Source organism: Rosa rugosa, chromosome 6, assembly GCF_958449725.1.
Source record: "Rosa rugosa chromosome 6, drRosRugo1.1, whole genome shotgun sequence".
In the NCBI taxonomy this organism is placed as follows: Eukaryota; Viridiplantae; Streptophyta; class Magnoliopsida; order Rosales; family Rosaceae; genus Rosa; species Rosa rugosa.
In genome coordinates, this window is record NC_084825.1 from 15,089,387 (window position 1) to 15,161,475 (window position 72,089).

Consider the following 72,089-nt stretch of genomic DNA (forward strand, 5'->3'; position numbering starts at 1 on the left):
GTCATTTATTTTACTGGTAAATCTTTGTCAGTTGTGTTCAGACCTAGTGATCCATATGTAAACTGAAGAGTGAGTTCATTTAGTGTCGTTACTTGTTTAATTAGTTGCTGTTCAAGTTTTGCAACTGCATGGTTATATGTTTTCTTATTATTTACATGTTGAAACTAACTAATATGTATAAGTGGGACTTGACTTTTGCATCAATATGTTCTGTATATTTCTACAAGTGATGTTTCAAAGCATTATGATCTTACTGCTTCTGTATTGCATGCTTATTAATTACTTTGTTTTTATCATTTCAATTGGTCATAAGAAGCAAAAGAACTGTCCTCTTTCATTTTGTATGTCTGATCGATATCACTTACAAGGAGAAGTTAAATAGAAGCAAAAGTTATTGGGCACAAGATGCTTGAAATTGAGTAAATCTAACATACTTTGCATGAATTTTATGTAGTGTGATTGCAGATCACTAATACCTTTGTAGAGAAATTGTGCAGAAGTTTCAGATGCGCAGGGAGTTAAACTAGCTCCAAACTTGGTTTTGAAGACTTTACATATCTTTCTTTTCTTCATTTGTAATTATTAGTACAAGTGCATGTATATTATTCTTTTCATTGTGCATTAATTTGGTTACGTAATTATGTATATATATTCCGCCAACGAGGCCAGGGAAGGATCCATCAGTCTCTGCTGCAAGTATCTATCAGGTAAACTACTTATACTTAGTCAGTTTACTTTTACCAAGCATTTTGATAATATGTCTTCAGATTATTATTGCTGGATTTACTTGCATAGTTACTTTATTGGGATTGGATTAATTTATGCATATACGACTTCGGCATTAATCCAAACAGTTGGCATGTTTCCAAATCCAATATTGAGATTGAAAATTTCAGGTTATGATTTTATTTCAAAAGAGGACAGAATGTGACATGAATGAAAAGTGACAAGTTAACTGTATAATGATTTGAATCCGGTTAGGCCCGGGATATAATTAAGGAGGGATCGAGTTCCCTTGGGTGAAAGACCCTAAACATGATTGGGGCTCGTGGATTCGAGCGGATAATTAAGTAGGGATTGTGCCTCCCTAGGGTGAAAGACCCCAAACCCAATCGGGGATCCGCTTAGTACGGGGTGTGCTCGGTGGCCTTAATACGAGCAATGGGCCTAACCGGGGAAAAGAGGAAAAGAAAGAACATAATGCACTTTCTGGTTGAGAAACACATATGATCGGTTCGGTTTTGAGAATTATACGTGATCAGGTCGATTTCTGGACTATTGACGGTTTGTTTTAAATGTATCTAATGCTTGATGCAAGTGTGATTGCTATGAGCTTATGATGAACATTGTTATCTGGCAGTGTTCTCACTTATATTTCGATTGTTTTAAAAACCTGACAAGTTTATTACCAAAGTCCAGGAAAAAGTTGGTATACCTTGCTAATTTAAATGCACTGGAATCTGTTTTTAAGTTGTGAAATTGAGAGGAAGTAAAAGGTAACTAAATTTGATTGGAGCAGAACGATGGGGACAATCATTTCGTCCAAGTATGTTATATGTTTGATAATTCGAGTTTACGCTGCTATAGCACATCAAATGGTCTAACTACACATTATACAATCATGCTCGAACACATTCCATTTGGTCTCTTCCTTTAGCATCCATCCATCGGAAAAGTAATGTTTGTATATGAAACACAAGGATGGTCTTGATATAAAGTTGGTCTGCCTTAAAAGTGGGTTTGAAGGTAGAAACCTCCTCGAAAAATTGGAAGGCGTATTGGTTCCGGGGAATCCATAAATGGATTTAATCGCGTGCATCTAAATAGATTTTAACAAAAGCATATAAATGAGTTTTATTCGAATGTATAACCATTTGATAAGCTTGTCAAACAAATGCAAGCATATTACTCGTTAATACTTGGTTAATATAAGAATAACACAAGTTACTGCCCATATATTATGCACATGTTTTTCTTCTAAGTGTCATTAACACTACTTTAAATTTCAAGGACGAAATTTTAAAACGGGGGGAGTTTGTAATACCCGGCATTGAGAAGTTAATAAAAGAATCTGTGAGCCCGGATATCGAGCTTAAGTGACATAGTCCGATAATTTACTTATCGATCTCGATAAACGTTAAAGCACTCGAGAATATTTTCAAAACTTTTCACAAAGTGAAATCTTTAGTAAGAGTTGGATAATAAAGTACACGACACGACGAATTCGTGGAAATTTTCGGGGAATTTTCCGAGTACCCGACCTATTTACGGCGATTTTACGTTGTGGGATTTAAGAAATTAAATCAAGAAATGGAAATTTGGTGGAGCGACGTGAGCCATTGATCCACTCACCGCTTGATCAGGACCGTCCATTGTTAAATGGACCAATCTACTTATATGTGTTGATCTAATCAAGGAGGGGGAGAGGAAGCGAGAAACTTCTCGCAGCACCGCCTCATCTCTCTCTTGAGCTCTATCTGGAAGTCTCTGGAGGAAAAAAGAAAGAAACGGAGGGGAGAAGGTTAGTCAAAAAAGAGAGGAAGAAAACCCATCCATGGGGTTCCTGATCGCTCCCAACTCCGTACCAGCTCTCCTTAGAGGATAGATGGAAAGAGAGAGAGAGAGAAGGTTTTGGGTATTAAATAAAAAAGGGTCAGGATGTTACAGATGCACTTGAGTTTGTTGAGTGTTGGCCGACCAATGATGGCGTTATATGAGCTGAAACAATCAACAATTATGAACTCCGTATGTATCTCCACCATACATGGACTAGTACCGATAACTAGCCGCATATAGTCAGAACCCAGCGGTTGCGTGACGTCACCGGAGAAGCTGAGCAGTGGTTCATGATCTTGGAGTAGTTTTCTGTTCCGCTTAAGGTCGTTGTAACAACCACTGAATATGACGTTGACAGCAGATCCGCTATCAACCAGGATTCTTCCTACTGACATTTTACCGAGAATGGCATCAATCAAGAATGGGTCGTCATGGGGCAGATGTACGTCGTGCTCCTCCTCCTCTGAGAAGGTAATGGGCTCCCAACCAGACTTTGGGAGTTTGGCGGATCTTTCGTAGCGGATGTTGCAGACTTCCTTTGGGTGATTAGCCCGTGCATAACGCTTTCTTGCTCTGTGAGACATGTTGGTGATTGGAGCACCTCCGTCGATGGTGTTGATGCGGCCCAAGGGCTCAATGTCGGCGATCACAGGTGGCGGTTGGCGCACCTTGAATTGCTCCAGCTTGCCATCACGGTACAAGGTCTCAATGGCCGTTTTGAGAGTATTGCAGCTGTTGGTATTGTGACCGCTGTCCTCGTGGTATTTGCACCACCTGCCAGTGTTTCTTGGCTTTCCTGTTTTTGGGTATCTTCCCGGGGGCGGCGGTGGGATCTGATCTTTGCACTGATTGTATAGTTCTTCATACGAGGCCGTGAGGACTGTAAATACTGCATACCGCTGAGAGGATTCCGTTTGTTTGTGGCGGTTGTCGCCATGGGATGGGCGGTTTCCCTTGTAATGTTGGTCCTTCTGCCGCTTGTTATGGTACTGGCCCTGTTGCCACACTCTTTTCTTGTCAGTTGGCGGTGTGCTGGGAGTTTTGCTAGCGGTCCCCTGCGGACTGGAGGAGGGATGTGTTGATTTTTCTAGTGTTGCTGGTGGCGGTGGGGTTTCTCCATATGTGATGAATTCTGCTTGGGCATGAATGACCGCTTCACTCATGAGGTAGTCGTACACCGCACCTGGATGATTGTAGTTGAGGTGGTAGAGGAATGGCCCCTTGAGTAGTCCCTGCTTAAAAGCCGCCGAAGCCATTGTTTTATCAAGATCGCGGCATTGAAATGCTGCCGCCCGCCACCTTGTGACGAATGCCTTTAGTGTTTCTTCTGTACCCTGCTTGACGTTGAACAGTTGACTTGTATTGTGGTGTCCGGCGGACAGTAGGATGAACCGAGAAAGGAAAGCGTGTGACAATGCCTGGAATGAGTCAATGGAACCCGGCGGGCATTCGAAGAACCAATTCATTGCCTCATTGTCCAGCATTTCGCTGAACAAGTGGCATAGGGTGGCGTCATCGAATCCCTTGTTGTTGGTGACCTTCTTGAAGGTGTCCATATGGACGAAGGGGTCAGTCTTACCGCTGTAATGTGACAATTTTGGAGTCTTTGCATACGCCGGTCTGACAGCCAGCAAAATTGCAGCAGTAAATGGTCCTGGCCTGGATGCGAAAAGTGGATTTGAAATTGGCGCTGGGGTGCCTGATTCCGCCTGGATTAACCTTTGTTCCAACTGCTGCATCCTTTCCAGTATTTGAGCGGTTGCATCGCCGGCGGGCCCTGGCCGGGTATTCCGCTGAACTGATCCTCGCCTGGGAGCGGGTGGGTTTCCCTCGGTTCTTGCCCTAGGTCTCGAGCGGTGGGTGTGTAGTGATGACTCTGCCTCCTGTTCCAACATTAGCTGGGGCACGGGGGGCGGCCCCATTCCTGCTAGCTCTGGTGGGCGCAGCGGGACCTGCATATGCACGACTGGTGCTGGTACCAATGCGCCGGTACTAGGTCGGCTGTGCCTGGTGCTCCGCGACATCCCGCTCCGTGCCGGGTTGGCGGTTGCCTCCAGCATTCTCTTTAGCTCGTCGAAGCGTGACACAAGCGTGGCTACTTGCTTTTGGGCTTCGGCCTTCTCTTTGCGTTCCTGTTCACGCTCTCTATTTGCTTCGTGAAGATCCGCCAACTCCAGCTCATATAGAGAGGCGAGGTCTTGGCTTGGTGGGCGACTGCTACTGGGGTTTGTCTCACCGCCGGGGTTTACCGGGGTGGTGAATAGCGCGCGGTTGATGCCTACCGCTGGGTTGGTGGGTTGGGGTATGGCGGACTGATCTGCCTGCTCGTCAGCGTCTTCCCCGCTACCGTTAGTCGTGGTGGTTGTGGTGGGATGACCTTTTGTTCAAGATTTCTCACAGACGGCACCAATGTTAATGCTAAAAGTTCGGCGGTAGCCGATCTCTTGATTAACGCAGATCCGATGGGCGGACCGTTACTCTGAAGGTTGATGTATAGCTTCCGCTAGCTGTTACACGAGAAATAGGGTGTCAGAGGGAGACCGCGTTGGGCGGTCTTCACTTCTCCGATGCCTAAGTTAGTCAATGTATACGGGCGGCACAACAATAGGTGAGTAGTAAATGCGTAATTAATGAGGAGAGAGGAGAGAACATTTTATAGGTGAGGAGAGGGTTGATCTTCTTCTTATTTTCGATGTGGGACTGATGTGCTTCAATTCCCAGCGTCTAGAGCTTCTGATGCTATCTTGGCGCGGCGCGTCAACGGTGATCTGGGGGCGATCCGGGGCTCAGGCGGTAGCCCACCTGGCTGTGCCTTCGTAGGTCACTCCTTTGGTGAGAGTTGGTACCTCTGGCGGTACAATAAGCGTGGCTTATTATAGCTAATTATGCTTGGCACATGTAGGTACATTATTCACATCAATTTTAGCTTCATGAGTATTAGAAAGACATGATATGTTCCTTTAGGCTTACCATAGAAACTGTTCCTTTTACCAATTCAGTTTCTCAACTGTCAGCTCTATAACTGTTGTCTGATTTTGTCAATCAACAAACTTGCATTTGTTTCTTCTAGAGTTCCCTCTTTTACAGGAATTTGATGTTCACCACTTTGTACTAAAATGTGTCTACTTTGGTTTCTGTATCTTGCAGCTCCCTGCTATAATTTCTCTAGGCTTAACTTGAGTAATCCCTCCCCTTGTCTCTTACTCAAGATCAAATAATGCATTTGTTTCAGGTAATGTTTCTTTCCAGACTTATTTTCAATTTTTCATTTACCTTGTCTTCTATTTAACAATAAACAATTATGTTCCTTCCTACTTTGCCTTCTCATATCTGCCAGGCAAACATTCCTGCTGCTTACCTAAATGCCAATATGGAGTAGAGTGAACAACAGGAGAAAACTCTGAATATGTCACCCCTGAAAAAGTTGCCAATTGAGTACGCTGTGGGTTGAACTTGTATAGTTAGATTATTGTTAGTAGTTATTTATTGAATCGTTAGTTTTTGCTTAATAACTTTGTGCTCATTGTATTGTATTTTAATTATAATAGATGCATTGGTCACTAGTCTTGTACTAAATTATGTATATTTTAATTTTTTTTTTTGTGTCATGTAAAAGATACAAGGACGTCTTTTCTACGTCCTAATAGACATTAGATGACGTTTTTATGAGATACGAGGACGTTTTTCTTGTGTCCTTTTAGATATTAAATGACGTTTTTTTGAGTTATAATGACGTTTTTTTAGTGTCATTGTAGACATTAGAAGACGTTTGTAAATAGAAACAAGGACACTTTTTCAACGTCCTTGTAGACATTTAAGGACGTTTTTTGAACGTCCTAAAAGATGACTTACTATGACTCCTTGATAGATGACGTTTTTTTCGAGCGTCCTTAAAAGTTTTTAAGGACGTTTTTTGAATGTCCTTAAATCCATTTTTTTTAGTAGTGTTAGTTAAAATGCTTAAGAGCATCATGTGTGTGTTTGGCCTTACATGCACACCACCTGTTTGATGAAAGTTCCAGTTAGAGTTGTACTGTAGTTGTAGTGTATACCACTGGCTCCCAGATCATATATTTATTGATTTTGTATATTGCTCCCTTTTCAGTCATAGCACTTCAAGACCTATACAAACTCTCAACGAACCGCCACAGCTGACTGGTTGGGGATTGGATGGGGACCCTTGCAGTATCTTTGAGGCTTGGGACGGTGTGCTATGCGTTGGGGCTAATGTCCATTGGCTGTAATGACTTATTGATAATCAATAGTTATCTACCATACTTGGTTTGTTTTAGAGTTATATTATGAATAACTCACTTGCCCTTTAATCTTATGCAGGTTACTTGATGATTGTAATTTGACCGGCTACATCAGCCCAGAGATCAGGCACCTCTATAGGTTGCAGAAACTGTAAGTGGTTCCACATTTTTTTTTCCCGCTTACTACCAACGTTTTAAAACGCTGAAGGCTTACCCGAGGCGTTTTCGGGAGAGCCTTGCAGCCTTAAGGCATAAGGCGCATAAGGCGTAAGCCTTGCGACATAAATTTTTGTCGTCACATTAAGAGCAACCACTAGTAGTAGTACTAGAACTCATTGTTGCTGCACTAAACAATTAAATATAACATCTTATCAATTACATATAAAATAACACTCTGGGCAGGGAATTTGAACAATACCAGCCAACATATACAAAGCAATGATACAGAGCAACATATTCAGTCAATGATACAGAGCAACAATTAATCTTGAAATCTTGTACCTTCAAATCTTGTCTGCAAGTCAATGATACAGAGCAACATATTCAGTCAATGATACAGAGCAATGATATTCAGTGATTTCAGTCAATGATACAGACCAACATATTCAGTCAATATGATATAGAGCAACATATTCAGTCAAGATTTGCACCTTCAAATCTTGTCTGCAAGTCGAACTCCAAATCTGCAAGCACCTCTCAAGTCTGCCAATCGAACTCCAAGTCTCGAAATCCAAGTCAAACTCCAAATCTGCAAGCACCTCTTCAAGTCTGCCAATCGAACTCCAAGTCTCGAAATCCAAGTCGAACTCCAAATGTGCAAGCACCTCTTCAAGTCTACAAATCGAACTCCAAAATCCAAATCTGCAAGCACCTCTTCAAGTCTGCAAATCGAACTCCAAATTGAACTCCAAGTCTCCAAATCGAACTCCAAAATCCAAATCCAAATCCAAATCGAACTCGAACTCGAAGGCTGCAAATCAAACTCCAAGTTCGAAAATAATGGGTTCTAAGAGATTTGCTTCCTAAACCCGAAAGCTGAAAAGGGGAGGCGAGGTTGGTACTCTGCTGAGCTGCTGAGTCTGCTGTGCATCGCGACCTAGGTCTTTAAACCTCAAAACCAAAACGACATCGTCTCGGAAATCAAACCTGCGCGTACGCCTACGACGCCTCAGGCGTCGTTTTTTACGCCTTGGACACCACCTCAGAAGCCTCGTCGCCTTATCATCGAAACTCACTCAATTTAGGTGCTGATTTTCACTTTTTAGGCCTTAGGCACGCCTCAAGGCGCGTTTTTTAATTCATTACTTACTACATTTGTGTAACTATACATGTTCCTAACATCTTTTCATCTTTCTTCTTGCAGGGATATTAGTTCCAATACCATTGCTGGTGAAATTCCAAATGTCTTACCCCCCAATGTGACTCAATAGTAAGTAATAAGCCTCATTCACGCAACTTGGTAATTTATGAATTTACAAGTTTCCAAAATATTCCCCCCATCCTTACCTGGCATGAAAAGTCTCCGACATTTGTGAGTTGCTTATTCCCTCACCGCTAACTTTTCTGGTTTTCATTAATGTGTTTTCAGTCATAATCTCATTGTACTCAATACCATTATATTATTTTTAATGCAGGAATCTAAGCCACAATTTGTTATCTGGACCCATTGGCAATGTTTTTCCAGGCCTACAGAATTTAAGAGAAATGTAAGCTTTAATTTACATTGTATTTTAATGTCAGCGGCTGGGGAATGAATTTGTCATTACTCATTATACAAAAGATGCATAGTTTTTAAAATGTTGCTATATTTGCCAGAGAAAAGAATGATATGTTTCCTTCCAACAATTCACATTACCGTCGTGGTATCTGTCAAGTACTGTCTTGCTAAGCCTCTCTGTTTTAATCTTCAGCTTGTAGGCAGGCTTTCACAGGAGGAACTAATGGCTCAATTACCATCTTTTCTGCCTGCATTGAAGTGTCTGGAAACCAGAGTGCTGATGGTCGCAAGGTAAGGGCTATAATTTATCTTATCCCTTAATCCCTGTAGTGCATTAGCAATGACCATTCAAATGAAAACTGTCACAAATGATCTAGACCTTAAGTTGCTTGGTATGAGTTCTCCAGATTTTTATTTTTCTCTCTTTTCCCCTTTAATTTCCCTTTTTTTTTTTTTCAATTCTTTTTTCATACCTTTTCCTTCTGTGAAAGTGTTTCTGAGATTAAATTAAGATTAGATCACGTGTTTGTATTCTCATTATTTTTCAAATTCTCGTGTGTCTGGTTTGGAGGTAGAGAGCATTTTGTGGGAAACATTTAGTGTTACAGCGCACATAGGCCGGATTTGGTACACATGACAAGATTGGATTTGTTAACTTGTCTGAATAGGATTGGATTCCAACAGGTTAAGATAGCTAATCCTAGTCTTATCCAATGTTCTAAAAGATGTTAGGCGCTAGGCAGGCGGTAATTTGATCCTAGCACTTAAGAGGCCCACAGGGAAGCCTAGGCGGGGACTAGGTGTTTTTTTATTATTTCTTTATTTGGCATACGACGAAAATACGAGAATTTCGATCGAGTTGTAGATATGATCTCGTTTTGGTACAATCGCTTACATGATTTTAAAATTACTAAGAAAATGATATGGCATGATCGAAACATAAAAAAGAGAGAGCGATGCATCACATATGGAGCCATGCTACGAATCAAAACCGGTTAAGGAATATCAAATAAGTTTTAGTGAGATTATATACCTTCAATACAAGTTTGTGCAAAAAAGGAGATGCCGTCATTAAAGAAACCAATTGAAGTAGACAGCAACCGTCTTTCAATCCTAGTTCCAAATGCTTGAGATTTACAAATGTAGGACACTCATGTTTCCCATCGTAGATCTGAAAACCAAACGGGGGACGAGGCACTAACATTGTGCAACAGAAGGAAATCAAAACGTTATACATTATTAACTGTTATACACACACACACACCCCAAATTTGTTCAGTCAGAGAGCCTCTAGCTGAGATTTGACAACCTCTCGCTGAGAATGACAGTCTAACTGAAAATCAGCGGGAAGAAATGGACAGCTCAGCAAGCTGTGGTACATTCTTAAGCAGCAAGTTTATAAGTGTTGGGTCATTTCCACAAGTGCTTTAAAGCAGACCCTATTTAAAAGTTTGGAAATTATTCTATGCACCAACGGTGCAAATGACCCAACACTTATAACATGATCTCAACTCTTGATATTTATAATTAATATTTTTATTAATAACCTAAGAGTATATTTAATATAATCTAACCATCCATTTATGTCGATGCACTAAATCCTCCCCATTAAAAGTTGGCCCGAATGTGGAAAAAGTACTAAAGACCGCCTTAATCTCATTTCCCCCTTTGGGAAAAACTCAGTTTTTCAAGATGAGCAAATTGAAGTTTTAGACTCTCTTTCCCAAGGCGAATTGGACCCACGTGTAAATGGAACTCGCACCCTTGGATCATTTATATCGTATGCAGTTGAATAGTTGTGCCTCTTATGTTGTTTCACTGCACTGTTCACCCAATTCAAGTCCCTATCGATCTCCGACTCTATTCTTACTCAAGTCCCTATCGATCTCCGACTCTATTCTTACTCATGTGTATGAACATTGGACGCAGTTGAGAAAAATATCATGGCGAAAATCGAGTGTGGTAATGAAGGTCCAGAAATGGCGCCATCGAGGAGATAGGGTGCTAGTAGCTGCTACTTGAACCTGCTTCCTTTAGGGGCAACAGAGATACTATACAAACTATAAGCTCATCTGCACTGATTCTGTCCACCACCACCTAGTTTTGCACATCCTTGAATAAACCATAAAAGAATCAAAATGAACAATCAGTGAACCAACCAGACTGAAACGCACTCTGGGTTAAGTTGTTCATTACTAAGACCATTATATTTCCAGAATTTTCACGGTGATAATTGTGGTATGTTTCTAGGTTACATTGGCACAGATGGAACACCAGCTACCTCGACTAACAAAAATGTAGACTTATCTTGAGCGTCAACAAGGAGGTCAAGTGAAAGGTATGGGTGAGAAACAAATTTTGCATTAATTGTTCAAAGTTGGCAACATGTAACGTTCTAAATATTTTACCATGGATTCAATTCATTCTGAACTATTCAAAATTTATTCTATTAAATGAAAAAGTTCCTTTATGTTTTATTTTGGATCTAAATTTGCATTTTGCCTTGTATTCTACAGTTGATTTCTTTAGAAGCCATTGAAGATGTTACCCAATTGCACTTATTTGAAAAATAATTTTCAATCCCAAATGTTCATTGATGAGATTCATACTGTTGTAGGAGTAGGTGTGTGTGCTTCTTCTGGCAAAGCTAGCTAGTTATTTTCTAGTTAATCTGTGAGATTGTCTTTTTATATTCTTGTAACGTGATTGTTTTTGTTAGGGGCTACAGATGGATTCTGGGAACTTGTTGAAACCAATGCTTGGGTGGGGTGAACTACGATGTATAGGAACAACCACGTTGAATGAGTACAGAAAATATCAGATAGCGCCCTTGTTTCTGCAGCAGTTCTTTCTGACGGATACATTACAGAAACAAGCTGACACAGATAAACACTGGGAAAGTGAGAAGGCTCTCATGACTCAGATAAATCATCGAAAGAAATGTTAAGCAAGCTGGGAAGTGACCTCGCATTGCTCAAACAGAAACAAACAGTGGGATAGTGAGAAGGCTCTCATGACTCGGAATACGATCAATTAAAGAAGTGGTATTCCTCAATCTTGTCTGGAAATGCCCATCATTTAATGGCTTTGTTTTCTGATATATGGGTTCTTATTTTGTAGATTGATGGAGTAATTCTAATATAATGAACTAATTCTAGCATTTTCTACCCTATACGCCCCCCTCCCCAACCGCAATCTATTTGTCAAGCCAGAGTAAGATAACAGCAACAAATTCAGGCCATGAGTCTATTAAGCCACATATAACTAAAATCCTGGTCCGCAACTGGACATCAGACCAAAACCACTAAAAAGAGTCAACGTATGAAACATAATCTGAAAATCTACCAACTCAAACATAAGTAAAATGCGGTATTAACATTTCCAACCATAGGCCTCGGAGAACTAATTATGTACATGACCATGAAGTAGATGTAAGCACAACATAGCTAGGATTTATGAATTTGTAAGGCAATTAAGATGCACATGTAATAGATGCTTAAGTATATGCATGTGTTGACCATGTGTCAAATCAATCCACCATAATCAAATAGGCATATAGAAGACCCGACATAACCTACTAAACTCACATAGGTTCACTAAATATTACCGCTAAAGTGTTTAGGGGCTATATGTGTTTCACTCAAAAACAATTTCACAACATGCGCCGCCATATGCTTGCTATTCGATCTCATCTCCGCTGGGTAGCCCACAACATTCAAGATCAAGAGGTCTTTTATTTGGTTGTAATGGGGCTAAAGGCAAGTGGTTAATAGAAATGAAGGATAGGGAAAGACAAAGTCCATGGAAGCCAGTGAAGCAACTCTCTCTTGTAGAGATTTAAGACTTTTGCTTTCGAATACTAATCACTCACTCTCACCCCATTGTGCAACCCACGTTAAACTACGTAATACTCTTCTTCTTTTTTCTTTTCTTTTCTTCACACAACTTTTTCTTTTCTACTTTTCTTTACCATAAAATTTCTTTCTATTTTCACAAACTTTTTTTTTTTTTTTTGAGAACTTTATTTTCTATACAAATCACTCACACTTATTCTTTTATAACCTCACACTTTTGACTTTTCTTCTTTTCTTTTGAAGCACTCAAACATAAAGTCATTCTCTCGAATCGCTTCACCAACTACCATGGCATTGTACGATAAAAGTGTATAGGCTAGGTAGGAATTTATGGTGTGAATGAACAAAAAGATAATAAGCTGATGATCCAGAGTCCCCACATTTTTCTATTGGAAGATTTGGAAACAGTTCCGAAGAAATGAAAATAAGTATCAACATAGAGACATAAGCATCCGAGAATTGAAACAAGAACTCCAGTCTCACTTTCCTAATCCACTTAAAACCATTCACCATTAACTGGATAACGATTTAAATGGAAATAATAGGTTCCAATCCTGACAAATCAATTCCTGAAGTCAACCTGCCATTTCAATATCCTGCAAAATAATTGAATAAATTAATAAAAATAAAAAAACCAACAAGTTTGGTAAGTTAGTTTGTAGGTGGTGTTAATTAGTAGTAGGTTGTTTGTGTTGGGTTGACCTGGCACCCCTTTCTCAGATCTCCTGTTGGAACAACAGCACCAGGAAAAAGGTTTCCAGTTGACCCATCCAATGCCTTATAAATAATTTTATCAAATTTAAAAAGTATATAAACAAAGCTTTTTGTGATGCGAGTATATAAACAAAGTTTATGGTTCTGTTTCCACCTGTTTGGCAACATTACTCAAGCAGCAGCCTGCAAATCAGACAAAAATATTAGCTCCTTCTCTCTAAAAGACGCAGAATATATTTTCAAGAGTGACTCCCAACATATGCTATCAAACATAGAACATGAAAAATGTATTCTTAGCTGTAGAAGATGCTAATTAAACCAGCCCATTTTCTTCAGATTTACTTAAGAGAAAATACAAATAGATGCAATAACCTAATGTCCTAATACGCCTATGCAGGATAAAGCTCACAGTCCTCTATTTCAAGATAGAAAGGGAAAAAAAAATATTAAAATGAATAGAATCATGATTTAGAAGTTTGGCTAACACAGACACTAAATATTTCATACTAGGCATGTAGAGTTAATCGAATTGTGGAGGGGGGCGAGGCAGAACAACACAAGAAAAAGACCTGACTCAAAATTTCAATAACTAACGTGAGTACTTAAGCAACAGAATAAAAGCACAAGCACAGATGCCGACACAGAATAAAGCTCACAATCTTCTGTTTCAAGGGAAAAAAAAAAAAGAAGAAGAAAAAAGAATCATGACTTAGAAAAACTTCTAACCCAGACACTATATTTCATACCAAGCATGAAGAGTTAATCGGGGAGTGGAGGGAGGAGGGGCAGAACAAGACAAGAAGAAGAAACCTGACACAAAATTTCAATAACTAACTTATGCACTTAAGCTAGAGAGTTGGGGATTTAAAACTGATCTTTCCAAACTAATAAAGCAAAGCCTGTTTGACAAGATGGACAAGGGAAAATCCTATTCATATATGTCACATACTTTAGACGAGAAATATGCAAAACAGCAGATCAATTATTTGGAACTGACATGGATTGCGACCTAAAGAACTTGTATAAGTCCTGAAGGGTAAAGCAGACTACAAAAGATCAGAATGTGCATCTGTGATAGATAAGAAAGTCTGATGTTCTCTAATTAGTGCATGAAGATTCAAAGTGGATGAAACAGCTCGTACAGTTAAGCTACAGCATAGAAAGTTGCAGACAGCTTGATCATTCTGTGCATCTATTATTTCTATATTCCCAAAGAAAAAATAATCCGAAGCAACACTTTAACACAATCAAGGGAAATGAAGAAACTCACAAATGTCCCACTGGTTTCCTCAACATTCTTTGACAAGGCTTGGTAAAGGCCGTGTAGCTCTTCTTCTACAAAAGAATGAAATCAAGAATTGAGAAACGGCAAATGACAAAAGTATCCAACTACAGGAGCTGATGTTATTTCACAATATTAGTATAAATGTGACTAGATTAGTTAAGAGTTGCTTACTCTGAGACTCATCAAGAATTACGCCATCGATGCCTTTGATGCGTTTGACTGCTGCACGGATATCCATTCCTTCTAGCACCTCCTGCGGAAGCTCTAAACAAGTAGCACAAGTCAAGCATTTACAAAGATTTCTTCCGAACACAACTAGAAACATTTGCTAAAGTGGTGCCATACTTATATCAAACTGAAGACACCTCAAGCCCAGTATGAGGAATCTATTGTCGAGTTCGTCCTGCAACATAATGTCGTGCAGTTAAGTTAATATGTTAAATTATAAAATAAAATAAAAATAAATAAATAAAATTGAATTACTTGAAAGATGTTACTACCAGAAATAGAAAAAGAAAAAGAAGAAAAAACAGTAAAACTCAACAGAGGAAAGGAGGAGGTTTTCAGCTTGGGACTTTCTAAATAAACCCAGCAAATATCTAAATATACCCAGCAGTTAAAAAATAATCATTTAATTTCCAACTTTACCCTAAGTCTAATTGCACCCAGCACTGAAAGCCAGCGTCCTCCCCTCCTGCACTACCTCTGCATCAGATTTCGCCGACTTTCAACATTGATCTTTCCATAATCCGTTTGATACAATTCTCAATTCCTTCAATTATTACAAATTTCGTTTTTTTCAATTGTCCAACTGAGAAATTGTTTCTCCATTAAGAAACAATGGAGAACCACCAAGTTCATTATGTGATCAGACTGCTTGAACTTGTGACAATTTCATTGGATTTAGTTCGTTGTTGTGACTGCTTCCATCTGGTATGGTCATGCAAACTTTCCCCTAAAACTCACCCTCCTCTAGATTGTCAGAGAAATCAAACAATAATTAGAAGCTATGACCTGATTGATTTAGAGATTCTAGACTTGTTGTAATCAAGAGCAAATTAAACGTACCAATATGAAATTGTTGATGTATCGTGTTTCGAGATATAAGTTATCATAAGCCACTCTCCCAACCGCAGAACGCATGGCAGTCTGGGCACGCCTAATAGCTGTAGCCATAGGATGTTCAGGAAGATACGAGGCCCGCAGAGCATCCTCAATCTGAAAGAGAGAGAGAGAGAGAGAGAGAGAGAGAAATCTTCTCAGTACCTATACAAGTAATAGCCCTGGAGAGTTCAAGAATTTGCTCGATGATATCACCTTGAGAGAAATCAGACCACTAATTGTGACTGGGCAAAGGTCGTTGGTGAAAACTGTGTGGTCAGGAACTATAAGCTGCTTCTCGTTGGAACACAGCACATGAGCAATTTTATCCATCATGGGAAACAGGAACACTGATTCTCCAGGCATGAGAGTCTCCCAGTCCTCATCAAAACGCTCAATCACATAAACATGGTCTTTCGGGGCCACAACCGAACACCCAAATTTTGCGGGGGCATCTCTGCACATAAAATTTAGACCCGCATAAGAAACCATAACTCATTGAAATCCAATTACTTTTAGAGCATGAATTACCCGACACAGCCGCAGCTTGCATAATTTCGAAATCGGAGATGGCTGAGACGTCTCACAGATCTCAACGCGTTCAAGCAATTACGCCTAAACATACTCATAAATTCTTTTCTTTTTTGTTGGCGGAATTTACAAGTCTTTTCAGGGTTCAGTCGTTTCCTGGTCCGCAATCCTGAAAAACTTTCATACCATCCTTTTTTCTTTTCTTTCCTCGATGTTAATTTTGTATTTTTAAAGTCCATATGCATTCAAAAAATACTATTTTTGTATTTTGTCTTTTACACCACCCTTTCTGGATGAAAAAAAAGAAGGAAAAAAAATAAACGCCCATATGCATTCAATCGGATCCTAAATAGAGAAAAGATAAAAAAAAAGTTTAGAGAATGATAAAACAGTCTATATGACCATATGTTGTGTCAAGCCCGTGTCACCTTAGTAGTGTACGTAGGGAATTAACAGTGACTTCATATGGCATGGGCCATGAAATAAACACTCTCGCTGCCCATAGTTGGTAAGGAAACTGAATGATGAGTATTGATGGTTTTGGCTATGATTGGCAGTTGGCCTGGTTTGCCGTGTACAGGAAACCAGGGTTTTGTTTGGACCCAAAATGAACATTTTGGCCTGACAAGGCACGTCTTGGAGAAATTGAGCCAATATCAGTGGCTCAAGCTATATATTGTCGACAAGCTCAAAATATATATTTAGAGGCTAAATAAAGCCTACTATGGAAGTATGACAAGTCAACTTTAGCATATTTTCCTACTTCGGCTAGGAAAAAACCGAGCTACACAAGGAAGGAGGGGTGGCAGACTAACCAAATGAAATCGAAATGTGCTGAAACTTTCCAGATCCATTCTAGACAGCCCAAGGATCATTTCTTATGAAGAGTGCCAGAGATTGTTTTGAGTGGAAGGCCTTCAAACAATCAGTCCAATTTTCTACAGAAGCAAAACTGGAAAACTGGACCTGTAAGAGGTCCAGCAGCGTTTCCGGCCCAACCACTATATGAAAAGCTCTGAAATTTTACCAGGGTGATCTACACTCATAGTGGAACATTTTTTATGAAGAAGTCGAAAGCTCATTCTGAAGTCTTGTTGGAGAAATAATTGAAGGAATAAAGGGGCAGAAACTGACCTAAAACCAGCTCAATATTCACATGATCATTTCTTATGAAGAGTGCCAGAGATTGTTTTGAGTGGAAGGCCTTCAAACAATCAGTCCAATTTTCTACAGAAGCAAAACTGGAAAACTGGACCTGTAAGAGGTCCAGCAGCGTTTCCGGCCCAACCACTATATGAAAAGCTCTGAAATTTTACCAGGGTGATCTACACTCATAGTGGAACATTTTTTATGAAGAAGTCGAAAGCTCATTCTGAAGTCTTGTTGGAGAAATAATTGAAGGAATAAAGGGGCAGAAACTGACCTAAAACCAGCTCAATATTCACATGTTCATGTTTCCTACCCACATGAAGAAAGCTAGATGCTTTTCTTCTTTTCCTTGGATATATTTTTCAAGACAATCTCTTTAATAGATCATCATCACTTCCATGTTTTTGCACCTTCATGCCTTGCTTTCATTTCATCATTTCTCTATCTTTTCCATATTTTACAAATCACTTTCATATTCCACTTTCATTATTTTTCTTCCACTCATCATTTCACTCTTCTTTTTCTTCCCTATATAAACACCTTCTCTTCTCATTCTAAAACACACATTCACATTCAACAACAACATCTCTAAGATGATCTAAGTTCTCTCTAGAGCAAACCTCTCTAAGAGCAACTCCTCTCCTTCTCTTTCTCTTAGCGGTGATCACACTCCTAGTCCTAGTCTTCTCAGAAGCCGACCTTCAGTGCCACCAAACCCTCTGTCAACGTGCTTCGGTCCTAGTCTCCTCGGGAGCCGACGGTAGTGCCGCGACCACAACGGTTACAGAACCAGCCAAGCAAGGGTAACGCCCTAGCAACCCAGCCAAGCTAAAGTCACGCTTTAGCAAGTTCTCCTCACTTCCCGGTGGTTCTCGCTCTGCTCGATCTACAACATCGAGTATCGATTTGGTGATTTTCAAGAAGCTCAGCAAAAGTCCTCACCACGAGGCACAAAGAATCCCACGACGAGGTTGGTGCTCTCCTCGTCCACAATTGCTTGAAAGAAGTCAGGTCAAGGGACATCCCCGACGACCGCACCCGAACGGTGCTGGCACGCCCGCGCAGAAAAGAGACTGTTGACCAGCTGCAGCAAAATTGCAGCCAAACATTTTGGCACGCCTAGTGGGACTATACTAGAGTCTTTTTTCGTCATCATTGAGATGCCAGGGGAAAATCTTTACCAAAAGAAATTCCTAAAGTGAATTGATGGACAATGTTGCCACCATTGGCGATACCGCCATTAATGATGAGTTTATGCCTATTCCCATCCCAGAGGGGGCAAGCATTGATGAACAGCTCGCGATCATCATGGCCAACATCGAGAGGAATAAAGAAAAGCAAGCCAGGGACATGGCCATTTTGATCGCAAAAACAAAGCAGAGGTTTCGCGATTGGGACCTAGAAATTGAGCAGAACGCTCGAGAAGAGGTCATTTATGAGGCTGATTTGCCTATAGGTGGCAATCAACCTAATGGCCTCACTGGTGAATCACAGCATTACATAGAGGCTACTTATGGAGAACGTCATCAACAAGATTGTTCTTCAGACAAGAAAATTGTCTCTGAACAAATATCTGATGTCTCCACTGATCAAGCCAAATATGTGGCTACTGATCAGATGCATGGGGGGCAAGATATGACCCATGATCATCCCTTTGATCAAGAGAAGTTGGCGACAGTTGGCGACAAAGCCGATCTTGGGACACCGTTATCTTCCAAATTACAATTGGAGATCATGTCTCGTCAACCAACAAAGATACTTGGGGGGCAAGATTACCCCTTTCACGAGCCAAATTCCTCCAAATTCTTCAACGAGAAGTGTCTTTGTTCTTTTCCTATGAGCTCTCACAGGAGGAATTTTTACCCTACAAATTTTGATACATCGGAGCTTGGAGTGAAGCATAGATGGCCTCCCCCGTGGCCTTCTGGTGGTTAGCCAAATATAGTGCTGCTAACTTCTTTCTTTGTTTTTAAATTTCCTGTCAATTTTCAGTTTTCATTTTTATTTTCGTCATTTGTGAATCATAACGGAATAGGTGAAGTCTCTTTTGTTAATATTGGCCTAAACTCCTTATTGGTGCCTAGTTCAGGTCCCTTAAGGTTAAGGGCGGCTTTTATTAACACTTGTTGAACTGTCTTCACACTTATTACATTTCTCATCTTAGTAAGTATAGCCTATGTGAAATGGTGTGTAGAAAGGGGACAACGTTCATGACAGGTTCTTGAATCCAGAAGTGCGTGCAAATGGGCCTAAACCACTATGTGGGAGTAGCTCATGCCAAAATGGATTTTGCCTCTCTTGTTCGCCCTCCCCCACCTGGCCATTTCAGTAAGGTTGCCCAAATGATTTGAAAGAAAATTTGTGTCTAGACGACTATACTTGGGCCGCATGTCTAAACCTTGATTCACAATGTCTTATTAAAATAAAAAAAAATAAAAATAAAAAATACAAAAATACAAAAAGAGTTTCAAATTTGTGCGTCGCGGAGGATGCAAAAAATTGTGTTCTTGCCTAATAGTGGCTGAAACTTGCTAATATACTTAAGAGGCCATTGGTATTGGTCTGGGCACATATACAAGAGGCATTTAATATGCCTAGTATGATATTAGCAGTGGAGGAGGTCAAATCAATATTTTTGCCAATAATTGTGGCGAAAGCAGGGTTGCGAATTGTTGGCAGCGAAGTGGTTTTAATTACATGGCCTCGCAAAGGATGGTTCGCGAAGGAAGACTGGCGATTAATATATGTATGCTCACTATGTATAATTAAGAGGGAGAGAGGCTACTGTTCAAGTAATTTTAGTCAAGCCAATACAAGTGGCTTTGGAGCAACGACATTATAAGAGGAGTGCTGATTCAAGACCTCTTCAGTCAAGACGAGAACCTTTGACTTCGAGGTCTGGGGGGCAATGTTTGGACCCAAAATGAACATTTTGGCCTGACAAGTCAAAATGAACATCATGTGTAACACACGAAATGATACGAAAGAAGAAAATGAAAGATCTTGCTCAATGAATAGTCTATTCAAAGATTTATACTGCTTGATAAAAGCATAATAATGCATGACTTACCAAACCAAGCTAAGCAAATTATGCATGACTTACCAAACCAAGCTAAGCAAATTATGCATGACTTACCAAGCTAATTAAGCAGATTACCTTATGGGAGCAGATCCTGTCCTAACCTCTGTTGTTACCTGAGCTTCCTAAGCTTTGAATTAGATGAAAACACGTGGCTCTCTCTAATCAAATGGTCTACATTTCTTGTTTCTCTTCACAGCCACCTTGTTTCTTTCCTTCCCTGTTCTTTTTTTCCCTCCCTTTTTCTCTCTTCTTCTTTAAAGAAAGTGTGTGCAGTTATTTATAAACGACGGTTGCTATATATTTGACTGGATGTATCTAAGATGTGACTCTCTTAGTCTCTTAGAATTAGGAACCAGTTATAGTCATTTTGTCTGAGACTTGTCTTCTCGTACCTTTTAAACCTCATCATGATGACAACCAAGCATATAGAAAATAGCCACTGATAGAATATAACAACACTGACCTAGGGAGAAAATGTTGAAATATCAATACCCACATGGAAGAGACAGTCACACAACGACTCACAGCCAAGGCTATACATCAATCATGTCACAGATATAAAACAGTGAAAATGGTGGAAATGAAAAAGAAATTGAGATGTGCAAACAAGAATAATATTGAAGGATGATATGCTTATATATAGAAAGATAAAATAAGAATGACGGTAAATACACTGACCTCCAAGGGAAGACTCAATACTTCGATAAAGCACAGATGATGTCCCTAAAGAAAGATCCACACGAGGACTTGCAATCTGGCTCTTTTGTGTCCTCTCAAGCAAGTCAAATTTATCAGATTTCCACACGCACTCCAGAGTGATAAAATCCTCTTGTGTAGGGTAAAACTCCCTGAAGACCTGTAATAATTGTGCAGGAAAAAAAAACATTTAAAATAATAATGACAAATAAAAAGCTAAAAGGTATCTAGGACAAAATTGCAATGAGCATAATTTCCAAAACTAAAGAAGGGCTGACCTCAACTCCTTGATTTATTTTAACTGATTGCTTCTTTTGGGAGAGAGAAGAAACCATGTTGAATACTGAAACAACATCAAGCAGAATCTGTCGAATATAAGACATAAAAGAGAAGTCAGCAGATCAGTTCCGGGATTCCGGAATCATAAATGCAGTGCAGCACTTAACAGTAAGAAATGATCAGACAAGCTTATATGTCACAAATTACCCACTAGGCTTGATTTATACTCTGTACATTATTATCTTTATACATATTGGAAAAGGGTCATGGAAATACCTGTTGAACCAAAACTCGAAGTCGTGCAAGCAAAGCTAAGATAGTCAAAGAGAATCCCATGAAAAAAGATCGAGCCAGCAATGCAGATATCTGACTGTAGAAAAGTCAAGGGTAACAAGCCCACATAATGCATATGTCAATACATGCTAGAAGACCCAAGTATTAATGTATTATAGAAACGGCATAGGCCTGTTTTTGAAAGTTTCCCAATCAGTGGAAGATAGCATAGTAAGCCTTTGGCAAAGTTAAAAACAATCATGCTGCAACAAAAAAAAAAAACAGAAAAAAAATTTGTGAAAGTAAAAAAAATACTACATCACAAACTAAATCATTTAAAATTCTTAAAGTCTTCTGAAGAGCTGTGGTCTTCAGATGTAAGATTTTTATTCCAAGACTACCAGGTAAATAAAATAGACAAGACTGGTAATGTGAAACTTATGTCACATATGAGATTTGGATGCCTTGGAAATATATGGAAATCTTTATAGTCTGTTGGATAGCCACATTAATCAACCCAGTCCGTCAACTTTCAAATCTTCTCTTCCATATGATAATACTATACATTTACTATATGTAACCAATAAGAAAAGGATACATAGCAGCCTTCAACATTGGTTCAACCATCTGCAACACAAACAAAACACATTTTAACACTTCAGAATAATTAAAATATTTCCATGCTGGACCATTCTATAATGTGCACACTGCAACTATAGAATCATTGTAGGATTAAGTTCCACGGAGGCCTAATTCGTGACAAAACTATGTTTTGGATTCAGAGCTGAAGAAAATTATAATTAGTGGACTAGTTTCAGTATAAAGACTTCTCCCATGACTACTATCACCACATATGGTAATGAAAGAAAACACACTTATTCGAGTTAGCCATGTTACAGAACTCAATTTACAGCATTCTCCAACTAATAATTTAACACATGATTTGTAGGATACATTCCACAACATAAGGTGTTGAGGACCATGCACTTGAATTCACTCATGTCAGACACTTCTTTGGACACTCATTTGGATACTCATCAAGTATGGAGTTCATTGGCTTAGAAAGAGTGTCAATAAATTTACACATGTTCCCATATTCTAAGGTATCTTTGGCTTTTCACTTTATACATATTTCTTCAGGTCAAGGGGATATTAGAGTAAACAAGAAATATGCCCCTAGTTCACATTCTCAGTTCATAGTTAACTGCTAATGAACACCAAATTACCATTCAGGTCAATTATAATGGTGAAAGAACGTTCAATTACTCTGCAAGTGCAGATTAGAAACCTGAAAGGTTGCAGCAGTTGTATCAAACAGAGAGCAGTTAACGTTACTTACATGAATATGATAGTGAATAATACAATGTTAACCATACTAGAAGTGCAATTCAAGAGGACAAAACTAAGTTCATATGATAAAGCAAGAAACACCTGTGATAGAAGACGTGCAGCTCCCAGAAGTCGTTCCATGAAATTATATTTTCCACTTTCACATTTTCTTCTCTTCAAACTGTGACAAAAGGGTTTGACAAGTGACTAAATATTAACTATGTGATCAAGCTGCTGAAACTTCCAACCCTATCAAGCACTCAACTGAAGTTTTCCCACTGGAAAAAAAAAGAAAAAAAAAAGAAGCAGCTTTATCGATATACGACCCATGTGATGACAATTCCAATTTCGTTTCTTACCTTTCTAATAGATGCACCTTTTGCTTGGGTCTCTTTCCAGTGATACTTTGGAAACAGCAGCCCATAATCCCCTCCAACTTAGTTGATTGTAAAAGCCTCAAATCCCTCCTTACCTGACTTACATACATACATATAAAAAATTAAAGAAAAAAGGTAAAACTTGAGACTGATTGTAATCAGCATAGCAACCTCAAATTATATCCAATTTCTGCCATTTGGCTTAATTAATGTATATCGAAATCTTTTCTTTCTTTCTGTTCCATCAATTTTCTCAGCTACCAAACAACAGAGGAATAAGCTTAGAAATTAGAACAGATAAATAAGGTGTGAAAAAAAAATCCACAATTCTCCTTATCGTATATCTGGAAATGGTGATGCAAACTACAAAGACAGCTAAGTTTGAAATGTAACTCATTCTAATACGGTTTGGAAAATCATGGTCATTCGCTCAGAGACGATCAAATTTGGCAAAAAGGCCTTCCCCTAACTGCTCTCACAGCTTTTAGTTTCAACTTATTTGGCACTGGATGCCTTCGCCTCTTTTCTTAACTAGTTGTTTTGCAAGTCTTTTCTTATCTATAAGAGATTGTATCTAGTTGTTGGCAACCTGTTTGTCCTCTTTGCTTCTTAATTTTCAATGGAAAGTTCTACATAAAAATTTCACAATTGTAAACAAGGTGTAGAAGTTGTGGACCTTCATTAGGTACTGGAAGTACGAGGAACGTCTATGCTGGTTCTTGTTCTTGTAGACCACTCTTTCAAGAATAGCACACTCAGCTCGGAGCTGACCAAACAAAGACGTCAGCTTCTCCTCAAGAACTTCTGCTTCAGAATCCATCGGGAACCCTGCAGATTAAATTGTTACTATGGTTAAAAACACTCTTATTACATAAGAAGGATAAAATCATTTTTCAAAAATTGTTTCCGTTAAGCAACAGACCAGCATGACAACTAGATTTAAAAAAAAAAAAAAAAAATTTGGGGGGGGGGGGGGGGGGAGAGAAATCTTGTAATTAGGAGTTTGAGTAACTAAGACTATTTGGTTTTCATGTTTGTGATCTAGTTTCTTAATTTAAATGATGCAGTTATTTTAATTCGTATTAGTATGACTATGTAAACCTTTCGAGAGTCAATCTCTCTATTCGAGATTGACTCTTCCTCGAGGGACTCCTTCTATGAGGATACCCATGGTCCCTCACTGGAGATTCAGAATCATTTCTCAGATTACGCTCCATCAAGAAATTTGCAAGTGCTCAAGTGGAGTTCTCCCTACTAACATAAGTTCAGAGACAAACTAAAGTTAGAACTTCAAGGACTACCAGATGAAAACTCGTCTAAAATCTAACATCTAAATGAATAAACAAATATCGGAGAATATAACAAATAAAACACAATCCTAAAGCTCAAGGTGATGTGTTGATCTACTATGTATCTATATCCCCAAAACCAAATGTTTGTTAACTCAGCTAATTTGGTAGCGTGCTGGCAATAAATAAAACAGGGACTACAAGCCATCTACAACAACTACCAAGCCATACAAGTAAACCACCTCACTACCGAAAGCAATCGACTAAAAATCGATTTCAAAGCTTTACGGAGCAATGAAGATTGCAATGAAGCACTGTAAATCAGTTAGAAGATTGCTCTAAATTCGAAATTCGTTTCTCTCCTCCAAATCCTTGTCCGATTTCTTTACAAAGGAATACTGGTTTTCCTACTGTTTCTCATCAGTAACTACAGATGCCGAATTACTCTTTATGCGAAGAGCTTAGAGCATTGAGAGCCTCCCAGTCTCTATGTAACCCTAATTTGCAACCCAAAGAAAATTGAAAATCGCAAAAAGAAAACATAGAATTGATTACCTGACTGGAAATTAGTTCGTTCGTTGCCTTCAACAAACAAACAAGATTGAGATTGAGAGCCTGACTCACTGCAACTTCAACCTAATGATGCTATCGAACTTCAACCTATGGATTTCGAGTAAGGGTCTCGGTGGTTCACGGAAAACGTGTTTTCGACCTACCCATCAAAATTTAGAAAGCCCAAAATACCCTTGCATTTAAAAAACTACTCTCTCTTTTATTTTTATTTTTTATTAATAAAAAAAAAAAAAAACTACTCTCTTAACCTTCACAATTCACAATTGTACATGCGGCATTTGTTTCAGATGATCGGACAAGTGTAATATTCCTATTCAAGTAAAAAAGTCATAATAAATATGTATATTCGGGAGGTAGCAGTATTCCTACGAAAAAAGGAAAAAAGGAGCAAAAAGAAAAAATATAAAAGGGTTAAAAAGCGAGAGAACAAAGGGTTTGTTTTGGTCCAGTGGATAACACCAGACGAAAGAAAGAGAAGCTCTCCTCCTCCTCCTTCTTCTTCTCCACAGCTCTCTGGTTCTGTTTTCGAACTCAGCCGTTAGCAACACAGAGTGAGATTATCTTCGCTTGGTCTTGATTCATCGATCGGTTTCGGGGACGACGTAGAGCAAAATCTCGGGTTTTCGATTTCAAATATTTTCTAAAGTCTTCAAATCCAACCCTAACCCTAAGCCAGCAATCGAATCCAATTGGAGTGATAGGATTTTCAATTGGAGTGACAGGAGATGGCGCCGGCGGCGGCGAAACCGGGGAAGCAAGGCGGCGGAGACGAAGGAAGAGCGGCGTCGAACAATCTGTGGGTTGGGAACATCGGGAGGGACGTCACCGACTCGGATCTGTATGACCTGTTCTCCCAATACGGTGCGTTGGACGGCGTGACGTCATACTCGACGCGCAGCTACGCGTTCGTGTTGTTCAAACGCAAGGAGGAGGCCGCGGCGGCCAAGGAGGCTCTGCAAGGCACTCCTGTGCGGGGACAACCCATTAAGATCGAATTTGCTCGACCGGTTCGTATTGATCTTTCTGCTTCTTCTCCTTTTTCTTTTTCTCTTCCACTTATTATTAATATTATTGTTATTTCTGTATTTCATAATTCCTTGTGTGAATTTGTGGAACAAGTAAGTTTGGGTCTTTGTGATTACAAAATCCAATTGTGCCTAATTCATCAATTATCTTCTCTGTTTTAACTAATTTTTAACTTTTCTGTTTGCGTTCAATACTACGCGACTTCGATTTTTAGGAGGTTTAGGAATTATTAGACAAGGATTTGGTCTTCGTTTCGATCCGAATAGTTCGTGTTTAGATTAGAGAATGCGTTAAATGAATTTCCTCCGTTTCGGTTTCGTAATCTAATTGGTACCCTGGTTTGGATGAATTATCCAAAGATGATCGTTTTCGTTTTCATTTGATTGAAGTTTTCGTTTAATTGGGTTCAAGCAAACGATATGCAAATTTCTTTAGGGGAACAAGCCTTTAACACGAAGCCAAATTACCAAAGATGTTAAATCGATAGAGAGACGTTCGTCGGGGTCAAAACTCTTAACCTGTCCCAAAAATTGCAAACGACCAAGGGTCCCTCCCTTCTACTCACACGACCAATCATAGTCCGATATGAATGAGAGTCTGAAGGTGTTTTAGGCGGAAACAATGACAGTAAACTTCTCATAATCTGATGTGCTTCGTGTGTAGTATGTAGATGCTAGTAGCTAGCCTGTTGGTAACATCTGATGATCAATATACTACTGGACAAAACATTTAATAGACTTAATCACAAACTTGTCAGTCACCAATGTGAGTGAGTGTCTACAAAGCAAGGCGTGTTTCTCTTATACCTCAGCTTAACTTGTACACACCACCAATCTGGCATAATCATATCTCAACATTTAAGGTCCATACACAACACAAAAGGATCTGAAAATTCTACAATTTTATTACCTAGTATGTTAATAAATAGGTAACCTCCATATCCAACATAATCAAAGTTTGTCGATTTTATGATTCAGATATGATATAGCTTGACTACGCTACCTAATAATGCAAGAAACAAGATGGAGTATGATATGTTAAGTCCCAAGGTCTCGAGCTCAAAATGGAGAACAAATATTCTTGAACCAAACCGCTCTGTGTTCATCAACTGCATAAGGACTAAAGCATCTCCATTCTATCTCTTGCAACAAACAGATAGTTCCTAAACAAATCACTCATATAACGCATCTGGGAGGGGGATATCATGGCAGAAAACTTTGTTTGGTTTGGATAGTCATGATGAAAATAGAAAGACTACAAATTTTATTTTATTTTTTGTTACTTGTATTTTCATCTTCTAACTGGAAGGACATGGGGAAGAAATCGATTTCCTTGCAAAGGGATAGGAAGGGGAAATTGTATTTACTACATGATGATCGGGAGATTCTAAGATTGATTTTGGCATCTGGTTATCTACGCGCCATTTAATTTAATTTTATGGGGATAATTTTAGATATCATTCATGTTGGACAGAAGACACAATCTGGATTTGATATCTGGATGAGTTTGACCTGTATTCCTTTGATGTATATCTGCTGCATGTTCGAATGCATGCTTACAGATTGCACAATTTGCTGCCACTGATCACAATGTTACTCTTTTGCTAATCTTCCATTCCGGCTAGCTGCATTTATTTGCACCAGCAATCTACTGTATGTGGCCATTGTGGGGTCTTAAGCTTAAGGGTTTACCACTGCAGCAGAAGTTTACTTCTGTTTTGCCTTCCAAGTCATGAGAAACACATTTCAAGGAGGGAGGTTGTAGCTCCAGAACCCATTCCACAATACGTGGCTCCATTTACTCTACCAATGCTGTTGTTATCTTAAAAAACACAAATAGCTTCTCAGTTTGTATACATTCTATTGTGACTTATCTATGCACTTGTGTAAAACAATTTGACCATTTTATTCTTCGCAAAATAGTAACGTGAGGTAACAGCATGGACATCCCAGTTACTTCTTTTGCACGCCATATCAAAAAGAGAAGCGAGCTTTCCCCACTAAAGTTAACTTCACCTTAGAAAGAGTGCAACCATCCTCAAAAACAACCAAAACTACCCATCAGTCCCTCGCTCTCAAAGATTATGATGCAAAAAGTTATTCAAATTGGAAACCATTTAGCCAATTGGTTACCATTCCTCATTATAGGTCTAGGTTAATCTTAAGGAGAAGGCATGTAATTGTAATACATGTGTTTTCTCCCTCTGCTTAGTTTGCGAGTATTAGCAATGCCATCTATTATACAGATTAAGATTTTTTTAAAGTACTCGCTCAATTTTTCATGCTTCTGTATATTGTTTCTGCTATCCATCTGGAAGTATTAATAATGCTTTGCACCTGTCTTTCCTGCCTTTCACACACATTCTTGGCCAGGATCTTAAACTTTTGGTTCTTCCGTACAAAGTAACTATGTCTTTAATTTCAGGCAAAACCATCCAAGAAGCTATGGGTAGGTGGAATTAGCCCATCTGTGTCGAAGGAAGAATTAGAAGAAGAATTTCTCAAGTTTGGAAAATTGGAGGACTTCAAGTTCCTTAGAGACCGGAATACTGCATGTCTTGAATATTGTAGATTGGAGGATGCTTCTGAAGCAATGAGAAATATGAATGGGAAGCGATTGGGTGGTGACCAGATGCAGATACATGTGGATTTTCTTCGATCACAACCTTCGACCTCAAGAAGGGTAGGCTTATTATTTAGTGTCTAGCATGATTCGTATTTATATATATGATTATAATCATTTCTGTTACAATACTCATTACAGAAGCAGACATCCATCATGTGTTTTGTAGAAAAAAAAAAGTAGACATCTTATCTTATGTTGAAAAATTGATAGGAGTATGTTATAGGTTGTCTGTCGAAGTGTTAACTGGTGCTGACACTAGGCTTAAGAGGCTTCTTCTTGTTTCTTAATTTTGTTGGGTGAAGACATATATGAAAATTATTTGAACTTATAAAAGAAAACCTTGCCTACTTTGAAGGATTGAGTGTATGTTTTGGAGTGGTTGTGCATTTTTGCGAAGGAACTTAACATTGATTTACTTCTTACGACTGGATTCACATGAACATAAGCGTGCTTATCTAGATAAAAGTTGAATGTCAAATGCAAATACACCATCTTTGCTGTTGAGAGACATAGAACTTGTGTCCTTTTCAACAAATCATTCTGTAAAGGGCATATTTCAATGTGAATTTGGAGGAGTTGAATATATGTATATGCATGTTTTGCATGTGTATTGGAACAGCTCTATGTCAATGCTTCAGTTGCTTATAAGCTAATATATTGAGAATAGATAAATACTAATTTCTTTTCCATTTCTTATCAATTTGTAATGAGTTTGTCTTTCCCTTCCGTCATTTGAACAGGAACAGTTGCCTGACTACCGAGATGGACAGTTTCTTGGCAGAGGTATCATGGGGCCTGCTGCTGATTCTCATTCTGGTCATAAAAGAAAACAGGTGAATACTTCCTTAATAAGCTGCTGAAAGTGTGTTGTTTTCTACTAGATAAGCTTATACTATGTTTATTGTCTATGCTTGAAGCTTCTTCATGAGAATTATTTGTTAGGTGATTATGTGACAGACATCTTACCTGTAATCGTTGATGGTTTTTTGGTTACACTTTTGTGATAATTTCTCAAGATGTATTTGTATCAATTCATGTTGCAGCCTTATTCTCAAATTTCTGGCCAACCCAGTAGCTCAGTTCTGTGGGTTGGGTACCCTCCTTCTGTCCAAATTGACGAACAAATGCTCCACAATGCCATGATTTTGTTTGGTGAGATTGAGAGGATTAAAAGTTTTCCTTCAAGGCACTACTCATTTGTCGAATTCAGGAGCGTAGACGAAGCTCGGCGTGCCAAGGAGGGTTTGCAAGGCAGGCTTTTCAATGATCCTCGGATCACAATTATGTTTTCAACCAGTGATCTGCCACCAGCTGGCCCATACCAACCGGGAGGAGGCAAATGGTCTACTCCTAGACCTGATATGCATCTATTTAATGAACATTCAATGAGCAACTTAGGGCCTGGAGCTCTACCACAAAGTCCAAGTGGTAACTTTCTTGGACCAAATGACGTTCCAATGAGGCCTTTAGGTCCTCTGCCTCCTGGTAGATTTGATGATCTGCTTTATTATCAAGATGGCAGTTCCAAGAAGAGCCGCCTTAGTCCACCTGGTGTCAGGGGCATAGTTGGAGGTCCTAGGCCTCCTGATGATGATTACATCTGGCGTGGCATTATTGCCAAGGGTGGAACACCCATTTGTCGTGCTCGTTGTGTCCCTGTAGGCAAAGGGATAAGAATTGAGATGTGAGTACACAGCCTTTTTCCTTTTTATTATCGGTATCTCCTTCCTTTTGTCTGTTTTCCATTGTGTTATCTTGTTAGAGGTGACAGATAGCATCTTTTTTTGGTTTGTTTCTGCTTAGTGCATGAGGCAAGCTAGCTATTACTTTCTCCACTACGCTTTGTATTAATTTATTACCTTCCCAAAACTTTCCTGCTGGCCCCATGATACAACTAGAAAAGCACTCAAGTAAGCAAATAACCTGATTTCTTTACTTGAGGTAGAGACATTACACATCCGCATTTTTGTTATCAGGTCCCTGTTTCCTGGTTATATGATTTTGAACTACTCAATCTTTTCTTGTGCTATGTTTTTTTGGTTTGGTATTCAACTTTGTCAAATTCAACTAGTTCTCACAATCTTTGTATTAGCATGATGAATAATCTTGTGTGTGCAAGCTGATCAGAGCATGTGTCAACTGTCAAGTATGGCTATAATGTTTTTGTTTTCTGTTTTGCAGTCCTGATATTGTTAATTGTTCGGCTAGAACTGGATTGGATATGCTGACAAAACACTTTGCTGAGGCCATTGCATTCGACATTATGTTCTTCTTGCCAGACAGTGAAGATGATTTTGCTTCCTACACTGAATTCCTTCATTATCTAGGTGCGAAAAACCGTGCTGGTGTTGCAAAGTTTGATGATGGGATGACATTGTTTTTAGTACCTCCTTCAGACTTCTTGAAGACTGTTTTGAAAGTTGCCGGCCCTGAACGTCTGTATGGTGTGGTTCTCAAGTTTCCACAACAAGTTCCTAGTGCTGCTTCCATTCAGCAACCATCACATCTACCCATTGAATCTTCACAATATATAGATAAACAGCAGATTCCTCCTATACATGCTGAGTATACCATTCCATCGAAGGATGAACATGGTTTTCCTATGGAATATTATAACAGGGTTTCAAGTGAGGACTCAAAGCTTTCTTCAAAATCACTGTTTCCACCTACTAGCGATTCTTCTATGGTGCAGTCAGTAACCCAAGATTATTCCTCTAAATATAGTAATAGTGCTGCAGTATCACAGGCTGGAGTTCCATTATTAACACCTGAACTTATTGGCTCTCTGGCGACTTTACTGCCTGGAAATGCACAGCCGTCTTTGCCAGAAAGTTCGAAGCTATCGGCATGGGAAACAAGATCAGCAGTTAGGCCCTCATTTCCTGGATGGAAACAAGATCAACAAATTTCTGATCACACCGGTCATGCATTGCAACAGTTAGGTAGTCAGTTCAATCCACAAGAACAAAGTCTTCCACAGTACCAGCCTACTTATCCATCCGGTTCAAACACATCAAGTTACCACTCTGGTCCACTGGTGCTTGGTAGCACCCAAATGCCAGATTCTTCTTCTGTCAGTCTGCCTCTGCCGCAGGCTGCAAGTTCTTCTAGGCCCTTGAGTAATTTTATGGTACCTTCTCAAGGTGGACAGATAACTGGATCCTCGCTTCCCAGTCATCCAAATTATTTGGCTGAAGCTCTGCCTGTCAGTAGTTATATGACCTCTTCTGGTGGTAATTTGCAGTCTGATCAGACCTTTGTGCCATTAGGGGCTAATAAAGTTAAATCAGAATACCCAAATCAGATGCAGCAGCTTCATTCTGCAATTCTGGGTGCTGGTCAGAGTACCTCAGAGGGTGAGGCGGACAAAAATCATCGCTATCAGTCCACACTTCAATTCGCTGCTAACCTTCTTCTCCAATTACAGCAGCAACAACAACAGCAGCAAATGGGTGGTCAAGCGAGCAAAGGGTCTGGAAGTCAACAATGATACTCCGTATAGGTATTCCTCTATAACATATACTATTGAATGCATGAATGTGTTACTTGTATAGAAAAATACATATTTTGAAATTATGGTTAGTTGGCTAATCTATTACGGTGCTTGTTTCTTTTCTTTGTATGTTGTGCTCGTTTTTGCTTTGTGTTAAATATCATAGGCTTAGGGTTTAGCACAGTATATTTCCTAGGAGATCAAGCTATAGCATAGGCTTGCTGTTAGCATATGTGCCCAGTTATTTGTTTCTGTTTTGACTCTTGAAGGAATGTGTTTGTTCTTATGGTGATAAGAGTATGGTTGGTTAGCTAATCTTTTTGCTTGTTTCAATGACATATTAATGTGGTGGGAGTTTTGGTTGCATAGCATAGTCTTGCTGCAAGCGTCCCTGCTCAGCAATTTGATTGTGGAATCCTAGTTCTGGTTTCTTGCAATATTTTTTGATTATTTGAGTTTCTCCGAGAGTGTTTCTGTGAATTGTCTGTTCGTCTAGATATATGTATCTATCATTACTTTTAGAAACACTAGGTACAATTCAAATGTTATTTTGGTGGTTCTGGTATGGTTGAAGTAAATTAGTGCGGCTTTTTTATATATTTTCTTGGATGCATCTATCAACTGAAATATGATTTAAGTTCAGATTAAAAAAGGAAAAAAAGCAAAATGATTGAAGTGTTTTGAGTTTTGACTCTGTTGTTATGTAATTAATCTTTGATGGATCGATCGTATGTGTTGTATCCTATTCTTTAACATTTTAGCTATAAGAGTTGATTGATCATTTTTGACTTGTAATCTTAATTGGCCGCTCGATCTGCTAAATAAAGAAAGCATCCCTTGTATTTCTTCCCACATCTTTTTTATATATCAGACCATGAATCTTTCTGCCTTTCCTCGTCAATCTATTTGTCCACCTGCAAAATATGAGATTTATTTATTTATTTTTTGGCTGAGAGCAAAATATGAGATATACAACCACCCTAAATTTTTCTTTTCTTGCTTTGCATTTGATCTACAATAATGTAAGCATTTTGTGCTTTTATCCATAATATTATTTAAAGAAATTAGTTTCTGTTGACCACAATGTAAAAGTTGATATTGATAACCCGTACATATTAAAATACATACCAAACGATCTCTACTCGCTTATTCAATGAGCAGGTGATGTTTGTACTTTGAAGTGCACTAGTAGATAAACAATTTTGAGCCGCACCATTTTGGCAAATCAAAAGTAATTTTGACAATAGATAGATGAATTACGCTTTAACTCTTTTTTTTATTTTTTATTTTTATAACTAATTAATGGGTACTTGGACTAAATTTTGGAGCGCCCCTTTGCTTTTCAGAAAATGGACGGACTTCCGCGCTCAGTAGTATCACCAAAAGGATCATTGCTTGCAATCAAGCAATGCGATCCATGCTCCTGCGGTAGGCTCGAGGAGGGACCTCTTTACCTGCGAGAAAATCAACCATTTTCCCTTCGGAATCTGCGTGTATAACAAGCTCTTAGTTTTTTTTTTTTACGAGAAAATCAACCATTTTCCCTTCGGAATCTGCGTGTATAACAGCTTAGTTTTTTTTTACGAGTGCCCGTTATGTTCACATCCCCTGTCTCATAATCGAAATGGCGTATTGTAGTGTAGATCTTTTCATTTTAAATTATAATGACAAAGTGAAATGTACATTGAAATTTCTTTTTCATAGGTTTTTTTTGGCCCCATTTATTTCTCCTTGCGTGCCAATTGGCTTTTTAATTTAGAAAAGAAAAAAAAATCAATTTAGTCACTCAACTATGATTCATTCGACACTTCTTTCAATCTATTTTAAAAAACTTTACTGTAGTTGCTCGATTTGTACTCTGTTATTCAATCTATTTTAAAAAACTTTACTGTAGTTGCTCGATTTGTACTCTGTTATTCACTTTACTCAATTTGTACTCTGTTAAAGCAGCAGCCACTTGGAGCAAGAAATTAAATCTTGATAATTGGATGCTCATTTCTTTTCTGAGGCACGCCAAAATCAAATCCTCAATCCTACTCTGTAAGAGCCTTCTGATACTCATTAAGTTACATGAATACTTAAATGGGGCAAGCCAACACCATGTACCACACAAAGCAAGAACTGATGCACAAATAAGAATCTTCTTCTTCCTCTTCTCCCAGTCAGCAGTCTTTTTCTCAGACTACTGGTACCTATAGTTATGGCAGAACCTTTAACTTTAGTTTACACTGTTACTAGCTTTTGCTATAAAAGAAAATTACCTTGCCTGCAAGCATGACTCCCAACAAGATTACTTGCAAGCTTGGGTCCAAACACAATAACTCAGTGCCTTACCTACTTAACTGCATGTATACTCTGTATAGATAGTGGCACACGCATCCTACAAATTTCACACACAAGACTATGAACTACGTACACTGGAAATAGATATCACTGGTCCTCTTAGACTTAAAACCGTGGAACTCAAATCCAGTTACAGCTTCAACTCTTGAACCCTATCAATACCCATCGTAACTTATAACAGAAAATCAGGTAAAACAGAACTCAACTAGCACAAGACTCCAAACATTAATGCAAATATAATTTTCTTCTGAGTGTGTGCCACTTAATTACGACTTGAGAGCCCTGCTGTCCTCCCTGTGGTGGTGGCTCGCTCTGACTCTCACCAACGGCTGCACATCGAGGCTGTGAAGGTAGAGGCAGTCTGACCTGACAAGAATTTCCTGCTCCGGCAACGGCAGCGTCTAAAACTGGTATTGTTAGGATCATGGGAGCTTCCTCTTTCAATCTATGGTAATGGTTTTGGAAGATTCACACCGAATCATAGTCAACTTGAGGTGAACAGTTGATTCTGACCGATGTAGGCCGAGTTGGTTCCAACTCCAGGTATTAAAGTTGTTCCACTTGGTATTATCTCCATTTTCGACAGTTGGATTGTTGTGGTTTTGAGTTTAGCCAGCCGCGGTGTGCCACTGCCTGTGGAGGCGCTTGGCAACGTTTTCGGCCATGTTAGGGGCAATTTCTGGTTATATATATCTTCTACTCATCGATACGAGCATTTGATATATAATACATAATTTTTGGAGATTAAATGAATTTGTTAGGGTCTTTATAGTTTTCAATTGTCTTGGTTATCGATCCGTGAGGATCCGGCCTTTCGATCGGCTTGTAGTTTGGTTATATCGAACATAGAAGTATTCTGGAGACTTTAGGTGATCTCGAATGAGGTTTTGCCTCGATTGACATTACTTGATGGGTTTTAGTTCAAACGAGGGTTCGAACTTTAATCGTTTTGTGCTTCGTGTACTAAGATAAGACCGTATGTGAATAGGTACTTGACGAAATTGTCTTGGACGGATATTTTAGTGATTGTGTTACTCTTTTCTGTATAGAAGACGCAGCGGGATTCAGAGGCGAGTAATCTCACAATGTTCATTTACGAACAGATTACCTTATCATTTTAGGAGTTATTTATTTAAGGATTAAATACTTGTTACTCCCTGTACTTTGCTCCAGAAAACAGTTCAGTCCCTCACCTTTTAAATTAAACAATTTAGTCCTTATTCTCTCTAATTCTCACACAAAAGGTCCAAAATGATCCAAAGTGACTATTATACCCCTCACTTCGTCTTTTTATTTTTATTTTTATTTTTTCTCTATTTTTTTTTCTCCCCTTTTTTATATTCTCTCTCTCTCTCTTCTATCTTTCTCTCTCCCTCCCCCTTCCTGAAAACAAAATTCCTCTTCCTCTCTTTTCTTTCTTCTTCTTTGCATCTTCTTCCTCCTGAAAACAAAATTCCCCTTCACAGGCCGCAGATCCCGCGCACCTAGCCCATCTCGATCCGGCAGCAGCCTGCCCACCCGCGCTGCCCACAGCCGGCCAGCCTCATCCCCGCGCCCTCCAGCAGACCTGAACGCATCTCCACCCAGCGTTCACCGCCTGCATCACAGACCGCAGCCCCAGTTCCCGGCGTCGCAGCCCAGATTCCGGCGTCGCTCCACCTCCTGCGCGTTGCTCCCAGCCCACTGTCGCATCTAAGCCCCGTCGCTCAAGCACCCAATCCAGTCTCCGCCGTTGACTTGAATCGCGTCCCCTACGGCAACGCCAAGCTCGGAACCAACGAGCTAGTTCTAAATTGTACTTGGTTTCTGGTTTTCATTGTTGTTGCTGGGTCGAGTGATGGTGGACTGAGTCGTCGTCGTCGGAGGAGGAAGGGTTCCGGCACCGGCAGAGGGATGAATCGGAAAATCTAGAGGAAGAGGAAGGGTACAATGGGGTTTTCGAAGCGGAGGAGGGGTAGGATTTGGGGTTGGGAAAGGTAAGGTTGGGAGGAGCTGGGGTTGGAGCAGAGATGGAAGCCATTGAAGAAAAAGAGGGAGAGAGAGAAGTGTGGGTGGTTGGAAAGTTTGGATGAGAGTGAAAACCAAGAGAGAGAAGATCGATCTGTGGAGAGGGAGAGAGAGAAAAGCAGAAAAAATAAATAAAAAAAGAGAGAGAAATTGAAAAAAGAGAGAAAAAATAAAAAAAGGATCTTGGGGGTAGAATAGTCATTTTAGATCTGTTTTGGACTTGTTGTGTGAGAATTAGAAAGAATAAGGACTATCCAGTTTAATTTGAAAGGCGAGGGACTAAACTGTTTTTCAGGCAAAAGTTTGAGGAGTAACAAGTATTTAATCCTTTATTTAACTACAAACTATAGTTGGTATTAATGGCATCCTGAGTGAATGACTATGTGTGTGTCTATATATATATATATATACATATTTAACGTAAATATATATATATATATATATATATATATATATATATATATTTACGCTAAATATGTATATCCTTATGGGTTGGTGGGTGATTTAAACAGTATGTATGATGGGTTTCATTCTATTGTTTTGAGGCTTGACTTTTCGAGAGACAAAGTGTTAGGAATTAGGAATTTCTATTGTTTGAAAAGTATCAAGATTTTGTGTGAGTTGCTTTAATGAGATTTGAAATATTTTGATATGACGACCGGGGGTCTGAAGATCTGAGGGTCACAGGTTGTGATTTCTCCTTTTGTTTTGATTTAACATTTTGAGTCTACAGCGACTTGCTTAATATTTTGAATCTGACGATCGGGGGTCTGAGGATTTGGAGGTCACGGGGTGACATCTCCTTTTGATTTGGTTTAACATTTTGGGTCCAGAGCAACTTGCTTAAGGCCTTGATCCGATGACCGGGGAGGTCTGAGGATTGAGAGTCACAGGTTGTGACGTCTCCTTTCAGAGTTTAGTAATATTTTGGTCCTGAGTGACCGCTTTTCAATTAATGTTTTAATCTGAAGGTCGGGGACATGAAGATTCGGGGTCACTGGAAGTGACCTCAGGCATATATATCGGGACTTCACGTCTTTGGCCAGGTGAGTGGATACAATTAGTTAGAGCTCTAGTTTGTTGCCATTGTACTCATGGGGAGTAGCTGGGAGTTATTTAATGCTCATGAGTACGTGTTTTAAAAGGGAGTTTCAGTGATTCTTTCTTTTAATGTCCAGGGTGGACTTGTTTCCATATTTATTTGTTGGGGCAACAATTTGTATGATTTGGTCACTGAGTTGACTTTTATTGTCCAAGTTGGATCGAAGTATCATATTCGATTTGTTAGGTTAACAATCGATATGATTTTATGTGTGTTGACTTTTATTATCCAGATTGGATTGATTTATTATATTTAATTGTCGGAGTTTCGATTTATATGATTTTGTAAAGGGGTGACTTGTGTTGTGTCTTTTGGGAAAAAAATATTATTTTTGGGAAGTATGGTATTGTATTTCCTTTTCTCGAGTTGAAAGGTTTTCCTCGTTTTGGGGTGAGTTGTGTGGTTTTCTGTTTTGAGTTACTCATATAAGCTTTCATAAGCTTACCGAGTTTGTTGTGTGGCAACCCGGTGCACTATGCAATGGTGTAGGAGTTAATCCTGCAGGTCAGGGTAATCGTGGCTGAAGTTGAGACCTGATAGTTGTAGCTTTACGGTAGGAAGCCAATTTTGTGACTTTACCATTGTTAAGACTTCCGCTTTGTAGTAAGCTCCGAAGAGCATTTACTTATTACTTTGTTGTGGCAATTTAATTGATACACTTGTGTAATATATGACTCTGCAGAGCGAGTATATATTGACATTGTGGGTTCAGGGCATCAGTATGTACTTGGTTTAAAAGAAAAAAGTTTTCCAGGTATTTTGTATTGATGGTTGTACATACATAACACTTGCCGGCCATAATCAGCACTCATACTTAACCATGTCACCTTGTCGGAATGACTTCAATGGTGTTACCCCTGGAAACACAGCAAGACAACCTCCACCGGCAAACCAACTCCAGGCCGAAATATACCTTGACGCGCCGACACGCGCCACCCAAAGTTGTCTCTGCAGAAAGGACCAAAACTCAGCAAACTGAAGTGTATCAGTCCCACATCGAAAACAAGACTGAGGCAACTCACTATGTCACCTATAAAAGGTCAACTTCTCTCTCTTCATTCATTACGCATTCAATAGCTATTTACCGCTACATTTGTCAATACAAGTACATCGTTTAACTTTAGCATCGGAGGAGCGAAGACCGCCAACCGCAGTCTCCCCTCTTGACGCCGTTGTGTTTCTCTTGACAGATTAGCGGGATTTCGTGAACTAAATACATATCAGAATATTGGACCATTGTCCACGTTATCGGAAGCCGACATCATATGGAGGTATTCTGAGCATTAACATTGGCGCGCCGTCTGTGTGAACCTCTGAACTAAGAGTCATCCCATTAACCTACCATGGCTAGCAGAAGCGGCGAGGGCATTGGAGACCAAGCAGATCAAACTGCCAACCCTCAGCCCAACCCTACCAATATATCCATCAACCGTCAATTATTTACCACACCAATTAACGTGGACGGTCAAAATCTCAACACCCCCGAGGTGCTCCCAACGCAATCTGTCGTGGAAAATTAGACCGGCACAAGCCGTCAAGCGCAAGGCCGGGATCTTGCGGCTATGTTAGAGATAGTCTTGGCAGACTTGCACAATGCAAACAGAGAGCGAGAAAAGGAACGAAAGGAGAAGGCCGAAGCTCAAAATCAAGTGGCGACGCTATTATCAAAATTTGACGAGCTGAAGAAAGCGCTAGGAACAAATGCACGACCAACCCAAAGTGAACACTCCCAAAGCGCAAGGCTTAGTCCAAGCACATGGACAAGAGCGGCACCGATACCGGTAATCCCAATGGGTGTCGCCCTAAACCCAGCTGAACTAGCGGGATTAGGACTGACACCACCGCTACAGTTAGCACAAGAGCAGGTGGCGGACTCACAGCCGCAATATGATAATTCATTCAGCGTCGGTCAACAGAGGGGAACCAGGAACATGCTGGCACCCCGACAACAGATGGTGGCGCCAACCCAACACATGCCTAGACTGACTGTTGACGCTACCACCTTGATATTGGAAAAGATGTGGGAACTAGAGGAAAGATTGCTGAGAGCTGAGGCTGGCACTCTACCGCCAGCACATAATCCACTCTTTGCGGCACGATCAGGTCCATTTACGACCAGAATTTTGCAAACCGTCAGACCCACATATGCCAAGACGCCCAAGATAGCCCAATTTGGCGGCTCAACAGATCCATTCGTGCACATGGACACTTTCAAGAAAGTAACCAATAACAAGGGATTTGATGACGCAACGCTTTGTCACCTATTCAGCGAAATGTTGGACGGCGAGGCAATGAGTTGATTTTTCGAATGCCCACCAGGTTCCATGGACTCATTCTTAGCTCTTTCAAATGCATTTCTGTCAAGGTTCATCCTCATGACGGACGGTTACCACAACTCCAGCCAACTATTCAGCATCAACCAAGGTATTGATGAGTCATTAAAATCATTTTTCACAAGATGGAGGACCGCCACATCGAGATGTCGGGATCTTAACAAAACAATAGCGCTGGAGGCCTTCAAGCACGGACTTCACAAGGCAAGTTTTCTATACCACCTCAACTGTAATTGTCCAAACGCCACATATGACTACGTCATGAATGAGGCAGTCCTACATGCCCAAGCTGAATACAACACTTATGGCGCCACACCACCACCACCACCACCACAAACTCCACTTAAAACCCCCCAACGTGCCACGTTCCAACAAGGAAACACCACCACCACTCCAAACATAACCACACCGCCCAATGACAAAAAAAGGGAATGGCAGCAGAGTAATTACCAAGACAAACGACAAAATGATCAACAGTATCATAACAAGGGCAACATATCTTTTCACAATGATCGCCTTCACAATTGTGACAACCGCCACAATAAGCCCACCACAAATGCTCAAAAGTTTGAGGTCTTTACAGTCTTGACGGCGTCGTATGAAGAAATATATGATCAGTACAAGGATCAAATACCACCACCACCCCCAAGAAAATACCCCAGAGTAGGAAAACCTAGAAACACCAGCAAATGGTGCAAACACCATGAAGATAGCAGTCACAACACCAACGACTGCAATGCCCTCAAGACTGCAATTGAGTCATTATACCGCGACGGAAAGCTTGAGCAGTACAAGGTTCGACAACCGCCTCCGGTTGTTGCCAACATCGAACCAATGTGGCGGATTAACACCATTGATGGCGGTGCTTTCATAGGCAGCTTATCACACAGAGCAAGAAAGCGTTATGAGCGCGCTAACCACCCAAAAGAGGTATTCAATATCTGCTATGACCGGTCAGCCAAAATGGCCAAAACTGGTTGGGAACCAATCAACTTCTCCGAGGAGGAGGAGCGGGGTATTCACTCACCTCATGACGACCCATTTCTGATAGATGCTGTCCTCGACAAACGGTCCGTAGGAAGGGTATTGGTAGATAGCGGGTCCGCTGTCAACGTCATATTCAACGGCTGCTACAAACAACTGCAGCGCAACAACAAACTTCTGCAAGACCACGAGCCGCTACTCAGTTTCTCTGGTGACGTGACCCAACCTTTGGGGTCAGATTATATGCACTTGTCTGTCAGGACAGTCCCTTGTACGGCGGAAATACATACTGAATTCATTGTGGTAGACTGCTTCAGCTTATACAACACCATTATCGGTCGCCCAGCTCTCAACAAACTCAAATGCATTATAGCCGGATACATGCTACTCATGAAGTTCCCAACACCCAACGGCACTGGGTCTGTCAGGGGAAGCTATTCAATTGCACAAGAGTGTTACTCAACAATGGTGTCGAGGTCAAGAGGCCGCCATGAAATTTTAACGGTAGCTAACACACCACAGTTGACAGACAAAATTGATGACCCCAGAGATGACGAGGAAAAATACTACAAAAAAGAGCCCGTTAACCCAGAGACGTCGCTCCGCATCGTAAGCATCTTCGACGAGCACCTAGAGAGAACTGTTCGTATCGGAGCCCAACTCTCCCCCGAGATAGCGGTTGAACTCACCCAGTTTCTCAAGGAGAACGCCGCAGTCTTTGCATGGTCGTACGCCGAAATGCTAGGAATCTCTCCCAACATAATTCAACATAAGCTCAGCATCAAGCCATCCTTTTACCCCATCAAGCAGAAGCGACGGGCATTTGACGAAGAAAGATATCGGGCCATCAGGGAAGAAGTAACCAAGTTGCGTGACATAGACTTCATTCTTCAGGTTCATTATCCACAATGGATCTCCAACGTGGTAATGGTAAAGAAACCTAACGGGAAGTGGCGGATATGTGTCGACTTCAAAGGTTTGAACAAGGCATGCCCCAAGGATAGCTTCCCGCTACCTCGCACTGACCAATTGGTTGACGCAACAGCAGGACATGAGCTACTCAGTATGATGGATGCCTTTTCTGGCTACAACCAGATAAAGATGCACCACGGCGACCAGGAGTGCACAACGTTCACCACCGACAAGGGTTTACATTGCTACAATGTCAGGCCCTTTGGCCTCAAGAATGTCGAATCCACATACCAACGGTTGATGAACGCAATGTTTGCGGAACACTTGGGTAAGATCATTGAGGTATATGTCGACGACATGCTTGTCAAAAGCGTAAAAGCTGGCGGTCATGTGGCCAACCTCCGCATCATCTTTGCCATATTGCTAGCATATGGAATGCGCCTGAATCCGGAAAAATGTTTCTTTGGCGTAACTGCCAGCAAGTTCCTCGGATATATAGTCAGTGAGCCCTAGAGGCTAACCCCGACAAAGTACAGGCAGTCATAAACATGAAATCTTCGGAGAAAAAAGTTGAGGTACAAAGTCTGCAGGGAAAGTTAACGCACTATGCCAAAAAAGCTATCAGACAACAGAGTTCAGACGACAGAATAGTCATTTTCTGTCGTCTGAGTGTTTCATACTAAACTCAGACGACACATAAATTAAATGTGTTGTCTGAATACATGTAGAAACCATACTTGTTTTATTTTGAATATATAGCCAGATTCAGACGACACTTATATGTCGTTTGAAAAGATGGAAAAAAACCCTAGCAGAAATTTTAGATTTCCCTCCAACAAGTTTGAGTCTTTTCCCTCTCAAGTGCCCAAACCCTATAGCTGACTGGTCAATGTAGTGATATTCAGACAACACAGTTAAGAAATTGTGTCGTCTGAATAAGGTGAGTTTGACTTTTTTTTTTTTTTTTTTTTGAAAGGGGTTTGACTTTTTTTGTTTAGGTCTCTTTTGGCATAACACAAACCCTTCGTGTTTTTTCATTCCCACACTCTGTCTAAAACTCTCTCTCCATCAGCAACCCTCTTCCTCTCCATCTCTCTCATTTCCTTCCCCCAAAACACCGCAACCTCCCCAACAGACCACCACAATCACTCTCAATCAAAAACAACCATGCCCCAAACGCTGCCTCTTCCTCTTCTGGCTCAACCCTCCATTCAGATCCAATCCCCAAAAGGCTGCTCTCCCAAAGATAGTGGTTTTTTAATTTGGGCGTTTAGGGTTCTTCTGATTTTGGGGTTTGTCTGGTTTCTTACATTTTTCTCATGATTTTTCTTACTGCAGATTGAAATTGATGAAATCTCTCTCACAAAGGCGATGCTTCGAGGCGTGGTCGAAGGACATGCGACCTGGCGTAGACTCGTCGGAGATAGGCGAAGAAGTTAGTTGCTGCGGTGAGTCCACGGTGGTGGTCGAAGGTCTTTTTGTCAACAACATGAACATCGCCGTATGAGCCCGGGTTGGCGTCGTTGATGACCTTTTTGTCGACAAATTCCTCGATCGAGATTCTGATATTGTCTTTGATTATCGCTAGAAGATCACCATGTCCTTCCAATACTTGCAATCTTACATTGCGCCTCTTTTCATGGTATGATCCTGTTTCTGCTTCTTCATTTTGTAATTTCTTCCAATTCTAGGTTAGTTCATTAAGCTGTGAGTCAGACTGTCATCTGCTTTGAATGCTCAACTACTTATAGATCTGAGTGAATTCAATGGCAATTGCATCGTCCAATACTGAGTATCAATGTCAATGTCAGCATATAGGTTTATTTTAGTGTCTACGGTCTGCAAAATGTTATGTATTAGAGCATACAAATTGATATAGTTGATATTTTCTTTGCTTAATTGTTAAACCTATAATGTAATCTGATATGTGGTTTTTTAAGTGCAGTAATCTCTTTCTGCTTCTTCATTTTATAATTGATCTTTTAGTGAGCTGTTCTATTAAAGGAAGTTGCCTTTTAGGGTTTTAATTGCAAAGTGTGTGGGCCTGTGAGCAATTGGGTTCTTTGATTTTGGCATTGACTAATTACATGTTTAGAATTGGTTGGAAGTTTCCAGAGGGAGAATAACTAAATGAAGAAAACAGTAGTTGGTAACATATATGTGTATATGCTAAAGAAGTTTGAATTAGATTTTGAATAGATTACCTCAATGGTGCTGTCATAGATTGCACATCTTAACAGCTTTCTTTGACTTTTGATCAGAATCCTCCTGAAGTTCATGCTAATGCAGCAGTAACACTTTCTGCTATAACTCGAAATGCCCCATCAGCCCTGCCACCAAGCTTTCTAGCCCAAGGTTTGCAGTGAGAGCCATTGTTATTGTTTGGCAATGATTATTTTATAATGTTTCTGTACATAGTTTTGGATGGTGGTTTTGAATTGTTAATATAATTCATATGCAGGTTCGTCACAAGGATATTTGATCATGCATTGGAAGATTTGCCTTCAAAGTTTGGCCTTGTGAACTCACTTTCTGTCTGCATATCTTTGTTGGATCCCCAAAGATCAGCAGCTTCTTCACCCTTGTTTCATTCCTTTTGGAGCCAACATATGTATGAGTCTCCAATCCCTATTAATCCAGACACTGTCAGTGCAATGCTCCCAAAACTCGGTGAGTCTGCTATATATTTCCCAACCAAACGTATTATATGAAAACTCTATCGCATAATACATTATATTGTGTTATTTTCAGTTCATTTCCCAGCACAAATTTTGAATGTCCATGCTTTGTAGAATTTCAATTTAACATGGACTTCATATCCACTTTAAAGGGGCTATCTTGGGTCCAATCCATGAATGGTGGAAGTAATTGAGCCTCAAAGAAGCTTGGATTATTAAGTACGTGGCTCATAACTATAGGGTAAAATATATTATTAAAGGGGCTATCTCTGCTAGTTGTGTGTCGTACATCATCAAGTGACTTATTCCATCTTCATATTATATAGAACCGTTGTTCTTCCTTTACGGATAGAGAGGGTTGGGTTTTTCGTTTCAATTGTGAAGTATTCAGTTTTTGAAATTGAATCTGCAGATTTTGGGATTAAGCTGTGAGTTGTTTGATTTATTTGCTCGGAGAGCAGTAGTTCGAGGAGTTGAAAGCCGGGTTTAAGGGGAAGATTTGGCATCCTATACACCTGGAAAGTGTGAGGGTTAGGCTGATTGCCAAGGATATTATTGATGCGTTGAAGAGAGGGTTGAGGCATGATCAGGAGTGGACTGACATGGGGGATGCATCGGAGGAGGTCGACTGGAATTCGAAGGCCGGGGGAGTAAGACTGTGCAGTCATTGATGGAGGGTGAGAAGGGGAAAATGGAGGGGAATTGGTCACGTGAGGATGAGATTCTTGATGATAAGTGGATTGAGCATAGTAGGAAGAAGGGTAAGGATAGTGGTGTTAAGGATGCCACTTCACATTTGGTTGATTTGGATTGGGAGATTTTGGTGGTGGATGAGCCGAATGTCAATGTGTTTTGCTTGCCGGGTGGGAAGATTGTGGTCTTCACAGGGTTGCTCAAGCATTTTAGAAGTGATGCCGATATAGCTTTGATAATTGGTCATGAGGTATGATGAGTTATTGTTTAGTTTTTTGGTTATGTGTAGGTGTTAGTTATATGTTGGGGATTCGATCAAACTTGTCCTTTGTGTTATGATTGAAAACTAGGTTGGGCATGCCGTGGCTTGACACTATGAAGAGGGCATCACAAAGAGCCTGTGGGTTGCAATCCTGCAACTGGTTCTTTATCAGCTTATTTCACCTGATTTTGTCAACCCATTATCCAATCTTTTCTTAAGGCTTCTTTTTTCCCGAAGGTACGTTACTGTTGATTATCATTTGCTTATGGATAAAGGATTATGTGCTTTATGACTCTTCTTAGTGTTGGTTCATTTTGATAGAGGAAGATGCACACTGTAAATGGTTGCATATGGCTTCTTGTTTTGTAGTAAGGTTACTTTGATGATCAGTATACTAGGACTTAACCGGAGCATGCGTGCAGTACTTGTTGATTGGCTTGTGGAGGTAATTGATCTTTGTTGATAGCTTGACATAAATATAATTAGTTAGTCTGTGTACATGGAATAAGGATCAGTTTTTTACCTTTAAAAATGGACTTTCTTAGAAATAAAGAAGTAAGAAAATACCATTCACTCACTCCTTGTTAGTGTAAATTCATTAGATGGTTTACTTGTATTGCTAGGATGGCTAAATTCTAATTGCAACTGCAGGTGGCTGAAGAGTACATGCTTGTACCTGATACATTATATCTATAATTCTTGTCGTGGAATTTTTTATTTTGAAGAGAATCACCGTCATTCTTGCCATAGAACTTTTGGTAAGGGCGAAATATATTTTTCACAACATGAGGTACTGTGTAAAGAGAAGCTGAAGTTGAATTCTGATTGTAATTTACGTGGCTCGACTTCTTCTCCCTTTAGGATCAGGTTGCTGAAAGTGCTATTAGCTTTGACTGAGGTAACTGCTTTTGACATTCTTGCTTCATAATCTACAGTTCGTTCTACTTATATATATATAATAATTTTTGTCACATATCCCTTCATTTAATTAGGTGATGGAAGTGCCCTGTGTTGGTATTGAGAATGTCATTATAATCTCTTAACCAACATAAGCGTCACATGGCATTTGACAACAAAACTACCATAATAACTGTCAAAGAATAACAGATTTCTAGTTTTATTTCTTAATTATGAATTACAGAAATTATTTTTGCACAACATGTACTAGTCTGAGCCATGTACAGTGTGCCTTAAGTAATTTACTTTTCTTTATATATATATATATATATTTTTTTTTTTTTTACAGGTTCTGGCATTGCTGGATGGTGCCATAAAGATAGAATATTTATCTTCAAATTTTGAGACTACCGGTGAGCAGCTATATTCCTCAAATGAAAAAGGACGTACGTGTTACTAGCAATTTTTCTTTTCCTGATAGCGTTGTTGTGCTTCCATGGATACCACTTACAACAGTTGCTGTGGCTCTTAGGCTCATGGAGTTTGATATATGTGGCCATCGTAAACATGCTACAGAAGAAGCTGGAGACTCAGAAGAACAAGGAATTTGGGAATTTTATAGTAAGTAATATCATAATATCATATTAATATCATATAATTTAGTTTAGAAAATTATCCGGAATGGGTATAATGAGGAATGAATCACTTGGTTAGTGCATGCAGATGTTGTGTTCCCTAATCAAGTAATCAGTAATTTTCTCCCAGCCATTAAGCATTCAAGTTTTGTCAACAGAAGATAGATGTGTGTGTACACTTGAAGTGGAAATATTGAAATTAAGCAACTGTGATCAACTGCAATATATTTGATATCCATATACTTATTTGCTGGTCAGTGATCCTGATCAACTGTATTAAATACGTACTTTCAAGGTGCATAGAGTATACGACTGCTAAATTAAGCTGTGTCCTGTTCTCATAAGAGTATAATGCTGGCATTCCCATATATTGCGACATCAGAGAAGGATGCTATATATATGTATATAAGCGCATGATAACTTTCCATAGCATCCTTCTATGTTTCGCATGTCAATATCAATTCCTTACAAGCCATGAAGTTGATTTCTACAACTATGTTTATGTTTAGGTTAAAGGTACATGAAAGAAGCCCGATTCCTTACAAGCCAAATGAAGTTTTGCCAATCAATCATCATGGAACAATGGATTCAAGACATTGGTTGTAGAAGGATGAGAAGGCTCAGAAGTTAGCTCTAAGACATGGGCTTGAGGACATAAGCTCTAATCTCCCATTAGGAATAAGTAGGCTAGTGTTTGGTTGCAATTACATTATTGTACTTTGGTTTATGTATGAGACAATTATGGATGTATTTCTTGGCTGCAATGACAGATTAAATAATATAAGGCATTTGTGTATTTTCTAGATTACATCCTAGTTGTCACACAATATGAACACAAATGTGTCATCTGAAATACAATGCAACCACTAAATGAAAGTTAAAATATGTTGTTGGACATATCTAAGAACAACAGAAACAAGAAAAAATATGTTGTTACTTGTGCACTCAAACAACAGAAAATTGTCTTCTGAAATAAAAAGCAACGACAAAATGAAATCCAAATATGTTGTTGGACATATCTACGAACAACAGATACAAGAAAAAATATGTTGTTACTTGTGCACTAAAACAACAGATAAATGTTATTGTAGGCTACTAAAGACGATAGATAAATGTAATCTGAACTGAATGCTAATGACAGTTAACTGTTATTGGAATTTGAATAAAACAACACAAAACTGTTATTATAAGTCAATTCAGACAACAGATAGGATTTCATATCTTTTACTTTGGAGCATTCAAACCACATTTTTCTGCCTTTGGAATAAGCATTAGATCATAGAAATTACAAGGAACTGTTATTTGTTTTCAGATCACATCACATTTATCTGTCGTCTGAATTCACTAGCCTCATGTCTTGATTTCATCAGACAACAGAAGACCAAAAAACTTTCTGTCGTCTGATTTTTCAGACGACAGAGGAAATCTGTCGTCTGATACCCCCAAGAGACGGCACCGTACTAGACAACAGAAATTTTTTTGATCAGACGACAGATCTCCTCTGTCGTCTGATAGCTTTTTTGGCATAGTGACGGCTCTTTCCCGGTTCATCTCCAGGCTAACGGACAAATGCCTACCCTTCTTCAAGGCAATGAAGCGGTCCCATTGCAAAGTGGTACATTGGACGCCTGATTGTGAAGCGGCGTTCCAGAGCCTTAAGGAATACTTGGCCTCTGTTCCGCTACTTTCAACTTCGGTACCGGGCGAAATACTATACATCTACCTAGCAGTGTCCAAGTCCGCCATCAGCTGCGCGATTATCCGCAGGGAGGCAACAGAAGAATTACCGGTATTCTCCGCCGGCAGAGGAATGAATGGAGCGGAAACAAGGTACCCGCCACTTGAGCAACTTGCGCTAACACTCATAATGGCCACTAGGAGGTTGCGTCAATATTTCCAAGCACATACAATCCATGTTCTCACAAATCAACCGCTAAAGCAAATTCTCCAAAGTCCGGAACACTCAGGACGCCTTAGCAAATAGGCAATAGAACTTAGCGAGTTCGACATCGATTACAAGCCAAGAACCGCCATCAAGGGACAGGTTATTGCTGATTTCATAGCAGAGCTAACGGAACCACCCTGAAGCCACTCAGGCAAAGACACAATCGCAGTGGGATCTCTATGTAGACGGTTCCGCGTGCTCCAAGGCTTGCGGCGCAGGTATAATCCTCACAGGGCCAGGAGGACTTAACGTAGAGTACACCCTAAAGTTTGACTTCAAGGCCTCCAACAATATGGCGAAGTATGAGGCACTTATCGCGGGGTTATTGTTGGCCATCTATTGTGGAGCAAAAAGTGTCAACATCTTCAGTGACTCATAGCTGGTGGTAAATCAAGTCAACGACATTTTTCAGGTCAAAGACAAACAACTAGCGGCATACCTGGGATACGCCAAGACCCTGCTCGGCAAGTTTAGTTTCTTCAACATCACGCAAATACCCCGCGACAAGAACGCAAAAGCCGACTCCCTGGCACGCCTGGCAACAGCTCAACCACATCAGAGTCCCACTGACACTAGGGTGGAGACCCTTGATAAGCCCAGCATCACTAAAACTCTGGCGGAGATTTAGACCATCGAAGTAAGCCCAAATTGGATAGATGAGATACTCCATTACAAACGTGACGGCACACTGCCATCCGACAAAGTCGAAGCAAGACGACTGGTATGAAGGGCAATACGTTGCAACATTCAAAGTGGTAAGCTCTACCGCCAAGGGTTCACACATCCCAACTTAAAATGCTTAATGCCAAATGAGGGAAAACAAGTCCTAGCAAAAATACACGTTGGAGAGTGCGGCAATCACTCAGGAGCTAGATCATTAGCCAACTGCACCATGCGCCAAGGATATTTTTGACCGACATTGGGAGATGACGCCAAAGAAACATCAAGATCATGTCACAAATGTCAGCAGTACGCAGATCTTCCACATGCACCAGCAGAACCGTTATCCATCATTATTGGACCCTGGATTCACTCCATGTGGGGGCTGGACATTGTCGGAAAACTCCCAACCGCCAAAGGTTAGTTCAAATACATAATCGTAGCCATCGATTACAACAGCAAATGGATCGAGGCTGAACCATTAACGGTCATCACAACCGCTAAGGTCCAGCATTTCTTGTGGAAAAATATCTACTGTCGTTATAGAGTGACCGACACAATCATCACCGATAACGGAACGCAATTCAACAACGAAGAACTCATCAGCTTCACCGCTAAGCTAGGCACCAAGATGCGTTTCGCTTCGGTGGCACACCCCCAGACCAATGGCCAGGTTGAATCCGCCAAAAAAATCATCAAGAAGCTGCTAAAAAAGAAATTGGAAGACAAGAAAGGCTTATGGGTTGAAAAACTCCCGGAAGTTCTTTGGGCCATCCGGACAACGCCAACATCTGCCAACGGCGAAACTCCATTCTGCATGATGTTTGGCACAGAAGCAGTCCTCCCCATTGAGGTAACCCAACCAACAGCTAGGATTGACGGACATGACGCCACAACAAACGTTGCCGGCGTCAACCTTGACAAGGACCTATTGGAGGAAAAATGAGACAAAGCCCACCTGCACAACTTGCAAAACAAACAGCGAGTATCACATTTTTGCAACAATCGTGTGAAGGCCAGAAACCTACAACTTGGCGACTGGGTCATGAAAGAAGTCATACCACCGCCAAAAGCACTTCGCCCAACTTGGGAGGGACCTTATCAAATCATAGAAGTGGTGAGCCCCGGCACATTTTACTTGAAAAGCAAGGAAGGCGTCACATCCACTCACCTGTGGAACACTCAACATCTCCGCTACTACTATAAGTAACGCCGCAACATGCCCACGAGCATCTTCACTTAGCTAATTTTTGCAAAGTTTAGCTAAGAAAAGCTACCCTACGTGTACATATTTTTGTAAGAAGCTGGGTCCGCCCAGTCGTCAATGAAATGAGAAATTATTCAAACCATTGTCCCACACGTGCACAAAAAAAAAAAAAAAATCAAATATATCAAGTCTGGCCAGGCCAATACCTTTGCTCCTCAGGACAAAGGCGATATATGTGCATTTATCGGGCCAATCTTAATCCCTTTCATGTTTCATTGATGTGCAAAAATAGTTCCGCCACAATCCCAAGGGAATTAGCGAACAAACATCCATCACAACACAGGAAAATAAAACAAGCGTCACATTTAAGAAATTGGGACTCCCCAAACAAAAGTACCATTCTGATTACAAAAACATGTGTAAACCACCACAATGCAAAAAGGAACAACGACAAAATAATAATAATAATAATAATATCGACCTATCCTAGTCTTGTCTAGCATGGAGGGAGGACCCCGAAATATGATCATCACGACGATGTTTTTCGAAGGCTGACGAGTACCCATTTTTTTCTTCTCCCCTTTGCTTGTCGGCGTCGGTGTCTCAGGATTACCATCATACCTCACATCTTCCCCAGAAGAACCACTCTCTCCGCTACCATCAGAAGAACCGCTTTCTGCGGAACCGTCATCTTCAGATCTCTCAACATCCTCGCCAGGCGTGGGTTGTGATGGGGCTCGATTAGCTATTATCTTGTCAAAATTCAAATAGCCGCTATCTTTGAGCTCCTTAAAGTTGGCGGCAACACCTTGTTTATCGGCATCTATCAGAAGTGTCTTGAACTCTGCCGACTTCTTAAAAGCATCAACCACCTCTAAGCGCACCATCTCCTTCTCATCCTCCGCCAGCTTCGCCATCTCTTCCTTCCTGGCAGACTGAAAGTCCGCCAACTCTTTCTCTTTGGAGGTAAGCGCCTGCTGCAACTGGGCGATGGTATCCTCCCTCTCAGCCTTCTCTTTCTTTAGGACCGTTAACTCGACATTGAGGTTGGCGATGGTAGTGGTGCCGACGATACTTTTGTCCACCGCACGCTTGAATTTCACCTTCACATCAAGAAAGGCACCATTAAGCTTGGCGATATCTCCCGCGATGACCTTGCTTTTCTCTTTCTCTGCCGCCAAGTCCCGTTGCGCTTGCAGAAGCTCTTCCTTTAGCCTACGCTCCTCCGACGAGCCTTGATAAAGAAAAAGATCCAGGACACCTTTCAAAATATAATCAAACCCCGTTTCCAACCTCGACGACGCCACAGGCCGAGCCAATCTAGACTCACCACCAAATCCAAGCCGCTCACACACCTTGAGCACAAAGGCTTGCTGGTTAGCGGGTGCACCTTGCACCAACCCAACAACAGGGTTGTCAGAAACAAACCCCTCTCCAGAACGTCCAACGCCGCCAGTAGCCACACGTTGCTCCGCAACCTTCATTTTTTTAGTAGCATTAGGAGGTATAACGGAGGCGGAGATTTTCCTTTTCTGCGGAAGGGAGGATTTCCCTTCAGGCAGACCCTTGTATGCCATATTTTTCTTCTTCTTCTTCTCCCTCCCGACATCCTCACCCTGATCAGCTGCACTCTGCTCGCCGCCGGCGGTACTAGTTTTCCTCTGGGACTCCCCAGCAACAACCTCCAGGACAAGAGTGTCCTCAGCCTTCCGCTCCCCCACATCCTCCACATCCTTTTCCTTACCGCCAGTTTTCTTCTTCTTCAACTTGTTCCGGTTGGAGTGCAGAGGGGCCTCCAAGGCCTTTTCTTCTGACTCTTCTATCACATCCTTTGTCACAGGGTCAACGGTCTTCTTCCGAACCTTAACGGACTCGTTAATCATAAAATTAACGTAATCCTTGATCCCGCCAAGATCAGCCATCGCCTTCTTCAGTACTGCGTCTAGGGGTGGATTCGGTAGAAAACCGACGACAAATTCCGTCAACAGGGTACCGACCGAAGTTGGTCGGTTTCCCAAATCTGCAACCGAAATCCAGCCGTCGTCGACAGTTACCGACAGATCGGTATACCGAATTTTGGCTCAAATTCGGAGAATTTGCCGGATCTTGAAATTAGGCTCTGCCACCAACAATCCAAGATAACACCGATCAAAGTCTTGATCACACTTTCCTCCATCTGCAAGCCCTAATTGAAATTAGAAACACGGAGCTCTTCCTCCAGTTTACCTTAATCTCTTCCTCCAGATTACCTCAATCTCCATTGTCATTATTCTGGATCTGATTGGGAGGGATATTGCAAATCGGAACAGAAGGGAATCGAGTTGGGTTTTGGGGGTTGGATTGAAAATTAGGGTTATTGATCGATTTGAAGAAGAAATTGAATCGTGAAATTGGGGGTTTTGGGGTTGAATTGAATTGAGAGCTTGTGGCAGATGATTTATATACTAAAAAGAAGAAGATGATGGGGGACGTGGAACTTTGCAGGTTGTGAGTTGTGTGGCAACCAAACAAAAAGAAGAAGATGATGATGGAACTGATAAAGAAGAAGACGATGATGGAACTGGAAATAAGAAGAGGAGGAGGAAAGAAGATGAGAAAATAAAGTGAAAGAAAAAAAACGATGAATGAGGGCAAATCCAGCTGAACTTGTTTTGTTTTAATTCTGTGGTGTATGAGGGAATAAATATAAAGTTTGTGCATAATATAGTAAGAGCAACTTGTGCTCTAGTGGCCAAGAGGTGGAGATCTTGTGTAGGAGGTTAGGGGTTCGACTCCTATCTCTTACCAAGTTTTAAACATTTTGTATACTATTCGGTTGTATACGTATATACGGTCGGTACGGTATACCGACAGTATGAGGATTTGCATACCGTAGCCGAGCCGAAGCTGACTTGCGGTACGGCTCAGCAGAGCTGAAAAGTCGGTAAGCCGATTCTTCGGCCCAAATAGGTTCGGGCCGGCTCGAATTTCAGTTGGTTCTGTTGCTTCGGCCCAAATTGCCAGCCCTAACTGCGTCGGTGTTTTTGTTCGTACGAATCTCCGCTGCAAAACAAAAAACCCTGACACGTAAAAAAAAAAATGAGCGACAAGCACCGCTTACCAGGCTCGCGAGTAAGATTCAAATGGATAAGCAAAGACCAGTGCGAAAAGATACGAAGGTCAGCGCAGCTCCTGTTATCCAAACAGTAATGCACGCGACACACCCACTGTCGTTCTATGTCCGTCAACTTCGGCCTCCAACCCTCTACGGAAACACAAATACATTATTAGAAGAAGACAACACATCTGGCAAAAAATGGCGGTAAAGAAACAACAAACAGAAAACACATGCAGGTCAGCTCCAACCGACAACCTTTAATTGCTTGAAACTTCGACGGAACCCTGAATCGCGGAGCCTTCGCCCCTGGTGGCCTGGTGTCGTATTCCCGACCCTCGGTAGCGACACAAACAGATGTCCACTAGGTTGTAGACGAGTCAGGGGTATGTTCCAATAGTCTGGGAGCGCCAGGCCGACGAGTTAACCTCACAGTACCTCCACATTTCTTCCTCTCGTTATAGGTCAACTCATAAAACAACAACACCTCCGCCACAATTGGAAATTCACAACTCGACAGGTTCCATAAGGCGATCAAAGCCAGTAACATTTTCCACATGTTAATGGACACCTGACCCACCGCAACGTTCAGCTCGGACAACAGATATTGCATACACGGAAGTAGCGGCAACTTCACGCCGTGATGAAGTATGGCCTCGTGAATGGCAGCGTAACCTTCCGCCAAGTCAGTAGCCCTTTCACCCTTCTCCAATGGCCGCAACTTTACGATGCTGGGCAATTGAAACCAATCCTTCACATTTTGTATTCTCCGCCACGACATGATAGAAGACGGTTCCTCCACTCCAACACCGTCACCTAGAAACCACGAAAAGTTAGTTTGTTCAGAGCTTTGCCCTTCATCTCCAATCTCAACCCCTTCATCACTTTGTCCGGAAATGCCGACACTTTCCTCACTACTATCAGATACCGCAACTTCCATACTATGACGGACAACGACGTGTTCATCACCCTCACGTGAAGCCATCGATGGCGGAAAAATGGTTTGTAGCGATAGTATATCTAATGGTTCCTCGACGTTACCCCCTGCTGAAGCACCATGACGCAACGAGTCAATCAAATCTCTCTCCGACAAGTTAAGTGACGACACGTCAGATTCGTCGCTACTAGAGATGTCAATAACGGCCGCCATGCCCCACAAACAATCTAAACCCAGAAGTTAGCAGGCAAATTAGATCTACACCTACCCCATGCCATTAACCACAACAACTCATTCAAGAACACAGTCACTCCAAAATCCTAGAAAATCCTAGAAAAAGCCCAGAAACCCTCAGACCCTCAAACAAAGAAAAACCACAAACATATCTTTTCGGTACAAACGGAACAAGCGCATTCACACACAAAGGCAGAGACCAAAACAAGAACACAAGAAAAACCCAGAAACATAGAACATACCTAAAATTCGCTGAAGCAAACGACAAAGAGCGACGAAGCAGACCAACCATAAAATGAGTTCGATCACCTTCGCTTCCCTTCAAATTCTTTTCCTCCTTTCCTCCACTCGACCAACGGTGTTTCTAGATCCTTTCTCTCTGGTTCTCTCTCACTCGGCAAAGAAGGCAAATGCACAGAATAGGGCAAAGTGGGGGAAACTCAACTTCATTTCCCCCTTAAATACAAATTCTTGTGACAAATCTCGACCATTGCCGTTACATGGTCACCCCTCAAGATCACAACACGTACCCCCACTAACCGAGACGACGCCTCGGTAAAACTGACGCGCTCATAAATGCAGCGTTTATGATGAAGCGACAGTGGCTGCGTCGCGACATTTCCGTGCACGCCACCCCTATCAACAGTTCCCACGTGTCACCCACTATGTCAGAAGACATGCAAAATCTGACCAAACAGCTCCAAATTTCAAAAATTTACTGCCATAGTTAATTCTTATCCACTAGGTAGCTTTATCCTCCGCTAAGTAGCCTCATCCTCCGCTAAGTAGCTTCGTCATCCGCTACGAGTCACCAGACACCGAATCAACTATCCGCCACAACTTAAGTGTTACTGCCAACAATATTATTTCACCGCTAACACTTACCTTGCTCCAACAAACTTGCAAGGCAATCATACCATCACTCATCAACCGACAACTACTGACCAACATGTCTCCAACATCATTGCTTCTGCTAACAATCAACAGTCGCTCTACCCGACACAATTTTATATTTAGCGGAACATACCCAACCAAGGATATCCCATACATTATCCATACAACGTCCTCAACGAGGCGGTGCAGTCAAGTTCTTCTCCTCCGGGAAAGAGTAAGGGAATAGTTAACACAGCTTACGGCAGCCATTGATCCGGCAGTTAATTTCCCGACGTTAAGGCACCGAAAGAGTGGGATCGCTACCCACCGCCTCATGCTGTCAAACAGCTCCCCTCAACAAACAATCATCCGACCAAACAGAGGTCTTTCTTAGCCGGGGAGTGGGGGACTCCCTAGAGGGCCTAGCAGGGGCCCACCCGAAAGGGCAAAAGCGCTCACTCAGAAAAAATCCATGGTTGACGACGCACTCACACTGATTATGCCCGACATGTAACTAAAGGTTCCGCCTTAGTTGTGGTAACTTCCCAACCAAGAAATCTCTCCTTGACTGGGGACTTGGGGGACTTGTACATACATAACACTTGCCGACCATAATTAGCACTCATACTTAACCATGTCACCTTGTCGGAATGACTTCAATGGTGTAACCCCTGGAAACACAGCAAGACAACCTCCACAGGCAAACCAACTCCAGGCTGAAATATGCCTTGACGCGCCGACACGCGCCACCCAAAGTTGTCTCTGCAGAAAGGACCAAAACTCAGCAAACTGAAGTGTATTAGTCCCACATCGAAAACAAGACTGAGGCAACTCACTATGTCACCTATAAAAGGTCCACTTCTCTCTCTTCATTCATTACGCATTCAATAGATATTTACCGCTACATTTGTCAATACAAGTACATCGTTTAACTTTAGCATCGGAGGAGCGAAGACCGCTAACCGCGGTCTCCCCTCTTGACGCCGTTGTATTTCTCTTGACAGATTAGCGGGATTTCATGAACTAAATACATATCAGAAGATTGGACCCTTGTCCACGTTATCTGAAGTCAACATCATATGGCGGTATTCTGAGCATTAACAATGGCTGAACCATTCACACATGTATAATTATGGGATTATATTGATTTTTTAAATGTTGTTTAAAAATCGGGGCGTGACACATACACACACATATATTGCATGCCTACATGAAATTATTTCTTTTTCTTTTTGCATAATTAATTTTGTTTGTTTAAGAACACCTAGTTTGTGTGTCTGGCCCAAACACTGATTACTTGTCTGAGTTGTAATAGGGTTAGTCTTACAGATATTCTCGAATATATTCTATTCATCGTATGATTCAGCTTCCTTGTAAGACTAAGATTATCTGCTTATAATTCTATATATAAAGAGGTCCCTATTATCAATGAAAAAATAACTCACTCTCCCAATTCTCGTTGCTGGTCTCTTTACATCCCTTTTTCCTAAAACATGTTATTAGCACGAAGCCCTAACCTTGAAACAAATAGCCAAACCCTGAAACAAAATCCAAAACCCTAAATCTGAATAAAACCTTGAAACTTTTTCTGCCTCCGCCACACACCTTGAAGCCCTCGACCCCAGGAGTCCAGAATTGGTGACAGACCCACCAGAATTGGCCAGAAAACTACCGAATCGGCCTCCGGAAGCTCCAAACCATCCGCCACAAATCCTCTGCCACCAAACTCGTTCACCAGTAGCACCTCAACATCAAAATTCAGGAACCAGAAGCAGAACCTTAAGAACCAGTCTAAAAGTGACTAAACTGGCCTTCTAAGTGACTGAACTGCAAGCAGAAAAACCGCACATAAGCTATTTAGGGTAATTTTGGCCAGTTCTGGCCACCACCAGCCAGCCATCGACCAACCACTGGCAACTACAGGCCAGAAGCATCTTTTTCTGGCCAACTTCCCGCCAAAAGTTCCGGCGACCCCCGTTTGTCCTTTTCAAGGTAATTTTTCATTAAAGTTCCTGCTTTTGTGTACTTTCCTTTAAGATTTCAGTTCTTTTCTTTTCTCAGGGACTTGTAACCTCCCTTCTTCTACCCCCCTTTCTTCTTCATAGGGGAGACCTAAGCTGAACTGTGGGGGTTCATGCTATCTCCAAGTTTGGAGCTCATTGAGATCTCCAAACTTATTGTTTGTTGAGAATATACAATCGACCACACACATCATTGTTTCGATCTAATCCAATACCTCTTGGAATCGAATTTCTTGGGAGCGACTATGTTGAGAAATTCCTAATTTCTTAGAAGTGATTACGCTCAGAAATTCCTTATTTCTTGGGATCGATTACACTCAGGATTTTTTTATTTTGTTTTGTGGTAGCCTTTTTGCTTTAAAACTAACCCTATGAAAGGGATGAATGATGAAGAACTTGTAGACGTTTGAACACTAGAAGGACTTAAAGCAAGGCTTCAATGGCTACCACACAAGGTGGATGATAGTGGCTAGGATTGCTCACAGCTTCTTCTTCTTCTCCTCATCTTTGCTTGATGGCGCAGAGGCACATCTCTTGCTCCTATAGGATCATACATTGTGGCGCCTATGACTAGATCATTCTGTTGACAGTCTCCGCACAAGTGGATCTTCAGGGAGAGCCCTAGCACTGCATTAGAAGCTACGTGGCTAACAAACAACAAGTATCACAAAATGAAGCCATTGTTTCATATTCAACCGCAACTGGGCAAATGTGTTCTTGTAACTTGAAGGTGAGAACGTGGGGCTCTATTTAATCAAGTGCAGGATTCTTCGTTTTAAATTAATTGAACCCATAGACCAAACTCTTTGCATATCTTCTGAAGAATGAAATTGGAGCATAAAGAAGCCTTTCCCCCAGCGGTGCAACTGTCTAATTAGTCAAGAACGGCCAACAAAATTTCAAACGCTGAGCCAACTCGTGTAATTTCGGCATGACACCATTCGGAGGAGAGAGCAGACATCGGATCGATCAGGTTTGATTTACAATGCTCCAAGCCTCATAAGTATGGCTCCTCTAAAACTTTGATGTGGGTCCGTTTTCAAAGGATGGAGAAGGGAGATTGTCCAGACTAAAATTTAAAGGAGGGTCAGATGAAAGGATGAAGGCGAAGGTTGAATTAGGTTTCAATTTCAAAGCATGAAAGCTCTGGTGGCTAAGGAATTGCTGCCAATAACTGCCATCGTGGTCCTTGGCTGTTGTGGGTTTGTTTTTGATTGTCGAATATACATATACACAAGATATATTCTTCTTTCACATATAGCGTGAGGTAAGCTGAAAACCAAACATAGGTTTTTTGAGGTGGTTGTTGTTTACCTTAGCAAGTTGGTTTCATTTGTATGTGTAACTCTGTGTATTACAACCTCATGTCTATAATTAATCTTAAGGGTCAATACATTTAACTTCATGATTGCATAAGATACTCGACTTAGATTGGTATTTTGTTTTCCATCATTTTGTTGCGATTTTCCTTAGTAAGGTTTTTATGTGTTTCTTTCAATTATACAATTTTTGTTTGTTCTTTGAGATATGCTTGTTTGTTCTTCTAGAAATTGATGGAAGTCCTTTTTTTTTTTTGTGGTTATTGAGGGTCAATAGCTTTATCCTTTTAGAAGTGCTTGTTTGTTCTTATGGAAATTGATGGAGTTCTTGTTTTTTTACTAAGCTTATTGAGGGTCAATGGCTTTGTCATTTGAGAAGTGCTTATTTGTTATGATGAAAATTGATGGAGTTCTCATTTTTTATTAAGCTTGTTAATAGTCAGTAGTTTTACCCTTTTGATATGTGCTTGTTTCTTCTTATAGAAATTGATGGAGTTCTTATTTTTACTGAGCTTATTGAGAGTCAGTAGCTTTATAATCTGAAAGAAGCAAAGCCAGAAATAAATAATATAGTGTTCAAGTTTCAGATTGTAATATGCATAAATAGATTTTGGGATTACTGTATAAATGAGTTGTTTCTCAAAAAAAAAAAAAAAGATGGTATGTAGAAATATTATCTCTCTATTTATTTGTATATTTCACAACTTGAATTTTTTTTTTTGTACTGTGATTAAGTAGATTTTAACCAGAGGAATATGTTCTTCAAGTTTAAGGACGCATTTGGAAAATCCTAAATAGGTTCTTCAAGTCCATTTATGTAGAAAATGTCACATAATACTCATTCATGAATACCTTGTACTCAAAAGAAAACAATAGCATCAAAAGATAATTATTCATAATGCTATTCGTTAACATAATTAATTCAAAAACGGAAGGAATCCGACCGCAAATGATTGAAATTTGCGCATCGGCCTTGCGCACTATTGCAGGGGAATTTAGGAAAACAAGCCTCCTGATGGAAAATTCTGGGCTAAAAGTGTAGGTAGTGGTTTCATAAAGGTGGGCCTGCTGAGGTTTCTATGTTACGTCAAGCCCGGAATCGAGTTGAGTGGGTACCAAACCTAATTCGAGCCCAATTCTTAATACTAATCCGAACAACATCCGGATAGAGCTTCAGAAGAATCCTACTATAAAAAAAGGCTGAAACCATCATCTCATCTCATCTCATAACTCAAACGCAAAGGAAACAGAGAGAAAAAAAAAAAAAACCCGAAAGAGACTCAGACGAGTATGTCCCCCAAAAAATGTCTTAACTTAGCCGAAGCCAGCGATGGCGAAGAAAGAAGGCATCGTCTGGTTCGGCATTGCTGCCCTCTTCAGAAGCATAAGAAGCACAGGTGTGATGGATGCGTGATGAAGAAGGAGAAGAAGAAGAAGAAAATAAGAGTATCAGAGAAGGTGAAGAAGACAACGAAGAAGTTGAAGCTGGAGGAGGAGGAGGCTAAGAAGTCACTCTACATATGTTTCGTTGAACAACGCGAGGGTGGGAGCGTCGCTATTGTTGTTCGTACCATCAAATTATCCGACTTGTTATCCTCCGATGAAGAATTGCAATTGCGGCAAGTGGCTTATAAGGCCGGGGAAGATGTTCCCGATTTTGTTGGTTGTGCTGTTTTCGGCTCCCAAATCATTTTCGCCGGTGGCGTGAGCCCCAGCTTGGGTTCCGGTGACAGATTTCCGCCATTAAGTTCTGAACTCTGGAATAGAGATGTTCATGCCTTCGAGGTTCATGACAATGTTTTCAGGAAGATGGATGCGACTTTACAGAGAGGGAAATTTTCCCCTATGATGGTGGAGCTGGGCGGGAAAGTGTACGCTCTTTCCTATGAGCTGATCGCTGATCCTCCATCATTCGAGGTATTTGACCCTAACATAGGCCTGTGGAAGGGTTTGCCCCAACCTCCATTTTTCCAACCCGGATCTCCATATGACTCTCATACTTCCTTCTTTTATGCAATTGCCGGCACCAAGATGTTTGTGTCCCATGACAAATGTCCGGTGTTCTGCTTTGACGTGGCACACCCAGACAGAGAATGGAGACTAGTCCCTACTATGTGTGGCGGCGGCCCTTTTCCTTTTATGGGCAACGCTTTTGTCCTGGACCTGCCAGAGCACCATGATGACAAGAAGAAGATCATGTTTGCTTATATTCATGATACGTGGCAGCTGGGAGTTTATCTTTTTTCCTTGGAGGAAGGTAAGGAATCCATTGCACCGATTGGTTATTTGAAGCTGCCATGGTGGCCTTATGAATTGGGTTCGGCAGCAGGCTGTGATTTTGTCCACATAGGAGGTCAGAAAGCCTGCATTCTTATCACCGAATTCAACCTTCCTTATGGTGAAGGACCTGACTATAAGCCCGGGACTTATAAGAAGCGGGGGGTTGCGATACCATTTCAATTTCAAGTTGATATCACTAAGGTGGACAGGGACGAGAAAAATTGTTTCACTCTCCAATTCATGACTCCTCGCACCTTCGACTTCCAGACCAACCCATCCACTTTTCCTCTACCTTTTACGGTTGGTTGCTTTCTGCTGTAATAAGTTTGTTCCATTGCTTAAGATATGATTCTGGAAGCAGAGGGTCTTAGAATTAGAATAATTTAGCGGTCTGTATTTGTATTGTGTATTCTCCTTTATCAGATAATCGTTTCACTCAATGATAATATTATTTTCCTTCTCCTGATTTGGTTTGCATGATGTTACAAGTATCTTATGCCCAAGAAGAATTGCTGTCAAGACGAGCTGTAATTTGCATTGTTTTTATGCAGTGGTAGTGGCAGTTTATTTTAATCTAGGTGCAATATGGTTGTTTTATTTTAGCAATAAAACTATCTGTGCCTTAATGAAATATGATTTTCCTTGCTCATAAGTTGTGGAAATATTTGATTATTCAACTATGAAGGAAATATTATGTATATCCATCAGTTATGTGATCTTGCAGGATGGGATTAATTGTGACTGTGTTGTGAGCAGTCATTTGCATATCCAAGATTCAAACGGCTTTAACTTGTGCCATCAGAGTTGTTTAGTTATCGGCATTGTTTAAGCTTTGATCAAACAAGATTTGGAACTTTTTGTTCAGCATGATCTTAGTCGTTCTTGGTCAGTCTAGTCGCCGGAGGTGGCCGGAAATATCGGGTCTGGTTTCCTGGTTCGGGTCAGATCCATCGGTTTAGAGGAGAGAGAATAGAGCTTTCCGATTACTATTTTCGGAAGGTTTCCGAAAATATCAATTTGTGAAATTCTAAAATAGAAATTTCTATTTATAATAATTTTAAAATTGGCAGAAACTTCTGTTAATCATAACTCTCTCGTACGAACTCCGATTTACGCGTACCACATATCCATTAACTCGTATCGACGCACTCTACGAGTTTCATGAAGGAAGCTTTAGGAGAAACCCAATGAATAAAAAGTCAACCTTTTGACCCCTCGAAAATAAAATGTTTTGAGTAATTATCCGTCCGAAATACGTCCACCTCATCCTCGAACTACGTACTCGTACCAACAACCACTGAATTAATTTCGGAAAATCCTTAAAAAATAATAATGAATTTTCGGGGTATTACAGTGTATTTATATATTCATAGTAAATTTCATTACAATTGCAATTACAACATTCTTTGAGAGCATAGTTACATAGTTAGTAAAATACAGGACATGTTCAGTATGTGAAAAATACGTACGTGTATTATTGAGATATTCATCAAATAACTCATTGAAAAGTGTGGCAAAATATTTTTAATTAGTTAACTAATATTTTAATTTTGAAATATTAAGTTATATATATTTTAGGGAAAATTTTGCAAACAATACATCAACTAAAGCCCACTAATAATTTTGATACATAAAGTTCCAAACCGATCATTTTGGTACACGAAATCTGAAGCCCGACCCACTACATAGACACGACGTCAATGACGCCGTTAACTTTTATGTCATTGTTCATTTGTTAAAGCGTAATTTAGTACTCTCACACTCTGACTCACTTTTTTGGTAAAATAAAAAATTAAAAAAAAAAAAAAAAAAAACGGATCTCATCTCTCTCCCTCCCTCCCTCCCCACATACCCAAACCCAGAAAGCTTAGAAAGTCACAACTTGATGATGGACAGACAACAAAAACAGACAAGGCATCTCATCAAAACTTACCCTTATTGATTAGCACCATTTTTTCTATCAAGGTTAACGAAAATCTGCCAATAGACACACAAAAACAGTACAAGAAGTCTTAAAGTTTACCATTTGGGTCTGTAAACTGATCTTCCTGCTTCTCATTCTGGGGCTCAATTTCCTCAGCGACTTTCTGTACAGTTTTCTTACCTCTTTTTCTTGCCATGTGAACTGTCAATTTTCTATTACACCCAACAAGAAAATCAAAAATCAGCTGTAAAATTCACACACAATTCTCAAACTCTTTGCTACCACAAATACAAAATACTCAAACTTTTTGGTATAATTCACAATCAGAAACACCCAATTATGATATTATGAGCAATGCCCAACAACCCATCACCACCTCCGATGACATGTCCGGAATATTCTCCGTCGCGTACATCTCGTCGGCCTCGTTGTCCTCTTGATCATCGTCTTCTACGCCTACGTCTGTATCAACGTGGGCCTGGGCCTGTGTGGCGTCGTTGCTCATTGTCCCGGTGCTGGATGTGGATGTGGTGTCGCTGCTCTACACCTAGAAGGCCCAGGCGGTGTTCGATGAAATAGCCAACAGGGGTTTGGACCCAACTGTAGTTAGTTTCAATACCTTGATTAATGGCTATTGTAAATCTGGCAATCTAGAGCAGGGTTTTAAGTTGAAGGCAGATATGGAGGGGAGAACAATGTGTCCTGATTTGATTACTTACAGCGTTTTAATAAACGGCTTGTGTAAGGAATTCAGGCAAGTTGGATGATGCAAATGGGTTGTTTGATGAATCCAATAAAGAGAAGATGTGGATGGTTGGAATTGCAGAGGTGATCGGGAAAGAGAGATGGGTGCTGATAGAGTCATAGTGAGAGAGAGAGAGAGAGAGAGAGAGAGAGAGAGAACGCTGGGTGCCCAGACAGAGAAGGCCGGGTGCTCATAGTAAAAATCTGAATAGACCATATTACCCCTTAAATTAACGGCGTCATTGACGTCGTGTCTAGATAGTGGGTCGGACTTCAAATTTCATGTACCGAAATGCTCAGTTTGAAACTTTATGTATAGAAATTATTAGTGGCATTTACTTGGTGTACTGTTTGCAAAATTTTCCCTATATTTTATATAATATTAATTTATAAATTTTGTATAATATTTTTGACTTCAAAATTGCAATCAGTCCCATTCAAAAATACAAGGTACGAGAGTAACTTTGAAAAATATGTATAATACGAAAAATTACTAACTATACTTAAGAGGAAAGACTGGAACTATGTATCCTTATCAAAAGAGGAAAGACTGACATTTGAATTATTCAAATGACAGAGCCAAGATTGGATAATGGACCATGCCAGAGTGACCAAAATTAGCAACAGTAGGTGACCACAGTAGTTATCTATTGGGCAGATCCCAATTACATCAGAATAAGAACGTATTGAAATACATGGCCTTAAGCTGGCAAGAAACCAACTCATGTTGACATCACACTAGCTACCAAAATATAGACACCCTTGGAATCCGTAGCGAAAACTCTGATTTGAAACAACATGAACTTATTTGCGATCTAAAGACGGATCCAAAACCTAAAACACAACTGAAAACCCTAAAAAAAAAAAAAAAAACATCCATAGCCCCCCATCCACTATCCATCATCTAAATCTGCTCGTCGCCAGATCGGAACATTTCACCTATGATCCACAGCTTCCAAAACCTATCACCATCATGGCTCATGCTGATCTACGCCACCTGCACTATGATCCACTTGCTCATTCACATATCCAGAAAAATTTGTCGAGTTGCGTCAGGCGGATTGCAATCTGCAATTGCAAATCCACCAATCTCAACAACTCACTCGCTGACACCCCCTTTTCCCATATGTAGGGGAAAGAAAATGAGCTAGCTAGAACACCACTGCAATAATTAAAATTTTCATTTTCAGGAAATAAAATCGTAGGAGTGCAGAACCAAGCGAGACATACCAACCCTAAAAATCAAAACAATTGAAAGTAAATAGAGCTTTTTAGCAAAGGCCAGAGTTCATCATCTTCACCAAATGACAAACCTATTGCATGTGTGAATACTAATATCGGGCTGCCAACACTCAAGAACCTCTCCATCAAAAGATCGACACCTCATCACAAGAACTCAGTTTCGTTAATTTTTTAAGAGTTTGTACGTATGTTTAGTTCAAAATTTTTTAAACGATTAATCACGATTATTTAAACAAATCAATATCGCATATGATCAATTCCAAATTCTTCCACGGCACAAATCTAATTTTTAAGACAAAGAACTAATTAATTTTTGTTTTTTTCACAATGTAGACAGAAAGAATCTATCTTTCGAGCCGTTATCATTTTCTTTACAATGAAGAGATTATAAATTGCACAACAATCTTTTTTTTTTTTTCAGTAGTATCTAGCAAATATGTGAATAAATTAACCAAGGTCCAAAACCCGTTGCAGCTTCAGGTTTGAACTTTTTTTTTTTTTTTGGTTACAAGCGGGACCTAAAAGGCCCAAACAAAAGCAAAGAAAAAGCTAAGAAGAGACAGTTCTCCTAGTTCTAGTTACAGTAGCAAGATCATCAAGGAAGGCATGAGTAGCATGAACAGGAGATCCATAAATGTGATGAGACCAGGCTCATGATCAATGCTGCATCTAGCCAAAGCATCCGCGGTCATATTACATTCACGAAAGATGTGCATGAGATGGACATTCTGCATAGTGGCCATAAAGTTGCTGCATCCAGCGAGCAGAGATCCAAGAGGATGAGTAGGAAGATTTTGCTGCTGCACTAACTGGACAAGAATAGCAGAGTCAGATTCAATTTCCAGCATATAGATGTGCAGATTTGATGCTAACTTCATACCATAAAAGAGACCCCAGGCTTCAGCCTCCAGAATCTCACCAACCTCTAAGTAAATTTGGAAGCCAATCACCCAATTCCCAATGTGGTCTTTGATGACTCCACCAGCCCCAATTTTACCAGATGCAGAATTTCGAGTGCCATCAACATTTAGTTTGTAGAAATTTTCAGGAGGTCTCTTCCAGGAAAGTCTTATAAGACTGTACATATTGGAAACACTAGTCTTGTAAATGGCATTTTTCCACTCCACAGCATAATTAATCCCATATAAGTTTATCAGGGCAAGTAGGCATAGCAAATGAAATATCAAAGACTTGCTTATTCCTCCACTTCCAGATGAACCAACAAATAAAAACAAAAATGTTGCACCATTTGATATTGTTCTTGATAATGGTATGACAATGCAATTGAGCAAAAATCCAACTGTTCCAATCCAGGGAAAAAGAATTAAGGATGGTACCATATTTAATGAAGCATTTCCAAATGGCCATGGATCTGGGGCAATCTCTAAATAGGTGAAGTAGAGTTTCATCAGCAACATTGCACAAAGGGCATGTAGAAACAGTAGTAAAACCACGAGTAGCACACTGGACATTGGTGAGAATTTTCTTATGCAGAACAGTCCAAAGAAAGGTTTTTAACTTGGGAGGGGTATCAAGCTTCCAGATAATTTTCCAAAGAGGGTTCTGGGGACTAGAGTAATCAAAAATGGAATTGTATGCAGATTTAACAGTGAAGCATCCATTAGAGGTAGAGCCCCAAATTAGAGTATCCATACCACAACCATCAAAACCAGTAGGCACACTGATGACATGATTAATGATATCACTAGGAATTACAGTAGATAGGAGATTCAAATCCCACCCAGTATCGTTCCAAAAATCACAAACATAAGCATTGGCATTGTTAATGTCTAAGATTCAGCGGTAGCTAAACCTTGTTTAACGCTGATCCGATGGGCGGATCGCTACTTGTGATATTCTCAGAGCTTCCGCTACCTGTCAAGTAAAATACATAGGGCGTCAGAAGGAGACCGCGTTGGGCGGTCTTCTCTTCTTCGATGCCTAAGTTAGTCAATGTATTTATGTTGACAAAGTAACGATAGGTAAGTAGTAAATGCGTAATTAATGAGGAGAGAAGAGAGAACCTTATATAGGTGAGGAGGGAGCTGATTTTCTCCATGTTTTCGATGTGGGGCTGATATGCTTTAGTTCCCAGCTTCTGGAGCTTCTGATGCTGTCTTGGCGCGGCGCGTCAGCGGTGCTCTGGGGGTAAGCCGGGGCTCAAGCGGTAGCCTGTTTGGCTGTGCTTCCGTGGGTCACTCCTTTGGCGGGAGTTGGTACTGTTGGTGATAGCATGAGCGTGGCTCATTATGGATAATTATGCTTGCAAATGCCTATGTAAGTACAAGTCCCACAAGTTCCCAATCAAGGGGGGCAATCTTGGTTGGGGAGTTACCTAGCGGTTCGAAGCGTTACTTCCGCCAGACTTGCAAGAGCATAATTAGCGTCAGTGCGTTGTCAACCATGGACTTACTGAACAAACACTTTATACCCTTTCAAGTGGGCCCCTGCTAGGCCCCCCAGGGAGTCCCCCACTCCCCGGCTAAGATAGACCTCCGTTTGGCCGATGTATTATTTGTTGAGGGGAGCTGCGCTGAGCAGAGGGTGTTGGGTAGCGAACCCAATCTTTGATACCCAAGTGGCGGGGGTCAACATGCCTGATCAGGGCCGTCGAAGACTGTTGACGCGTCCCCTTTGTCCCGGAGGACCTTGGTTTGACTGCAACACCGCGTGGCGGTCATTGTCAAAGTGAGGCGTTGCCTCGGGAATCGCCGTTGGCGGAAGTCCCTCCGCTGATAGTAAGTGGCCAGCAGTGTTGCGAGAACCTGGCGGTGGCCCAGTGAATGGTGTTGCGGTCAGCGATGACGGCATCATTTGCAAGGTAAAAAGGGGGAAGTTCCGCTAGCGGTGTTGCGCTTAGCAGAGACTATCTCGCTTGCAAGATGAAAAGGGAGAAGTGCCGCTAGCGGAGTTGCGCTTAGCGGAGACTATCTCGCTTACAAGATGAAAAGGGAGAAGTTCCGCTAGCGGTGTTGCGCTTAGCGGAGACTATCTCGCTTGCAAGATGAACATGGAGAAGTTCCGCTAGTGGAGTTGCGCTTAGCGGAGACTATCTCGCTTGCAAGACGAAAAGGGAGAGGTTACGCTAGTGGTGTTGCGCTTAGCGGAGACTATCTCGCTTGCAAGATGAAAAGGGAGAGGTTCCGCTAGCGGTGTTGATGAAAATGGAAAAGTTCCGCTAGCGGTGTTGCGCTTAGCTGAGACTATCTCGCTGAATCTCCCGATGATTGGTGATCTTCCTTTTGAATGGTTACCTAGGATAGACTCTTCGTCTGACGGCGTTCGACATGTGGCCAAAATGTATTGGGTTAGCATGTGGAATATTGTTCTCGCAGCATGCCCGTCGCTTCGCCATAAATGCGAGTAATTATTGATTTTGTAACCGAGGCGTCGCCTCGGTTAATCCGGAGATTAAGTGCGATCGTGGACCACGTGTTCGGTAGTCTTGTGACGTCATTTTTCAGCGGACGACCTAGATTTGTTTCATGTGGACATAAAAGAGAGGGAAACTTGGAGGTTTAACACTTTGTACTTTTACCTATTATCGTCGTCTTCAAGCTTTGCTCTGAGATCCGAGAAAAATATTCTGCAATCTCCGTGAAGCTTTCGATCTTTGGAGGACGGAGACGTCGTGCGGCGAAGACGAGCATCCTTGAGCATATCAGAGTTGCCATCCTTGAGGTTGGTAGCCCAAATCTGCTCCCTGTTGTATTGGGTTTTTGTTTGCGTCTGTCGATTTCTGGTTTTTTTTTTTTTTTTTTTCGAAGTGGTTTCTGGCACTCTCCGGTGTTTCTAAGGGTCTAGAGTTGTGTTTGGGGGTGGGTTTTAGGTGTTTGATAGAGGAATGGAGTTTTTTGCCTTGCTAGATGGTCGAATCTGGGTTTGAGTGTGGATGCATTTTACTCTTGTTTTGGCACTTTCTGGGTTTTCTGGGTATGAGTGTTCTTGATGTTCTTGGGTGAAAACGGAGATAAGGGTGAGTTTAGATCCTGTTGGGACTGACTGATTTGGGTTTTAGGGTTTATGATGGCTAGCGTCGTAGAGATCTCGAGCAGTGAGGATTCCGGGTCTGACGTATCGCTGAACGTGGCGGATATGATGTTTATTGACTCGTTGAGTCCGTCTGCCCCTGCAAGAACCTCACTGTCCGAACCGCTACAGACCATACCCTGGGAGGTTGCAATGGGTCGTGCCGGTCGTCCTAAGAGTTCTAGGGCAAGAGAGGAAGTTGCCGCTCGGAAAAGGCGGGAGGAGAGGTTAGAGAGCAATAGCGCCGCTAGCGGTTCCGATGATGTGGTGAGGGAGGCTGGCGGGGAAGAGGTTGAGTTTGCTTGGCTTCTCCCCGACGGCACCGCAGTTGATGAGGCGGGAGGGCCTATGATAGCGGCTGCCGTCAACCGCGTGAAGCGGGTTTTCAGCCTACCCAGCGTGGTGAAATTGTGCCCGCCGACCGCCGATGATAGTGTGGTGACCCGAGAGGGGGGTCCCACAGCGCCGCGACTCCGAGCCAATGAGAAACCGACATGTCACGAATGACATCCCGATAACTCATCAACCCGAAATCGCAAGGCCTTTTGGGTTTGGACTGTTGGTTCACAAAACACTTTCTTGGACAAATCATTCTAGCAACCTAACAACATATTTTCAAAAGCGGAATTTAAAGTGGGCTAAAGGATTTGGGCTTACAATATGAGCCCAATTTGGAAAATAACAAATCACTAAGTAAATACAAGTATGAGAGACGCGCCCCCAGGGTTACGGGTTTTCCAAAGTTTTGTAAATAAGCGAGAAGAAACAAATAAATAAATAACTAAAAAAGTAAATAAATAAGTTACTTCAAAATCCGACAATGGACCCAAAACCTTATTTTAGTAAAATCAAAGAATGCGCCAAGCCGGGCCATGTGCCTCCTCTGTACGCTTCCCGACCACGTGCTCAAACCTGCACACTATTGTAGGGGTGAGCTTTCGTCCTCGCATGCCCAGTAGGGGCCGACCCAACCATGCTAGGTTTGAAAATAATGATAGTAATCGAAAATATTTACTACATAATATTGTGCACGTTTATCGAAAAATACTTTAATAAGAGGCAACCACAAACATTTATCTCTTTTATAAAACATATGCAGTATGTTTCACACAATTTGGAGCTCCGAGATACTTACCTGCCGGCTAAAATAAAACAAATCGGTGACCGACCTGGTTCTTCATCCTTCGAGAACCGACCAACTACTCTGTAGTACTTCTGACTACAAGTAGCGAAAGTGTCCATTTCCTGGCCTTGAGTCTCCTATGACTGGTTCACTGTCTGTACTCACTCTTTCTCGACAAACATAGGAGCACGGCCCCCTCCGGAGGTTCACGGTTATCGACACCGTGGGATCCCTAGGAATCTACGCGTCTAGGTCCCATTCACTTTCAGGTCACAAGTACAAACATACAATGGGTACAGTATCTCAACATGCAAGTCTAGCCTCGGTTTTCACAATAAGCAATTATCAGTTATGGAAACACGGATATCACGGGGCATCGACTAATGAACAACCAAAAACGTATTTACAGGCAACATACTATTTTACTAGTGCATTTCACACATAGAAAAGCCTCTAACAAGGAAGGGACAGCTCACCCTACCTGGATATGGAGTGCTCGCCCAAACTTAGCTTCGTTTCCAACTTTGGATACTTCGTCCAATTCCATGTGCACACGCTCGAGTCCTTTATAATAAAATTAAACCAATAAGTAACTTGACTTCATTATAACTCAACTAACCGAGCAACCAAAGCATTTACTTAATTTCCTTATAGTCCATCGGATTATCCTTTAATCGAACAATGATCTAGAACTTGTGTTTGTAGGATTTTCCTTTTGTTGATAAATTCTATTATCCATTCCCAAACAATCCAAATCCAAATGATATAGCATTTGAATCATTTAGGATATGGTGATTATACTTAGCACTTTCACCTTCATTTCTTTAACCTTTTTACTTTAGGAAAACAAATCACAATTTCCATTACCGAACAATTCACTTAACGTAGTAAACTCATTCGATAGATGGTGATCACACTTCTTTCCATGTTAAAATTCCGGTCAACCGGTTTGACCTCATTTTACTTAATCATTAAATACTAGCAAATAAATAGTAATTACCATTCCCGAATTATTACATTCTTAAGATAACTTCGGGATATGGCAACACTAGAATACTCCGATTTTTAACCTTATTTCAAGAACGTTAATCCAATATCCTAATTTAGCTCAATCAAATAAAATCCACCACTTTTCATAATCAATTTCTCAAACAATTGTGGTTACTTAATCCCTTTGACCTCATTCAACACATCGAGTTTTAATTCTCAATTACCACCAAATTAAGCCCATCAGCAAAAGGACATTTCCAAAACCAAATACATCATCTTAATTGAGAAAATAAACTCTGTCCATACATTCAATCAATTTCATCTCAAGTAATCCACAAGGCCACAACCTCACCATGTACCAATATTTCACAGCAGAAGTACCAAGACCCTTACCCTTGTTCTTTTCCAATTTAGAT

The 72,089-nt window shown here is 40.7% G+C and overlaps 2 protein-coding genes and 1 long non-coding RNA gene across 15 annotated transcripts; 2 read left to right on the forward strand and 1 right to left on the reverse strand.

Moving 5' to 3' along the window:
• Positions 1–5,675: 5,675 nt before the first annotated feature.
• LOC133715272 (uncharacterized) lies at positions 5,676–5,987 on the forward strand. Its single transcript, XR_009848974.1, has 2 exons — positions 5,676–5,788; positions 5,894–5,987. It is a non-coding gene; the product is annotated as an uncharacterized LOC133715272 (long non-coding RNA).
• Positions 5,988–12,746: 6,759 nt separating this feature from the next.
• On the reverse strand, positions 12,747–25,214 carry LOC133714333 (uncharacterized protein C16G5.07c-like). 13 transcript variants are annotated; one of them, XM_062140442.1, is made up of 10 exons: positions 25,044–25,211; positions 23,876–24,027; positions 23,182–23,294; positions 22,925–23,003; positions 22,092–22,120; positions 21,497–21,590; positions 21,220–21,306; positions 20,924–21,101; positions 14,728–14,785; positions 14,554–14,635 (listed from the first exon to the last, which is right to left on the reverse strand). In XM_062140442.1, the coding sequence occupies exons 2-9, from the start codon at positions 24,017–24,019 to the stop codon at positions 14,769–14,771; spliced, it is 741 nt and encodes a 246-aa protein (XP_061996426.1). In that variant the 5' UTR covers positions 24,020–24,027; positions 25,044–25,211; the 3' UTR covers positions 14,554–14,635; positions 14,728–14,768. The 13 variants fall into 13 exon arrangements, 12 of the variants coding, with proteins under 12 accessions (XP_061996413.1, XP_061996426.1, XP_061996425.1 ...); XM_062140441.1 differs by having other exon boundaries at positions 14,554–14,646; XR_009848599.1 differs by lacking the exons at positions 14,554–14,635; positions 14,728–14,785 and adding exons at positions 15,800–15,940; positions 16,015–16,359.
• A 261-nt stretch (positions 25,215–25,475) lies between these two features.
• On the forward strand, positions 25,476–33,906 carry LOC133714332 (flowering time control protein FPA). The gene is made up of 6 exons (XM_062140428.1): positions 25,476–26,068; positions 28,512–28,769; positions 29,453–29,545; positions 29,756–30,396; positions 30,894–32,214; positions 33,552–33,906. Exons 1-5 carry the CDS (start codon positions 25,787–25,789, stop codon positions 32,200–32,202), a joined length of 2,583 nt encoding a protein of 860 aa, XP_061996412.1. The 5' UTR covers positions 25,476–25,786; the 3' UTR covers positions 32,203–32,214; positions 33,552–33,906.
• Positions 33,907–72,089: the final 38,183 nt, after the last annotated feature.

Excerpts from the sequence above, each read along its gene's own strand:
- LOC133714333 (XM_062140429.1), bottom strand. The coding sequence starts at position 16,259 with ATGCATATGGACTTTAAAAATACAAAATTAACATCGAGGAAAGAAAAG. Across the intron at positions 15,941-16,014 it reads GCAAGCTGCGGCTGTGTCGG|AGATGCCCCCGCAAAATTTG; the intron begins GTAATTCATGCT and ends TTTTATGTGCAG. Across the intron at positions 14,786-15,450 it reads ACATCAACAATTTCATATTG|GACGAACTCGACAATAGATT; the intron begins GTACGTTTAATT and ends ATTATGTTGCAG.
- LOC133714332 (XM_062140428.1), top strand. The coding sequence starts at position 25,787 with ATGGCGCCGGCGGCGGCGAAACCGGGGAAGCAAGGCGGCGGAGACGAA. Across the intron at positions 26,069-28,511 it reads AGATCGAATTTGCTCGACCG|GCAAAACCATCCAAGAAGCT; the intron begins GTTCGTATTGAT and ends CTTTAATTTCAG. Across the intron at positions 29,546-29,755 it reads CTGGTCATAAAAGAAAACAG|CCTTATTCTCAAATTTCTGG; the intron begins GTGAATACTTCC and ends TTCATGTTGCAG.